Here is a 72,089-nt window from a genome sequence, read left to right on the forward strand (position 1 = left end):
TGTATTATCTCAATCACTTCACTATCTTCCATGGATTTCCCATTCCATAGTCAGGGTTCTTTCTAATTAAAATGGCACCATTTTAATCATTCCATCATCTTCCAAAGATTTTCCCTTCCCCACATTTTGGAAGGATTTTCCCCTTCTCTCCATCTTGGAAGAATTCTCCCCCTGTCCCGCCAACTTTCTCCATGACTTATTGGTCTTCAAGATATTATATTTACTTTTAAAAATATACTTCTGGATTTGAAGGAATTTTTTCAGTAGATTCAGAAATTTAGAGCTAGGTGGAATCTTACAAGTCATCTAGGCTGATCCTTTCATTTTACAAATGAGAAAAGAAGTCTAGGAAGCTGAAGTCTTATTTAAATCTTATAGGTAATAAGTATGGGCAACTAGATTATGCAGTGTATAGAGCATCAGCCTGGAATCATGAAAACCTGAATTCAAATCTGGCCTCAGCCATTTACCAGCTCTCTGATCCTGAGAAAGTCATTTAAGCTCTTTTTCTCATTTTCCTCATCTGTAAATTTATCTGGAGAAGGAGATGGCAAATCACTCCAGTATCTTTGGTAAGAAAATCCCAAATGGGGTCACAAAAAGTCAATCATGACTGAAATGACTGAACAACAAGGTAGTAAGTAGGAAGTCAGTTCTGGAACTCAGTTCTCTTGACTCTCAGTCTGGTGTTCTTTCCACTATATTCAGATGCCTAATCCTGGGGCCAATGTTGGCTTTTCCCAGTTCCTTAATTTGGCTGAAGTTTATTTACTTTCAAACCCTTACCTTATGTCTTAGTACCAATATTGTGTATTGGTTCCAAGGCAGAAGAGCAGTAAGGACTAGGCAATGGGGGCCAAATATCTTGTCACGGGTCACATAGCCAGGAAATATCTGAGGTCACATTTGATCCCAGGACCTCCCACATCTAAGCCTAACTCTCAATCCATGAGCCCTAAAGCTGCCCCCTAAGGAGCGTTCTCCGACTATAACTATAACTTTGAGAAGATCAAGTTGAGCAATTATGCAAGTAATCTGAGTTTCAATGTTGTTTTCATGTAATCTTCTGGAGGAGTCTAATTTTTGGCTTCCAAAATATAGGGCAAGATCAAGGGATCAGAGATTTAGAATTGGAAGAGACCCAGAGGTCAACTAGTCCAACTCTCTATTTACAGAAAAGGAAACTGAGGGAGATGAAATGATCTGCCACATAGTCACAAGGGTAGGATTAGTGATTGAACCAAGATTTGAAACTAGGTCCTCTGACTCCAAATGTTCCATTGTACCATTCTGATCTAACTTAGAGAAGATGAATATATTAAAACTCTCTATTAAATATCTCACTATAGCACTACCTGGGCTATAATAAAAGAAATCAAATTTGTCTATATTCAGACAGATTTATTGGGATAAAACTCAAACCATGTCATGGGACAATCAATGGCAGGACTTGGGGCTGTTTAACTAAAGGAAGAAAGGACTCAGGAAGGGTCTACTTAAGCTCCTCAGTGACTTGAAAGGTTGTCACTCAGAGGGAGAATTGGGCTCATTATACTTGGCCTGAGAGGGTACAGGGAGGTGCAAATCAAAGGCAGACAGATTTGAGCTCAATAAAATGAAGAGTTTCCTAATGAATAATTCAATCAAACAGGCAGTCATTAAGCATTTACTATGTGGGCTACCTCATAACACATTCAGTCTTGTTTTCCTTAAGGTGTTTGAGTAGAGGCTCATTGACCTTTTGTCTGTGATGCTAGAGCAGCAATTGATCTTCAGGTATGGGTTGGACTGGATGACCTCTAAGGTACCTTAAAGCCCTGAGATTTTATGATTTTTCATTTCCATTATTCCATAATCTCCTGCAATATCTAATTTGGTAAGTCTGTGATTAGAATTTATTCCTGGTCCTCAACACCACTAATATTATAATAGGCTTCCCCTTTCTCCTATACAGAGCTATCATTAGAATTGTGGTTACTAGCAATCCAAACTTGCTAATTTTATAAGCCTGCCAGTAGTTAATAAATGGAAATAAATCCATATATTTTTGTCTATTTGAATGAAATAAAGGCAGGAGATCAAGGAAATGAAATTTCAAATCATTACAGACAGTGGGAATATAACGGAAAGGACCTTGGACTTGGAGGGAGGAAGGACTTCATTTGGAATCATGACTCCTATCTTACATGGACAAAACAGAGCTTCAGTTTCCTCCTCTGTAAAGTGGGATGATAATACAGCAACTCTCTCACAGGGTTACTTTCAGAATCAAAAGTGGACCTTTGTACATATGAAGTTTTACTGTAAAAGATTTAATCAGGGAAGTGTATGATAGGAAGAGAAAATGGGCTGCTCATGCAGTGAGGATGCTGGGTTACAGATGAGTTAGGGGGTTCCACTACTATCATCGCAATATTATGAGAAATTGAGAAAAGTTTTCAGGTAGTTGGGTGAACCCTCTATTGCAAACTTATGCTAGGAATATTCAAGAGTCACACAAGATGGGCAGATACAGATGGGAAATGATCTACATTATTATCAAATCAGTGAGATCATAGATCCCTTTATTATAATTTCATTATTAGGGATGGATTAAGTGAACAAGGAATATGAAGTGAGCTCAAATCTTTATGGGGTAGGGAATCTCTTGGATCTTGAAGAGCTAGAGAGGAAAGGAAGAAATCTAGTAAAAAATTCCAGGCTGAAAACACAAGTATTCTCCATACTTTTAGTGTTCAAAAGTATATGTTCAAGTGAGTCAGACCTGAGAGGGAACATTTAGTCCAGTCCTAGCTTTTTTCAGATGAGGGAATTGAGGTTCATAGAGGCTAAATAAGTTGCCAACAATTATAGTAAGCATGCAGAGAGGATATGAACCCACTCCAGTCAATGGTCTTCCCCCTGTATCCTGTTGCCTCCATTAAAGAGTTATTCTAGGACAAGTGTTTTGTTACTAAGCTGCACATTCATCCCATTCCCAGTCCCTTTGCCAATCCACATGTAACATCACAGGAAGTTACCAGGGTCAATTCTTCATTAGCCATATCCACCTAGAAACTATTCTGTCATCTGACATCATGAAGTTTACTCACCCCATTATATGGAGGATATTCTTATATCCATAACCAGAATGACTGGCATATAGTAGGTACTCAACAAAAATATAGTTTGATTGAGTAATAAAAAGTCAATTGCCAGGCTAGGCTAAATTTGGCAAAAATGTGAGACTGGAAGTGAAGAAACCTGATTGTCTTAGCCTTGAGTTTTCTTACATTCCCCACATCAAATAGGGACAATTATCCCTCCTTTCTTTTCCTCTTTGACTAAAAATACTATGAGAAGTCACGTACTGACAGTCTACTGAGCTTCTTAGAGACAAGTGCTAAATAAATCTGAGACACCATTATTAACATTTGAAAAAGTAATTTCTCTGAAAATTGCTTTTTATTAAGACTAGACTATATATATTATACATGCAATATATATATGTGTATATATATATATATGCTTCCCTGAAAGGCAAGACAATCTGAAAAATAGTCTCTCACCCCTTGTTGCCCTATGACAGGGCTGTAGGGCAGAATTTCTTCATTAACCCTTTTGTCTTCTTTTTCCAAGAAATTTCAAACACATCTAAGAACTTGAATCACTCCCATCTGAAGTTGGGTGAATTGTGTTTTGTATTTTTTTAACCATTGAATTCTTTTTCCTTGTTTATTAGGATCTTTGTTTGTTAACACAAATGAAAACAAATTACAGTCAACCATCACTTATTCAGTGGCCGACTATTCATTGAGTACATCATGCAGGCTCTTAGTTCCCTTTTCCTTTGCCTACTGGACCCCATTGAATATTTTCTTTGGAGTAGCCCAGATACAGAAAAACTGGAATTGGCCAACTTTGCTCTATAGTCACACCTTTGAGGGATGTTTTGGCTGGGGAAGGGAATGAAAATTGTGGGCTAAAATGAGGTTGGCATTCTTGACTAAAAATCATGAGCACTACAAAACATAAAAGCACTTAACTCTTTCTCTTGTCATTAGCCTTGTTATATGTATAGTAGCTGAGCCTTGAGCTATTCAGGGTCCTCCCTAAGACAGAAATGTGGTGAAAGTTAGTCAGAAGGCTGAATTCAAATCTTCACTCTATCACTTACATGTATGATAATAGACAAATCACATAACCATTAGGGGATCAGTTTCCTCATTTGGAAAATCAAGTGTTAAGTTGAGATGTCCTTTAAACTCCTTTACAGCTCTAAATCTATGGTCCTTTGAGCTAGTATTCATGGAGTTCCTCTGTGCCCAATATCATTGGGACCAGGAATGTAGAGAGAAGGGGTCAAGGAAGCATTAAATATGATTCTTGCACTGAGAAGATCATTTAAGGAAATAGGATACATGCAATGAAAAGATAGCTAATAACATAATTTAATGAACATTATTTATTGACTACCTACTATATGCAAAGAGCAATGTCTTATATGTAGGTTAAAATACAATATTACAAAAGATACAGTATCTGCACTCATGGAACTTAAAGGTTGACTGAGGACTATCAAAATGATCCATAATCACAATAGAAAGAAAAACATGACAAATGTATGAATAAATGGGAAAATGTCTATCAAATGTTTAACCATGTAGAGACCTGTGCTAAGCAGATATTCAAAAGCAGAATGGTCCAAGCTTTCCAAGACCTCACATTTCTATTATGAAGTGACTACATAGATAGGGGATTTCACTAAAAGTTAGATAGAGGGATGCTGGGTGACTCAATGGATTGACAGGTAGGTCTAGAGATGGGAAATCCTAGGTTCAAATCTAACATCTCCCTATACTCCCTATCTGTGTGGCCCTGGACAAGTCACTTAACCCCCATTGCCTACCTCTTACTGCTCTTCTGTCTTAAAACATAGTATTTGTTCTAAGGTAAAAAGTAAGGATTTAAAACAATAAAAGTCAGATAGAAAAATCCTATGGGTCTTGGAATGTGGCAGCGGAGCAGACATTAGCACATCTTCTTTAATGTCAATTCCATTAATAAAGCCTTATTTGCTTTGGGTGTTGGCAGAGCCGAAGACCTCGGTAGTGAAATTTTTCTTTTCTTTTACTTTAGTAGCTGTGGCTATTTAGAAGGTGGGGGCTGCCAGTACCTGCAGGGGTAGTTGATAAGTTGGATTCCAGAAGTGTTGCTCCTTAGGATGATAGTTGTTCAGAACTCAGTGGGAAGTAGGAGTGATGTTCTGGGAGATACTGCTCTTCTCAGGGCTCTTAGGCTTACTCTCCTGGCGCGTCTCCACCAGAGTTTGAGGAGAGATGGTTTGATACACCTGTTGGTTCTGAGTGTTGTATTAGAAGGGTGTAAAAATGTTTGAAGGCTCTAGGGAAAATGAAGTTAACAACAGGAGAAAGGTTTCCATAAAAGGAGACATTTAAGTTAGACTTCAATGGAAGGGGAAGAACAAAGAGGCAAAAATATAAAAGAAAGATATTTTTGGCACAGGGGACAGTGTAAGTAATGGCACAGACAGGCACCAAGTCAAGCATGTAGCAGAGTACATGGTCATGAATAGTAGGAGAAAGTATGAGAAAGGCTAAAAAGGTAGGGTGGGGGACCTTGAATGTCATACTAAAAAGATTGAACTTTGCTTCATGAAAGTAAAAGAGCCCTGGATTTAGAATTGAGGAGACCTGAATTCAAATCTTATCACTGATAGTTATCTCTTGTGCTTATAATCAAGCTACTTATCCTTTTATTGATGTGCTTACCATTTTGGTGAAATATAAAGAGAATTAGTACCTACCTCAGAAAATTGTATGGAATAAGATAATGCATACAAATCTATTATTATTGAATGAAAGGGATTCACTGATGAATTTTGAACAAAACAGTGGGGCAAACTTCCTTTATTCCTCTGGAGTGGAGTCAAGATGGTAGAGTAGAAGGAGGAACTCACCTGAACTCTCTAAAATTCCCCATGAAAGAACTTTAAAATATCTCAAATTGAGTTCTGAGAAAACAGTTCCAACAAAAGATCAATGTGAAACACACAAATCTAACACAAATCAACTTAGGAGGTTGACAGAATATCTATAATGGGGATAAGCTAGAAACTTTCCCAATAAGATCAGGGGTGAAGCAAGAATGTCCATTACACTTACTTTGTATTGTTCTAAAAAAGCTACCTATAAGAATAAGAGATTAATCAATTGAAGGAATTAGAATAAGCAACAAGGAAACAAAATTATCATTCTTTGCAGATGATATGATGGTATACATGGAGAATTCTAGAGAGTCAACTAAAAAACTAATTGAAATAATTAACAGCTAGCAAAATTGCAGGATATAAAATAAACCCAGAATAATCACCAGTATTTCTATATAGTACCAAAAAAGTACAGCAGAAGAGATAGAAGAAGAAATTTTATTGAAAATAACTGCAGACAAACCTGCCAAGACAAACTCAGGAATTAAATGAACATAATTACCAAACATTTTTCACACAAAGTCAGACCTAAACAATTAGAGAAATATTCATTGCTCATGGTAGAATGAGCCAAAATAATAAAATGATAATTCAACCTATATTCATTTACATATTCATTTCTATACAAATAAAGCTACCAAAATTTATTTAATAGAAAAAAAGTAATAACAAGATTCATCTGGAAAAGCAAAAGGCCAAGACTATCAAGGGACTTAAGGAAAAAAAAGTGAAAGAAGATGGCCTAAAAATAACAAATCACAAAATGTATTATAAAGCAATATTCATCAAAACAATCAGGTATTGATCAAGACATAGAGTGGTGGATCAGTGGAATATTTTAGGCATACAATGGACAGTAGTAAATTACCATTGTAATCTCATTTTAGATAAATGCAGATTCAAGCTTTTGGAACTCAGTATTTGACAAAAATTGCTGGAAAACTAGAAAACAGTTTTGCAGAAGTATAGACCAATATCTCAAACCACATACCAAAAAAAAAAAAAAAAAGGGAAAATGAGTACATGATTTAGACATGCTATAGTTAACCAGCCCATACTAATGTTCTTCCTGCCATGATTATCATTGAATATCAATTAGTCAGGCAGCCAGACTGAATTAACTTATTGAAAGGACTATTTACTAAGGTGGTATAGACAAACATTTGGTATAAAATCTGCCCCACCCCAATGTCTATGTCTAAGTCTATGATACACATGATTAGAGTACAGGGGATAGTGGGATCAAGTTTAGGCTACACATGACCTACATTTTGCCACAGGGAAGCTAGGTAGCACAATGAATAGAGCAGCAGACCTGAAGTCTGAAAGACTCTTACTGACTTCAAATCTGGTCTCAGGCACTGTATGACTCTGGACAAGTTATTTAACTCTGCCTCAGTTTCTTCATCTGTAAAACGAGCTGGAGAAGGAAATGACAAACCACTCTAGTATTTTTGCCAAGAAAACCTCAAATCGGTCACGAAGAGTAGGAAACAACTAACCAAACATTTTAAAGCAGAAGGGCTCATGGAAGACAAGTGACTTGCCTAGGGTCACACAGCTAGGTATCACCAACACTAGAAATGCTCCGAATCCTAAGGCCAGAAAACACCACACCATCTCATCTCGAGATCCCAAAGCTTAGCGTAATGTCTTGTATCCTCTGTCTACACGTTTGAGAAATCCTACGCCCCGCAGGACTATCAGTCGCCCTGATTTCCATCTCTCTGAAAGCCTGCAGACAACGTTTCCTCCGTGACTTAGCTCTCAGATCCACTTTCCCATGAGGGGCTTCACGGTTCCACTCCGCTGAAGCCCGACCAGGCCAGCCTCCAGTTCACAGGCACGGCCGCCGTTCCCGCCGCCGCCGCTCCCAGTCCCACGTTCCATTTCTCCCCAGGTCGCTGGCTGCCCCCGCCACTGCTCACCCCGCAGGCTGTTAGCTTCTCTTTTTACACTGCCTGTCATTCTTTCCAACCGTAGGTGTCCCCACTGGCAGGAAGGTGATCAAGCACGCAGAGGCCCCTATTAAACTTCACTCCTGCCTCGTCAGCAGATTTCCTGTTGAGACCTGCAGTATTTTTAAAAGTCAGTTCTTCCCTAGAAAGCTTGGTGGGGGCGCCGGGAGGGAGGGGAGGGAGGGACCGAGGGACTGGCAGTTTGCAAAGCTCTGGGAGAATTCCGTCCTTAAAAAAAAAATATATATATATATATATATATATTTATATATATATTCTGATTTTATTGCTTTTGGGATGCCTCTTGGGATGCCATTTTAATTGCAGTGGCTTGTATGGAAAATATCTGAGCCCTTTGGAAAAGGCAATAAAACTCGCTGGTTTGGTTTGAAAGGTTCTGGTTCACATGTACAAATAATAAAAGGAGAGGCCCCCAAGTCAGAGAGGATCTCCTAAACCTGCCTCTTGCCTCCTTGCTTAAGTGCTTTGAACATTACCTTAAAGGAGCAGCTGGGATCCTTGAGATTGGCAGCTATAAGACTATTCAGATCTGTTTTGTGATTCAACCCATTTCTCCCTCCAACTCTCTACCTGTGCGGCTGCTGAAAGCACATTTCCAAGGACTGCTGGAAGTGGCAGAACTGGATTTGGCATCTTCTAACATTGAGGGACTCACACTGGTGGGGAGAGGGGGAAGTGGAAAGTCTCTTGGATTTGGCGTTCCTTGGACAAGCCATTTCTCCTCTGTTGGCTCCTGTTGCCTCTTTTTTTGTGAACTTATTTATTTTTCATTTTATTGGGGGGACTACTATTTATTTTTATTTTTCCTCCTCTGTTTTCTCTTCGGTAAAATGAGGGCATTAGCATTAAGAGGGAGAGGTGCCAGGCACTATCCTCCTAAGAACTGAGAATTTATACAAGTTAAAAGAAAGTAAGACTCTCCTGGAGTTTACATTTTAATTGCCTGGGAAAGGGTTTTAATGAGGTGGGTAGGAGTATACATAATACATAAAAGATGGAAAATGGAGGGCCAGAGATGGGAGGACTTGAGCAGGAGCATGACAAAACTGGTTCTGAATGTACCAGAGTGGAACAAAGTCATGGCTAGGAGGAACCAGCCAATCAGAGGAAAAGGCTTGGCATGGGGGTACTTCCAAAGTAAGAAGTCCAGGGTGAAGAGAAGACATGGTAGACAAGGTCCAGATAGTCAGGAGGATAGCCTGGAAAAGCTCCACTAAATAACTACTTCAAGAAAAGATTTTGAGCTGAAAGGAGGCCTAGAGGTAATTTAGTGGCTATTGGAGGCACAATAGATAGAATATTGAACTCAAAGTCAAGAAGACTTGAATTCAAATCCTTCCTTGGACATTTATTTACTAGATACAGTGCCTGGCTTACAGTAGGTACTTAATAAATGTTTATTGGATTGGTTTGGTATAGTGAGTACTAGAAAGAAATTCTGACTCTGAAATATGAATTATGTGACTTCAGACTTAAGTCCTCTGAGCTTCCTTATCTTTAAAATAGGAACAAATTTACTTGCCCCTCATTGAGTTACTGTGAGGAAAGCACTTTTTATACACTTTAGAAGTGTTATAGTAACTATTATTGTTATATTATTTCATATTATATTATATATTATGCTATATTAAATTGATGATTTCTGCATACCTTTAGCTAGTATAGACTTTATCTGGTCTTCCATTTTCTTGCCTTCTGTGTAACGTGCATTCAAATTCTACCTCCCTTCATATGGTTGATTGCCTTGTAGAACTGCTTGGTGCTTGTGGGACTGTCTGGGAATGTAATCTTCATAAAAGTGGTTGGCCCTGCTCCAGACTCAGTGAGGATGGGACTGGGACAGGCTGGGGTTGGCTCTTCATTGAGAACAGGTGTCTTCAGAGCACCTCCATCCAGTCCCATTCTTGGTGCCATTGGACCATATCTCTTTATAAATTATTATTTAGATGTCAGAGAATGTACCTCATGCCCAAACTACCTTTGGCCTCATGTATCCAACTTATCAATCTCTCCCCATGTAAGGGAAAGCAGGCTGGAAGGAAGCCATTGGCATGCTCACTTACACAAATTCTAGGAGTGAGTGTCAGGCCCCTCTAGCAAAGGTCTCTGCATAGATGGATGAGGTCCATGGAAGAAATAGCAAAGGAGAAATAAAAAAGAGGGATGCAGATTTCCCCTATTTAATATCATCTCTTCTTTCCTCCACCCATTAAAAATAATGCTCTGCTTCTCTTTGTCCCTAAGTAACTCCTCATTTCAATTTGTCTTCTCCAAAACTGGATACCAAAAATTTGATTTGGACCAATATGGAGTGTTACAGTGTGAAAGGAGAGCCTACAGAGATCAGGACCAAGGCCAACTATGGGGCCCAAGTTTAATTCTTTGACTCTTTTTCAGAGAGGGCATTGTGATATCGTGGAAGGAGGGAAAAACCCAGAGACAAAAATCTTGGGGTTTAAGCACTGCTTCTGATACCTGTGGGCAAGATCTGTTACTCTCAGAATTTCTTTATTTGTAAAATGAAAGGGTTGAAATTTGGATTTATGTTGGAAAAGTCACGAAGTTTTCAATATCTTAGTCTCATTGTTTCCACTAGAGATATATGCCCCAAGGAGATCAAAGTTAGAAAGAAAGATGCTTTATGTCCAAATATTCCATATTCTATGGAAACCAAACTAAACCAAAATTAGAAGCAAAGTGGGTGCCTATTGATTAGGTGGTGGTCAACTAGCCTATGGCATGGGAATGTATTGAAATATAATTGTACTGTAAGAAAACATATATTGAGTATAATATCTCTTTTGGACTACTTCCCCAACTTATCATATCAACAAAGCTAGATCACTGGAGTGGGAGCAAGGAGGAGAGGAGACTTCACTAGATTCTAGGGATAAAGCTTTGAGTTTTTATTCCTGACTCTAATATTCATGGGCCTACATCAGTATCATATTTTCCATTAACACTGCCAATAGATCCAATTATCTCTAAATAAAGGCTTTTACTCATTTAATTTTTTAAAAAAATCCTTACCTTCTATCTTAATATCATTTTTAAGACAGAAGAGTGACAAGGGCTAGACAAATAGAATTAAGTAAGACATTTCCTTATGATAGCATAATAAAAACATGGTGAAGAGAAGACTTCCTCTTCCCTCCAAAGAACTGATGAGCTTGGTTCTTCTCTGGCTTCTGACCCTCAGCCTCAGTTTCCTCCTCTATAAAATGGGGTTAATAATAGTACCTAACTCCCAAGCTGGTTGTGAGAATAACGCATCGTTGTAAACCTTAAGATGCTATATTTTGTAACATAAATAATGTAATCTGAAACTTGGTAATGTGATATACTGTAACATAATATGTGATGGAGATACTTTTAGTCTCTCTGGAGACATCTTTTGTAAAACTATTAATGGGCCATATTTGTTTTATTTTACTAGTGGTTTCCCCAAGTTCTGATGCTGTTTTGGGGTCTTCCTTCACCCAGAGAGTGACTTGGGGAACAACAGTTCCACAATGAGGAATCAGGGAACTTATGTGTCATTCTTTCAGGAGCTAGATGACTTTCTAAAAATGCTTCTTCCATCTTAGAATCAATGGTTCTAAGACAGAAGAGCAGAAAGGGCTAGACAATGGTGGTTAAGTGAAGGTAGATGACTTTTTATGTGTAGAAGGCAGCCTTTAACCTGACTAAAGCAATCTTAAGAGATGGAATTTCAGACATTGTAGCCCCTGTGTGGGTATGGGGGTATGGGGGGATAGTCCCAGCTCCCCTCAAGCCCCACTCTATAGGCAGCCATCTCTTCTGCCTTATATCTATCTAAAGGTGGCTCTGCTGCCAGAAATCTCATCCAGATTGTGAGGGAGCATGCCACAGGGGCAGGGCCGACCTCTGCTGTCAGTGCCAATCTCTCTCCCTCCCCATGCACAGGATGTTACAGTTGGCACCTGGGATGTCACATTCTGACATGTGAGGCTATGTCAGGAGGGGAGGGAGTGGGGGGTTGGGCTGGTAGGGAGAGACCTTGGCTTTCCCAGCCAGGTACATGTCAAACCAAATCCCACTAATGATTCCGTGTCACACTTGGACCTGGAGCTGATCTGTATCAGAGTGATACAGCTGAAGTCAAATGACAACGTTTGTCTGGCTGGGGCTTATCTGACAGGACAAGCTTCCCAGCAGCTCACACTGTTGGCTGGGGAGGCCACCATGGTGGGGGCAAGCAATGGGGCTTGGTCTCTCTCCCTCCTTCCTCACTTCCCCATCCACCACCTTGTCCTTGAATTTGCTGCTGGTTTGTGTTTGCTGACATTTGAGCAGATTCTGCTTATGCAAATGCCCTTGTTTTCCTTTATTTTGATTCTTGTACATGTGTGGATACCACTGACTGGCATGCAGGCTTATTTGCATCATGAGAAGAGCCAGCCTGGTCACTCACCCTGCATCAGGAAAAGGGCTGGCTGGGGAAGGCGGATACTTAATATTGATGTGAATATTAATACATTTTCTTCTGCTGTCACTTCATCATATTTTTTTCCTTCTTATCAATGGACACATCTCTACTGAGCCTTGATTCTGTACAAGGGACTATCTTTGGATATTTGATTCTCTTTTATGGGTGGAGCATGGATTATTTAGTAGGGAGGCAGATTTTTTTTTAATGTAAAGGAAACCATGTTGGCTATTGGAACTATACAAAGGAAGAATGGGCCATTTAGTGAGGCATGGAATGGGAGAGGCAGAGGGCTCATCAACTTTATAGAGACTTAAGTAGATACTTCAAAGGAGAGGATCAGACAACCATAGATTCCGAGCTGTTGGAAGTGGGGAGTATTGGAGAGATCTAGATTCTTTTCTTCACAGCTGTTGCCAATCCAACCATGTTACTCCCAGGATCACTAATCTCTGGCAGCTCTTTGTTGCCTTGAGGCCTTTCACACCTGAGCACCATCCCACCTTTACATTACATATTATTTCCTGTTATATACTTTAAAACAGAAATATCAAATACAAGGTTTGAAGGCCATTTTTCAGTTCTGCCGGAGTTTTGATTTCTTCTTGAGTATTACACCAATGTTTAAGACTTGGATACACCATGGAAAAATATGTGAGGTGCAGCAAATGAAGTGAGCAGAACTAGGAAAACGTTGTACACAGTAATCATGTGAGATGCTCAACTGTGAATGACTTAACTATTATTGGCAATGCAAGGATCCCAGACAACTCAAAGGGATTCAGGAGAACAAAGGCTATCTACAACCATAGAGGGAATTGATGGAGTTTGAATGCAGATTGAACCATCCCATTTCTTCACTTTATTTCTTTCAATACTTTTTTGTTTTTCTTTCAAAAAAGCAAGGATTCTAAGGGGTTGGTGAAAAGGGTATATATTATGGTCATGAGTGATAACCTGCACAGGAACACTAACCTAGTTGAAAGGTTAACTTTAAGGAACAGAAGGTAGGCCAGTGTGCCTAGATCAGAAGAGTTTATAAAGGTTAATAAATATTGTTAATATAAATGATATGATAATGTGTAATAAGCCAAGGAAAGATGGGCTAGTGCAATATTTGAAGGATTTTAAATATAAAGGAGTTTGCATTTTAACTTAATGCAAAAGAGAGTCAGTGGAGCTTTTGGAGCAGAGTAATGATGTGGTCAGATGGAACCAGATCCATGTAGAAGTAATTAACAAAAGAAAAATTTGTGGTAAATGAATGTAAGTGAATACTATTGTCCTCAAAGAAATGAGAAAACAGATGATTCCAAAGAGACCTAGGAAGACTTGTAGGAACTGATGAAGAATGAGGTAAACAGACTAGAGAAGTAATTTATATTATAACATCAATATTGCAAAAATGAACAGTTTCAAAATAAGTGAAAAATGCACTGAGCTACACGGAGTTGTATAACAGCAGTGTTAAGACAAGACAAAACAAAAATAAAACATCCTTTTGAAAGCTGTTAGAATTAGGCTTAATACAATGATCATTTGAGATTCCATAAGGCTGAGGCTGAAAAATGCTATTCAGGATAGAGAGGTGTTAGATTTAGGATGTAGAAGAGGATATATATATATATATATATACATATATATACATATATATATATATGCCATATTAGTTTGAATATAATGTGACCCAAATATGGTAAGATCTGTAAAAATTAAAATTAATCTCAAGTAATTGAAAACATTATATTTTAAGATATTTATTAATGATCATTAGAAATAAAGAGATCTCAGTCTCAGTCAGGAAGCAAAGAAAGGGAGACCAGGAACCCCACCCAACCTCCTTGTCTACTTCACCACTTAATGACAGGAAGTCAGTGGGCTCCTGGGAAATGCAGTTTTTAGGGTAACAGATTTCCAGTTACACAGATCCCAAGTATTTTGAACTCAGAAAGAGGAAACACTCATTTTATTTTCTCCTTTTAAATTACAACTTTCTCTTAACTCATGAATAATGCAGGCATTTTATTTTCAAAGCTTTTTCAAGGTCCTGAAAACAAGTTAAAGTTTTAATACCAACACTTTTTATTAAATATATACTACTTTTATAGATACTTCTGAGAAACTACCTTCCAATATTTAATCATATTCACCTTCCTCATCTATTTCCTCATATCCAGAAGTGGAAACATCATTTGAGTTATTGCCATCACCCTCTTCTTCCCACAAAACTCCATCTTCACTACCATCCATACTGTCTGATATACCATATATATTTTTTTTAAATCCAAGCACAATGGACTCAGTGGGGATTTTGTCCCAAGTGGTTTTGATCCAGTTCCCTAATATAGTGACTGATAGTTTCTTTATTTTTCCTGATGGAGTAAATTCATGGTTTCTGGCCAACATCCCCTCATTATATTCTTTCCTCAAATGATTTTTGAATGGCTTATTAATTACTATATCTAACACTTGTAATTGCATCGTCTTTCCTCCTGGAATAACAACTAGGTCCCTGCACATTTCAGCAATTCTCTTCTTCACATTTTTAGTCAGGTGATCCTTGAATGCAAAGAGTATGAGCATCCCTCTCTGACTCAGTAAGCACCTGGACGCCTAACTCAGACCACATTCAACCAATGTAACACAAGTTCTTCATTAGTCCATTCCTTTTCCTGAACATGAAACATCACTCCTGATGGTAACTTTTCCTAAGGTAATGTTTTTATGCCTTATACATAAGGAGTCAGTTTTTGCCCATCAGCTATGACTGCAAGCATCATGGTCATTCTTGTTTTCTCATTTCCAGTAGTTTTAATCAATACTGATTTGATGCCTTTAATATTAATGGTGACACTTGACAGAATATCAAAACAAAAAGAAGTTTGGTTGGCATTTCCCATCTGCCCCAGGAGATAGTCATGCTTTTTACTTATACTAAGGCACATAATACATAACTTAAGATTTCAAAGCTGGAAGGGCTCAAATATAGTGCGAATGTGACTTTTAAAGGTACATATTGGGGCAAAAACATCACACTATATTTGGGCTAATACAGTATATATATATATAACACAGCCAATGAGGAACTTGCTTTGTTTCAATAGGCATATCTGTAAAAGACATTTAACTTTTTCTCCCTAAGGAGATGAGAGGTGAGAAGGAGAGACTCTGAGCATGTTGCTTACAGGGAGATTCTTCTGTGGAAATTGGGCTTTTCTTCTGGGAAATTAACTTATGGCAGAGCAGTGTCTTACTATTACTATCATATTTTGAACATCAGTAGCATCAAAAGGCACTAAAGAGTGCTGTACATATTCTGGAATTTGTATATTAGCAAATGAAGATTGTTTGGACCAATGATAGTGGTTGTTGTCTGTGTAGTGTTGGCTTATATAATACTTTTGCAATGAACTCAACATTAGATGTCTTGTATTATAGTGATCTCTGTTTATGCGTTATACCCCTATTAAACTGTAAGCTCCATGAGGTCAAGGATTCTGTTTTAAACTTTGTATCTTCTGTAATTAACTTAGCTGAGGACTCCACACATAGTAGACACAACCATATATGTTGTTGTATTATAATTTATCCACCACAATAAGATATTTTTCTCTGTTCTGTATTGTTCTGTTCTACATGTCATCATAATTTATCATTTAAGATGTCCCCAGGAGTTTATATGAGCCAAATAAAGTTGAGAAAGAAAAATGCCCAAAATTACAAAGGAAGTATAAAATTTGAGGTTTACTTAGTCCTAATAATGTGGGTAAACATTAGTTTATCTTCTAGAAAGTAAAAAGGCATGAAATAAAGGGGAGTATTAGACTCTTCATTTCTGCCATCAACAATAAAAAAGGCAAGTTCCTTCCTTGGACCTTAAAACAACAACAACAACAACCCCCCCTTACCTTCTGTATGTGCACCTGAGGACATTTCTCACATAAGCTGTTCCTCTGCCCAGCAGCCCATTGGGAGTGCTTCCTCCCTCCCGTGTCTGGGGTAAGGTGGGGGGCTCACATGGGGCATGAGGGTTGCAGTTTAGGCACTTGGTCTCTAAAAGGTTTGCCATCACTGGTAGGCAATGGGAATTAAGTGACTTGCCCAGGGCCATACAGCTAAGATATGTCTGAGGCTAAATTTGAATCTGTGATCTCCCATTTCTAGGCTTGGCTCTCAATCCACTGAGCCACCTAGCTGCCACCACTCCTTTGGACATTTGCTTTCTCCCCTCGATATGATGAAAACCTGCAAAGGATATATTCTAGAGACTGGTTCATTCCTCTTTGAAATCCTTATTGATGATTTAACATGAAGAGTCAAGAGGCAGGACACTGAGGTCAGAGAAGAGTGCTAAGGAGGCTCTAAGATAGCAGCTGGGTTCTACACAATTCTGCTAGATAACTTGGAATAAGCAATGCAAGGGGAGGCAGAACATCACTTCACCCGGTGTCTTACTTCATTTTCTCAACTCCTGAACACTGCAATCTGTCGTAGTGCAGTTCTTTTCATCCTATTAACCGCCTCCCTCTTCACTGAATCCAAATGACTTTTCAGCATTTGTGTATGGTTTTACTCCAACCTCTAGTTCTACTATATACGCTTTCAGGACATAAATTTAAAAGAACACACAAGGTGCCTTTTCCAGGTTCTGTGGTTTAGTGTTGAAGGTGGCAGCACAATTAACCACTGCATTAGACACATATTTCAAACTAAATAATTTATCATAAAATAAATTAAGTTCTACAAGTGTAATACAAGCACACAAGCGATGGGCATAACTTTTTTGGTCTTTGGTGCATATACTCATTTCCTAAATCATTCAAGTAAAAGTTTCTCTGATTTTGACATTAGTAGGTGGTGTCATGGTTCAGAAAATGTGGACTAAGTGATTAAGCTTGTCTTCAAGCATAAACAACTTATATAATATAAAGCTCATTAGAATTCTTATAAAATTTCAGTTTTGGAAAGAACCTCAGGGGTTATATATTGGCTGAATGTATGGGGTTTCTTAACTAGGAACCATGGACTCCCAAGGGACCCATCAATAGATTTCAGGGGCTTTATGGACTTGGATGGCAAAAATGTATCTTTATTCAATATAATTGATTTCCTTTGTAATCCTATTTATTTTATCTTATACATTAAAAAGCATTCATTTGAAAAGGGGTTTCTAGACTTCATTAGACTGGTTAAAGGGGTTCATGACTGAGAAAAGGCTTTCCCTATACTAGGACTCTGAAATTTATACTAGGATAATATTATTCTATGATCATTTTATCCAGACAATATCTAGATAACTTCCCTAACAAATAATCATTTAGCCTCCCTGAGAACACCTCCAGAGATGAGAAAATCACAACATTTTAAGGTTATCCTTTGCACTTTTGGTAAAGTTTCATTGTTGGGAAACTTTTCTTCATAAAACTATAAATAGTTCTGTGGTCTCATTAATTAGCATATTTTTTGAATGATTCAGATCATAGCCTGCCCAAGACTGGACTCTTATCTTTGTCCTATCAAGGTTTCTGATAGGGAGTGGAGACAGGAGACACCATGCTGGAGCTCTTCCATGGTTTCAACATGGTGAATACAATGTCTAACCCAAGCAGATGAAGACTTCCTTTGGAAGAATGGGCAGATGAGAATAATTTGTTCCAAAAGCCATGAAGCTGCCTGCAGCAGGTACTATGAAGTGCTTAGAGCTTGGTCAAACATTGAAGATGTCTACAACTCTGCCCTATTGCATTATGGGTAACTACCAATATCCCTGACTTTTGTTATGCCACTAAATTTGGATAATTTTGGAGTAAAGACTTAGACTGATGATTTTGTGCAACTCTGCCTCACTCAAATCGAATTTGATATGTGAGTCAAAATGTCACCCTGTGTTGTCATTGGTTCTCTTAGAAAATGAAGGATGAACAATAACTTTTTTTCTGAGACTTTAATCCCTTGTTGTTAATTCTACCAGGTAGTATCAATCTAAATTAATCTAATCTTTCTTCCAGATGCTTCAAATAATTAAATACAGCTATCATGTCTCATCTCCTTTCCCTGGCCCAAGTCTTTTCTTCTCTGAGCTAACAATTCTTAGTTGTTCAAACAACTCTTATAAAGCCTGGTCTCTAGTTCTCTTATTCTTTTAATATTTTTCTCCTCATAAAATGAATTAGATTTTGTACTTCAGATAAGCTCAGACACTTTTTCTCATCCTGATGCTATAAGACTGATGTCTCCAAAGATTTTGGACTCTATTCATTTCTCTTTCTCTCTTGACACACACATGGGTTTACTTCTTCCTGCTATACTATTTTCTTCATCCCTACTCTTTGCAAAGGAATGAAGGAAATTATTATTAAATATTATTTAACATAAATTTTATTAAAATAACAATAATAAATATTACTTGTATAGATCTTTGAGATTTAGTGAGTGCTTTAAATATATCATCTCATTTGATACTCACAATAACCTATGAAAGGATATGCAATTATTATTTCCATTTTATAGATAAGGAAACTGAGACAGGCAAAGGTTAAGTGATTTGTCGAGGGTCCCCCAGCTAGTATCTGAGATCAAATTTGAATTCAGGTCTTACTAACTCCAGGTCCAATGACCAACATCAGCTGAAAACTCCAGAATATGCAGCCTTTTCTCATCAACTCCAGCTACTCAGCTATAGCTTACATAGTGTATAACACAGCTTCTTCCAGATACCAAGTACTCAATATGACATGCTAAGCTTCTTAACAATATCATGGAATGTATATTGGTCTTCTGGTCTGAGGACCTAATCCTTACTTCTGAAACTGCCTCTTTATGTCTCTCTTTGTGACCCTGGGCAAATCACTCAAACTCATCATGACTCAGTTTCTCTTTTTGTATCTGTATTTGTCACCTTGTATGATATCCTGTAAGCTTCCTTTCCAAGAGCCACTAGGGTGTCTCACTGGTTAGAGTAGTCAAGCTTAGAGATGAGAAATCCTGGGTTCAAGTCTCCTCTCAGATATTTGTTATCCATGTGACTCTAGGCAAGTCGCATAACAATGACTGCCTAGCCCTTACATCTCTTCTGGTCCAATGGAACCATTATTTAGTGTCAATTCTAAAACAGAAGGTAAAGGTTAAAAAGCAAACAAACTTCCCTATATTTCAATTTCTTCATCTGTGAGGTTTCAATGAAAACAGTACATTCCCTTCAATCCTTATAGGATTAATGTGAGGAAAGTTCTTTGAAAACTGGGAAATGTTAAAGAAATATGAGCTTTTATTTCTCCTTAAATCACCTGCCCCTCTTGAGTTCCTTCTTTTTGTCAGTGATACCACCATTCCTTCAATCACTCACTTTTCAAACCTTGCTACCATTATCTTTGATTTCTCTTTCCCTCACTCCCTCACCCCATGTCCAATCAGTTGTCAAGTCTCGTCAATGCTAACTCTGTAATGCACCCCTTTGTCTCTATTCTCCCTGCCACCACACTCACTCAACCTTTCATCACCACCTGCCTGGACTATTATAAAAGAAATTGAGGCAGTTTTCTTTCTCTTCACATGGAAAGAATAGCGAAAAAATTGACTTCTATTCATTGGCTCTATTATTCCCTCTTAGCAACACATCCGAGATTGAAAAATGATCCTAAAAATACCTACCAGCAGTCCATGGGTGGGGGTATGAAGGGAAATCTCTTCTGATCAAGACCAAAGTTTAATTATGATTGACAAGCACATCCACAAAATTTCTACGTAGATCATAGGATCATGCATTTAAAGTTGAAAGGAACCTTTAAGGTCATTGAGTTCAGCTCCCTGATTTTATAGATACACCTAGTGAGAAAATATTTGAGATAGAATTTGAACTCAGGTCTTCTTAATGCTCTAAGTATCAGCAGCAAGCAAAGCTATGAAACAGTTGTCCTCGGGGAGTGACAAAAATTATAATGATGATGATAATAACACTTTCATAGTGTTTTAAGGTTTACAAAATCTTTTTCTCAGAACCCTGTGGAAGTAAGTAGTATAGGTATTATTATCCTTATTTTATAGATGAGGAAATAAAGCAATTTGTTTAAGGTCACACAGCTAGTAAATTGATATGCAAGTTTTAAAACCATGATCAGAGGGTCATAGAATTTATTTATTTATTTTTTTAAACCCTGATCTTCTGTCTTGGAGTCAGTACTGTGTATTGGTTCCAAGGCAGAAGAGTGGTAAGTGCTAGGCAATGGGGGTTAAGTGACTTGTCCAGGGTCACACAGCTGGGAAGTGTCTGAGGCCAGATTTGAACCTAGGACTTGCCACCTCTAGGCCTGGATCTCAATCCACTGAGTTACCCAGGGGCCCCCAGGTCATAGAATTTAGAAGGGGGAAGAGGAGAGGGATAAGAGAGGGGAGAGGAAGATAAAAGATATAGGGAAGGGAGAGAGAGAAAGAAGGGGGAAAGATGGGGAGAGAGAAAGATACAGGCAGACAGATAAAGAGAAAAAAAGGAGAAAGAGAGAGAGAGGGGAGAGATAGAGGCAGAGGCAAAGAGAGAGAGAGAGAGAGAGAGAGAGAGAGAGAGAGAGAGAGAGAATGGCAATATATAAATATATAAACCTGGGCATAACTTTCTACATAAATGAAAAAAATGAAGAACTAAAAATGAAAGCATTGTGGTTCAATAAAACAGCCACTATATATTTAGAATTTCATACTTGTGTTTAAATCTTGCCTATGCTACTTTCCTCTATGTAACTTTGAGCAAATCACCTCACCAAGCCTCAGTTTCTTTATATTTTAAGATAGGGACTAGATAGCTTCTATAATATATAACATAACAATATAATATAATATAATATAATATAATATAATATAATATAATATAATATAATATAATATAATATAATATAATATAATATAATATAATATAATATAATATAGCTTCACTATACAGTTCATGGGTGTTCCCTTCCAATTTCAAGTGTCTTGTTTGGTGCTTAGTAGAATTGAGCTTTGAGCCCAGATCCTCTAATGATGACTCCATTATTCTTTCCATTAGACCACTCTTACTACAGTGGTCTAAAGTCACTAATGCTCTCTTCTCTGTCTAGAACAACTGACCATATGAAAGTTGTGTCCCCCCACCCTCATTCCTTTGCAAAGAGCAGGGATGTAGAAAATAGCAATAGCAGCTGTCACCAAGGGTGAATGGCCTCTTTGACACCCCAGATTTAGCCGAGCATCGTTAGGTTGAATTTGGATGCTTGAATACTGCTGAGATTTTGTGCTGTTCAGCAAATTCTATATTTGATTCACCCATCCCAGGGGCCATTGTGAAACAGGGAGCATTGTATCCAGAACAGAAGCAGCAGTCAGCCTCATATTCATGACTGTGGGATAAATGGCCAGACATATAGCGTACAGCAATGAAAAGGCCAGTGGGTGGAGGGGAAGGATGAGGCTGAATTCATCTTTTTGCCATTTATCCTGTGCCTTTCAGTGCATGGGTTGTGCAGGACTTTTATTTCGTTATTCCTTACAACATCTCAGTGGGGCACCTTGTTTTACAAATAATAGCAATAATCGCAGGAATAGAGCCATGGATTTATATTATGCCCATCTTTCTAGGAGCTCAAAGTCGTTAGTATGTATGTTTCTTTAGACAGACATAGAGATTAAAGGTGGTTTTAACCACCATTCTATCAAGTGAGTAGGAGCCTATCATGTGCAAATGTTACAGTACAGGCTTGGAAATGGTCGTATGTGTATGAGGACGAACCTAGCCACTTTTGGATAGTTTCATCCTGGGTGACTCCTGGGTGACTTTTCTTTTTGAAACATCAGTAACTCAGTAGGACCTTTCTTAAAGGCATGCAGAGGTTGAGATTTGCATTGGTAGAGGGTGTAACCACATTGATGAAGACTATTGAAGCATGGCTAGAAAGGTACAATAATAAGTTTACTCACTATCATGTCAAGTGTGCCTTCCTATGAAATGGTTTTTAAAGGCACCAAAAATCAGTAACAAAAAACTTCTATCCAGAATGATGACCATAAAACACTTCAAGGGTGAATCTGGTCCTCAAATCAGCTACACTTCAAATTTAAGATCATAGCATAAGAGATTTAGAAATAGAAGGGAATTCAGAAGCCATTTAGTACAGCCCTTGTCATTTTATAGGTGAAGAATCTGAGGTATGGAATTTTAAGTGACTTGCCTTAGATCAGTGATGGTGAACCTTTTAGAGATAGAGTACCAGGTGCCACTCCCATCCCATACCCCCAAACCAAATGCCATGCCTGCCCCCAGAGACTGAGTACTGGATGTACCCTATTTCCCCTCTTCCTCGACACAGAGGAGGGAGGAAGTGATCCCATTGGGATGCTGGGTAGAGTGATGGGTAAAGTAAGGAATATCCTCAGTGGTTATAGAGAGGGGGAGGGGAGTGGCTTGAGCTCTCTACACCCCTCCATCTCTGCCACCTATGAGCTACACACTTTACCTCCATGTGCTCCAATTGGGCTGCTGGGCAAAGGGATGAGTGATGTGAAAAAATGTCATCAGGTTCAATGGAGAGGGGGAGTGGATCAGTTCCTCCTTACTTTCTAGTAACAAACTCTGGGGCCTGAAAAGGGGTGGCACACATGCTCACATGGAATGCTCTGTGTGCCATCTCTGGCACCTGTGCTATAATTTCACCATCACTGCCTTAGCACATACAGGCCCTAAGTGTGAAAGGAAAGATTGGAATCTAGGTCTCCTGATTCCAGGGCTCTTTCCATTGCCATGATTTCAAGGATTTGTAACTTAGTTGGACTACTTTCATCAGTGTAGACAATAGACATTTTAGGGTTGATAGATGGTCTTTAGAACTGCTGAGACCCCCAAATTGACAACTTTTTGGTCAAGCTGATGAGTACCTTTCTGAACTCAGATGTTGCCAGACCAGAATTAGAAATGTTTTCAGCTTTTCCATTTCCCCTTCTTCCCCCCTTCTTTCTCTCTCCTTCCTCATACCTTCTCCCATTACCTTTCTCTCTCTCTTCCCTCTCCATATCTTCCTCTCTTCTCCCTCCTCTTTCTCTTTCTACCTTCCTCTTTCTTCCTCTCATTCCTTTTCTTTCTCCAAATCCATCTTCATTCACTACTCTTTATTAACTAGAATGTGGAATGTATCTGTTTGTGCATGCATATGTGTGTATGTATGTTCGAAATGCCTACTAGAAATGCTGTCACTCCAAAATGTTGATGGTGGGATTCCCCTTGGGATATCTTTTCTCGCAAATCATAACATCTTTTAACTAATAGAGAACCATGGAACTTCGACATTCCAAGGGAACAGTTGCTGTGTGTTTAGCACAGAACCTGGAACATACATAAATGTGTGTTTCTTCTCTCTCTACCCCCTCTTAGAGACCACCTTTCCAATGTTCACATCTTGCAGATGAAAGACAGTAGCTTGAGTGGAGAGGAGACAAAACAGAAGAAGGAAGTGAAGGGCCATAGGGAACAAATATGGAGTATATTGGCAAAACTTTTAGAAGTAAAAGTGGGTTTTCTGCCAACATTGTTAAGAAAGAGCGACAGAAGAAGAAGATTGACAGGATGTGGCAGAAGATAGGATACAGGGGACAACGTTTTCTCCATGGGGGTATTTGCCAAGTGACAGCAGCTTTTTCCTCTCCCTTGCTACACCCTACTTTGCTATAATAGTATTTTGCTTTGGAAATTGTGAGGTTCCCAATCCAGTAGTAAACATGATATTTGTAAAGAAGATATTATTTAAAGAAGAGAAGTTCTATGGTGGGGGTAGAGCCATATTTTTGAAATTCAACTAGCATTCCATTACTACTCTCCAGTTTCTAATTAAAAAGCTCATATCATTCCCCTTTCCTGTTGACACAACAGGTGGGAACTAATTCAAGATGCCCTAATATAGGAAACTCTTGACTCAGTAAATAAGTAAATTAGTTTCTAATTATTCACTATGCAAAATAATTCTTTAGAAGAGAATTCAATGAATGGTCATTTGCACAATGAACTAAATACAATTAAAATTTGGTTCAGTATAAAAAATATGACAAATCCCTTTCTTCAGGAATATATTAATTTCATTAAGTGAGATATAGCAGTTTAATATCAATTCTTAATGATTTTGCTGAATGTTTTTTGATCCAAAACTGTGGTTTCATTGAGTAAAGAAGCTGTTGGTGTAGAAACTCCTTCCAAAGATGCCAATTGGCAATTTGTAATTTATAGTCTTAGAAATTTGGAGATGGCTTAGGGGATTAATTAAGAGGTTAAATGACTTCCTTTTGTTCATAGAACTAGTCAGAAACAGGATTCAACCTAGGTCTTTTAATTTCAATGGTAGCCATCTATCCACTATGCTCCTCACTTTTAGGGGTACTTCTGTATCTAAAAAAAGGAACAGCATTGCATGGAGAGTTTAAGCATTGGTTATTATAAATAAGTGATAGAAGAAAAAATTTATTATCAAAATCCATCAATTAAGACATCTATAAAAGAGACATGAATTTATTACGTGCTACTATGAGCTGTGCCCCTGCCTTCAAAGAGCTTACTATTGAATGAAAGACAAGAAACAAACAATGAAGTTCAAAATAATTTGGAAATAATCAACAGGGGAAAATTCTAACTTAGAAAGGGATAAAGGAAGACTTCTTGTAGAAATTAGGATTTTTATCTGGGACTTACATGAAGGAAATCAAGGAGGCCAACACTGAGGGCAGGAATAGAGGCAGCTATTCCTCCTGGTTTAGTGTCAGCCCTGTCTTGCTTTCCTTTGGATAACTAGATTCAGATTCTACTTGTGACAGTTCTTAGCTGTGTGACTGGCCATAAGACACCTAATAATATAACAATTGATAAATATTTTTGATACTCATAATAACACCATGATTCAAATATTATTTTCATTCCCATTGTGTGTATGAGGAAACTGAGGCTAAGAAGTTAAATGATTTTTCCAAGTTCCCACACTTTGTGAGTATCTGAGGTAGGATTTGAATTTACATCTTTCCAACTCTGGTATATTCAATTATGCCACTCAGCTCTAAACCTGAGAGGATAATAATATTACTTATTTCATGGGGTTGTTGTAGGGCTTGATTGAGCTAATGTATGAGAATATTTGACAAATTTTATGTACATATATAAAATGTGTGTGAGTGTATGTTGTCTGTATGAATGTATATTTGTGTGTATTTTTGTTGTTCAGTTGTTTCATTTCATGTCTGATTCTTCATGACCCCATTTGGGACTTTCTTGGCAAAGATATTGGAATGGTTTGTCATTTCCTTCTTTAGCTCATTTGATAGATGAGGAAACTGAGGCAAATGAGCTTAAGTGACTTACCCAATATCACATAGACTGTAATTGTCTGAGGCTAGATTTGAACTTGTGAAGATGAGTCTTCCTGTGCCACCTACCTGCCCATATGTATATGTGTATGTATGTGAATGTGGCTCATTATTTTAACTCACCTGACTCAGTTCCCACCAGCAGTATTAGGATCAGATAATTGGGGCACCCCATCTAGAATCCAATGCAAAGGATAAGAATGCTGACAATAATGCAATGATTCCTCTCCTCTAATACTACTTGCCTTAACTAAGCTACTTGGGGAAAAGCAATGTGACAAAAATCCCATTTATCTGGAATCCAAACATATAGAAACTAAAAAAAAAATAGAATCTTGTTTGTACATATTGTTGCTTTTATGAGAAAGCAGCAATTGGTATATTAAGAAGCCAGTATCAAGAGTTTATCCAGCTCTAGGCATCTGGTGGTACAGTAAAGAGACCAGAGTTCAAAGCCAGCCTCAGACATTTACTAGCTATAAGATCATGGGCAAGTCTACCTAATGTTGGTTTGCCCCATTTTCCTCAACTGGGGTTGATAATAACACTCGCTTTATAGAGTTATTATAAGGGTCCATTGAGATAACATTTGAAAACAGAAGTGCTTAGCACAGTACCTGGAACATAGTACATGCTGTATAAATTCATATTCTCTTTCCCGTACATCCATACAGGTTCATCGTTTTTATTTGACCTTCTGGAATCAATACTGATACGTTTCAACTCTGATTTTTGGTCCACTGACCTGAAGCATTGGAAATACATTTTTGATCATCAAAGAAATATTAAATTGTCTTCAATTTAATTTGAATGTTCAAAGGCAATGTGGAGAAGGGAAGCAGGTGCTTGACCAACCTTGGAATCAGGAAGCCATGGGTTCAAAGTCCTTTCTCTGGTCCATATAAGCTGAAGGTGACCCTAAGAGAGATAAGGTCAAGATTAAGGGTAAAATACACAGGAGAGCAGCATATCTATCTCTCCCCTAGCCAGAACCCCTTCCCTTCCCTCCCCTTCCCCTTTTTCAATGTCATTACTGCTCTTGGTTCAGGGATGAGAAGGATATGTAGTGTGTATGAGAACAGAAGGGTGAGGAAGCATAAGCAGAGATGAGTTGCACCTAACAAAATTTAATGCTGCTTATTTACCAAGCATTTACTGGGGGATGCGTTCAGAACAGCAGTTCTGCCCCATTGAGGAATGCAGCTGGCAGCTGAGTATTTAGCAGAATGTGGCCTGTCAGTCAGTTCACACTCTCATCCCATAATGTCTGTTCCTTTGTCATTTGCCTGGTGAACGCCACTTCCTTTTATCTTTAGTGAATTTAACAAGACTGAGAGATGCCAGGGTGAGGTCCCTGGAGATCAGCTTCCATGCTCTTCAGGCATATCAGTCAGGGTGTGAGTTTGCTCTTCCAGTCACAGCCCCACTCCAGATAGAGCTCATCCCTTATCTGGTGGGCTACCCCTGGGGCTGCCCTGAGAGCTGGAAAGCTTCCCCCAGGGGCTGGGAAGTAGCAGCCAGTGAGGCAGAGCTGAGGCAGCCCTGTTCCAAGACTGGCAAATCTGGAGACATTTTCCCAGTTGCTTTCCTCTTAATTTTCTCATTCAGAGGCTATTTCAAGAGGAATTTAGTCTCTATGTTTCTGGTTCATTTGAATTTAACTTGTCACACAATTCTTTCCTAGAAGGCACTTAGTACTCAAGAGAACTTGTGAGATTTACTCATTCCTGTCTTCTTGCCCTCCCTTCATCCTCTCCCTGCCTACCTTCTAAACTCAGAATCAGGAGAGCTCAAAGCCAAGTTTATTCAGAACCCAAAGGTGAAAATCCAGGTTTATCTTTTAAATGTACTCATGTTTTCTTACCTACAATCCTCTGAATAATAATACTCACCAATAAGTGATATATGTAACAATATATTATATAATACTACTACTAATTAGTGTGACAATCATCTATCAAGGCAAAGCAAAAGGCACAAAGCAGAAGGGCAGCAAAACCTAATAACAAATTTGGCATATAGTGACCTGGGTTCAAATCCCATTCCTGATAATCACTGTTGTAGATTAAAAATTAATATACAGTAACTCCAAGTATCATATTTAATAATATTTATTAATAATAACTGAAATAAAAAAGCTAGGGTAAAAAGGGAGCTAATTTGGCTGTGGTTGTGAGAGAAGAAAGGAGAGAGGAATGGGCACAGAGAGAGTTAGAGTTACAATAAAGCATCTTGGGGATGAAAAGGAAAAGGGATGCTGATAATGAAAAAGAATTCTGGGAGATGGAGTCCAAGGGTTCCAGATTTCTAATTATACACTATCTATATGACCTTAAGTCACAACTTCCAGACCCAATTTCTTTATTTATTAAAATGACAGAGTTCTAAATCATATCTAACGTTTGACTTTAACACTGTATGAGCCAAACAACACCGCCTCCTTTTAATAAATGTTGGTAAAGTTGGAAGTAGGAAGAAAAGAAATTAAACAATTCTCTAGATCTACATCTTTTGTTCCTAGAAAAGCTCATTCCCCCTTTGGGAAAGGGAATAAGCTACTCTGTACCAGGATCTGGGCTAAGTATGCTTAGAAATACTGCCTCATTTGAAACTCACAAAATCCCTGAAAGGTAGATGCTATTATTACCCCCTTTTTACAGATGAGGAAGCTGATGAAGAGAGGTCCAGTGACTTCTTGCCTAGCATCATGCAAATAATCAATGTTTAAGGTCAGATTTGAATTCAGGTCTTCTTATTCCAAGTCAAGTCCTCAGGCTGCCCTGCTACTGCTACTGAAGAGATAAGTAGGTTAACAATTTTTTTTTCCATCTCATAATTCTAGAAAGCTCTTTTTTTGCTGGGGGTTTGTTTTTTTCATATATTCTATGGAACAGTAGCACACCCTCCCCCATCTGTAGTTTTTGCTGTCTGCAGTTTCAGTTACCCACAATCAACCTCAAATTCTCAAATTCTAAGAGAAGGAGGGAGACAAGAAGGGCGCCACTCCAGGATGAAGGAGGGGGCTGGCACATGTTTCAAGGACAAGTGAAGTCCAGGGACAGACACTGCTACCAAGTATGCACAGAAGGAAGACAGACAAGCAGGTCAGTGACCAGGTGACCAGAGTAGGGCAAAGATCTCTCTCTGGAGCTCAGCTAGGAGTGATGGTCAACCTGCTGCCATGGTCTCCTTGTCTGTCAGTTCTTCTGCTTTCACTTGGGAGGTTTCTTTTCTTATTTATTTATTTATTTATTTATTTTTGGTGGGAGTGGGAGGCCATAGAACACAGAACTTATGGGCAGGATCAGAGAGAGAGAAAACAGTTCTTCCTATACAGTAAAGTTTACAAAAGTGTTAAAAGCTAAAGTGAGAACTGTCTGTATAGGATTTGGCACTGTTTCAGCCATCCACAGTAGGTGTTGGAATGTATCCTAAATGGATACAGGGACCCCACTGTACTGACAAACACACACAGGACCTGTTTGGCATTTTAGGGATCCACCGGATTTGGAAAGTTCAATTCTGGGTAGACAGTAGCTTACATATAGCGAATACCCAACCTTGAACCACTAAATGAGAAAGCTTGAAACTGTACACAGACTTTTGGGACACCGTGCACATGATGAACTGAATTAAATTGAATTGAATTGGTGCTGTTTTTTTGAATGACAGACTGTAGGTACTCAACAGAAACTTGAATTAGACTCTTTCCAGGGAGCAGATATCACAGCAGCATTTGCTGTTCATCTCCCGACTTGGGCTGGATTTAAATTGTTTGGTGCAAAAAAGGCAGCAATTCTGCAACCTTTCTCCTGCCATAAGTTTAGCTCTAGGTTTATTAATTATTATCAAAGATTTTATTGTGCTTAAATAGAAATGCAGGGTTTCCCGGCACCTGGCCACCAACATTTTCACTTTGCGCAGTTGTAGGTTTTTAGAAAAATCCATTTTGATATTTAGTGTGTTTGGGGGTATAAGCATAGAAGGAACTTGAGATGTACAGATAGAGAGAGAGAAACGAGGAGGGAAAGAGAGACCCAGAGAGAGACAGACAGAGACAGATAAAGATATAGAATAAGAGACAAAAAGATACAGAGACAGCGAGAGAGTCAGATAATAAAACAGAGAGAGAGACAGATAAAGAGGAATAGAGACAAAAATACAGAGACAAATAGAAATATAACATTCTATATATATGCCATATATACATGGATATATTTCTGAATCAATTTCAGTATCTATTTAATTATTCTCTCTCTATATATATATTTCTCTATATATTGTATATGTATGTATATATTTCTGTATAAATATATTTTTATATTTCTCAATAGATGAATATTTATATATTTCTATACATATTTCTATATGTATATATGTATATGCATATATTTCTATATATGTATTGTATATATGTTTCTATATATTTTAATGTGTTTGCATATATTTATATAATTTGCATATGCATTTTTATATTTCTAAAATATGAATGTTCATATATTTCTATACATATTTTTGTATATATTTATATATTTCTGTGTACATATATAAATATTTCATATATATTTATATGTCTCTCTATATATTTCTGAATTCAGGTATATAGGTTTCTATTCTATATAAACGCATGTATATATTTCTATATATAATTGTGAATATATGCATGTGTATATGTTTCTATACTATATACATGTATGTATAGATTTCTATAGATTTTAGTATATGTATATATATGTTTCTATTCTATATACATATATGCATATATTTCTTTATATGTATGTATATTTTTGATATATAATTCTGTATATGTAATTTCTATTTCTATTATATATTATAATATATAACATATATTAATGCGAATATTTGTTTACATGTATATATAAACATATACACAAATATATATAGATGCATATGTATATAGAAGTGTATATATATGTATATATTTATGTTTATTTCTATCTTTGTATCTCTTTATTTCCATCTATTTATCTATCTTTATCTCTGAATATGGAGGTGAGGGAGAGAGGAGAGGTGACTGGAAAGAAGGAAGGAAGGAAGGAAGGAAGGAAGGAAGGAAGGAAGAAAGGAAGGAAGGAAGGAAGGAAGGAAGGAAGGAAGGAAGGAAGGAAGGAAGGAAGGGAGGAAGGGAGGGAGGGAGGGAGGGAGGGAGGGAGGGAGGAAGGGAGGGAGGGAGGGAGGGAGGAAGGGAGGGAGGGAGGAAGGAAGGAAGGGAGGAAGGAAGGAAGGAAGGAAGGAAGGAAGGGAGGAAGGAAGGAAGGAAGGAAGGAAGGAAGGAAGGAAGGAAGGAAGGAAGGGAGGAAGGGAGGGAGGGAGGGAAGGAGGGAGGGAGGAAGGGAGGGAGGGAGGAAGGGAGGAAGGGAGGAAGGAAGGAAGGAAGGAAGGAAGGAAAGGAAGGAAGGAAGGAAGGGAAGGAAGGAAGGAAGGAAGGAAGGAAGGGAGGAAGGGAGGGAGGGAGGGAGGGAGGGAGGAAGGGAGGAAGGGAGGAAGGAAGGGAGGAAGGAAGGAAGGAAGGAAGGAAGGAAGGAAGGAAGGAAGGAAGGAAGGAAGGAAGGAAGGAAGGAAGGAAGGGAGGGAGGGAGGGAGGGAAGGAGGGAGGGAGGGAGGGAAGGAGGGAGGGAGGGAGGGAAGGAGGAAGGAAAGAAGGAAGGAAGGAAGGAAGGAAGGAAGGAAGGAAGGAAGGAAGGAAGGAAGGAAGGAAGGAAGGAAGGAAGGAAGGAAGGAAGGAAGGAAGGAAGGAAGGAAGGAAGGAAGGAAGGAAGGAAGCACCTTAGCTCTCCTAGCAGCAGAGTCCTGCTCTCCTCACAGCATGGTCCCTCACATTCTGTGCTTTCTTCCCTGAGCCTTTAGTTCATGAAGTGCTGAGGACCTCTGATGGCAAGACTGCTGTATTTGGCAGGAGCGATGTTGCAGCTGGTTTGCTAGATGAAGGAATACCCCATTGCCCAGCACAGTTGTCTACTGCCCTCTCTGGCACTACACCAGTCTTCAAGTTTTCAGACATATTTCCAGGGACAAGGATAGCTAAAGCATACTTTTCTTCCCCCGAGGTGCACTTGGATCATTGTGTGCATGGAGGGCTACACTTTTTCTTTAAGGACGTAGGCTTAATAAGTGATAACTAGTGTGAAGAAGAAAGTATATGTGGAATTTAGCATCAGAAGGGACTTGGATTTCAATCTCGACTCTAAAGCTTAATTGCCTAGATCATTCCTTATTATTCCAAGCCTCAGTTTTCTCTTCTATATAATGGGGATGATAGTAACTGCAGTATTTATTTTCCAGGGTTGACACAATAGGACAATTTTTGGAATTCATTTCCATTAGTTAATATTAATTTTTGGAGAGACACCATGGTATTGTGGATGTAGTTGTGAAATCAGAATCTGGAGAACTGGGTTCAAATTTTGCCTTAGCCATTCTAGTGTGTGGTCAGAGAGTTCAACTGCCTCATCTAAGAGAACTGGGACTCAGAGTTAGGAAGATCTAGACTGAAATTCTGACTCTGCCATATACTCAAGGTGTGCTCCTGGGCAACTTACTGAATTTTCCAGGGCTTCAGACAACTCTTTGAGATTCTTAGTGGCAGAGATGGTGCTGACCTGAATTAATATTACATTAATCTGGTCCAAAAGAAATTAAAGAAAAGAAAAGGAGAGAAGAGAAGAGAAGAGAAGAGAAGAGAAGAGAAGAGAAGAGAAGAGAAGAGAAGAGAAGAGAAGAGAAGAGAAGAGAAGAGAAGAGAAGAGAAGAGAGAAGAGAAGAGAAGAGAAGAGAAGAGAAGAGAAGAGAAGAGAAGAGAAGAGAAGAGAAGAGAAGAGAAGAGAAGAGAAGAGAGAAAAAAGAAAGGGAAAGAGCTTAATATATTCTACAAGGTACCTGGAATTCTACCAGCTTCTGTAACAGAATGTCAAAACGTTTTTTTATTATTTTAAAAAAGATATAATGCTTCTCTGCTTCCATTTTTATCCAGGAGGGCTGCCATCAATGTGGCATGGCTTTAATGAGAGATCCTCATGGTCTACATTCTGGGGATGCCTTGGTTGGAGACCCAGTAAGAGAAGATTTGGGTTTGATGTGTTTCCTCCATTAAAATCCCCCCAAACAAGTGAATAAAAGCCAGAAGATGAATGTCCTTTGCTACTGCAAACAGCTGCTGTAGCTCTAGCATCTGCATGGCCAGTTGATTTAGAGATTTGTGGAGGGAGCCTCTGAGCCCCTCATTTCTGCCAACTGAATTATCAGGAGCCTCCTGTGGCGAGAGTTATCTCACCAGTCCAGGTGCTTTGGGAGCAAGTGCCACAGAACCTGAGGATGAAATATACAGGTTCTCGGAGGAGACAGCAGAAGCTTGGGAGCTCGCCTCGAAGGTGAAGGGCACTCTGTAGCTAAGAGAACTTGAATGACTCCTCAATGCCAGTGAAGACCATCTATAAAAGACGGATGCTCAGGGAAGGCAGCTGATACTATTGATAGTCAATTACAGAAAGTCCTTTATAATAAAGCCAATTCTCCATTATATTTGCTAGCAAAAGGATATGATTATAAGATCATTCAAACAGCAGATAGTTTGGGGGGACCCCAAATTGAGCACCCCTCAATATTCTCAATATTTTCTTTGCTATAATTACATTTGGCTTAGGCTAAAATGAAAACAAGTTCCCTTCTACCTGAGAAGCATGTAAACTCCTTGAGAGCAAAGATCAGTTCATATTTGCTTTTCTATCTGTAACATCTATCTAACACTGTTCCTAGCCCACAGGAGGTGTTCAAGAAATGTTTGCTGAATTAGATCCAATTGAATTGAGAGTGAACTACTTGCCTCCTGGAGGGAGGTATGGTGGATGTCTTCAGCCATTTCACTGATACTCTTTGTAATGAAAGAAAGGGATTGTTTTCTATTGCTATTCCAATGTCTTTTATAATTCAGTCACATCTTCCCTGTCTTTAAAATGAGGAGACTAGATCAGATGACTTCTGTTTCCTTCTAGCTCTGCTCTGACCTCAAGATGCTCTGATTTTAAGGGCGAAATATTCCTGAGGTTTTGCATTATAATCAGAAGTCATGATGCAGTGGAAAAATCTGAAAATACAAGTCAGAAGACCAGGGTTCAAGTTTCAACTCTACTGTTCAATAGCAGGCACATTTGCTTAACCTCTCTCAGCTTGTTTTTTCTCTTAAATAGTGGGAATATTAACACTGTGCTACCTACCTACCTAACTGGTAGGACTATAGTAAGAGAAGTACTTGCGCATTTGTGCACATCTGGGTAGAAGAAGTCATTCACTCTAGTTTCTCAGTGGAATTTTTAAAAAATTCTATTTAATTAGTTAATTTAGAATATTTTCCTATGGTTACAAGATTCATATTCTTTCCCTCTCCTCCACCCAACCCCATCCTGTAGATGACACACAATTCCACTGCCTTTTACATGTGTCACCTCAATGGAATTTTTGATCATTATCCCATCTAAATGGGAACTTCTGGGTTTTGCTGGAGTGGGAATTAGGAAACATAAGAATCTGAAGTGGGATTCAAATGCAGATTTTTCCTGGCTCCAAGTTCAATGGTATTTATTTTTTTACACCCTTACTATCTACTGATTCCAAGGTACAAAATCATTAAGGGTTAGTCAATGGGAGTTAATTGACTTGCCTAGAGTCACACAGTGAGGAAGTGTCTGAGGCTCAATTTGAACTCAGGACTTCCCATCTCTGTGACTGACTCTCAATCTATTGAACCACTTTACTGCCCCCTCAATGCTGTTTTCATTGTGTTCCAAAGGAAACATCATTTTTCAAATAAACTTAACTAGCTCATTTGACTGCACTCCTGATGGGCATATTCAAAGTGACCACCATGATAATAGATGCTACCTACCAGCCAACATCTGTTTCAGAGGATGAAGAAGTAGAGAAATCTCATGCATAACATGACCAACTCCCTTCATTCGTCATTCAACACTGGGTGACTTTCAGTGGTCAGGTGGACAGAGTAGAAGTGTGTGGAAGTGCCATTTGAGATGAATAATCTTGAAATTAATAACATGAAAATAATAATAAAGACTGTGAACCTTGGAATCATTTGGGGTCTCCTCAATGAACTCCATAATCACTCAGTAACTGACCAAGTTATACTTCAATAGTTTGTCAGGTCAGCAATATAATCAATCTGGCTATTTCTTTCAATGTTATACATTGCAATTTATCAGTCCCTTCTCGCCAAGTGCAACTCATTCATATTCTCACAAAAGTCCTTCACATAAAGCCCCACTTAACATTCTAAGGGCTCTTCTATTTTTTTTTTTGAAAAATTTTTATCTAATTAGTTAATTAAAGTATTTTTCCACGGTTACCAGAATCATGCTCTTTCCCTCCCCTCCCCTGATCCCACTCCTGTAGCTGATGCGCAATTCCACTGGGTTTTACATGTGTCCTTGATCAATATCTAAGGGCTCTTTTAAATCTTGTGACATCACCTAGATTCCAAGAGAACAAGTGTTCTCCCTATTGGTCATCTCTCTCTTGGTGTTACTACATGACCTGCCTGCCTCCTTTCTAAATGAAGCATTTCACTGATAACATTTTTCTACTATTTCTCTTACATAATTCTTTAGTGGCAGTCATAAAACCATGAGCTTATTACTTATCTAATAAACTCACATCCTATGTGGGTCTTGCTATTGACCTTTGGATGACCTTCAATTTTAATTCTTTTGATACTATGGTATTTCATGCTTTCCAGCATTGCCAAAAGTTATGTTTAAAAGATTGGCCTTTATTTCAGTGAGAAGCTTTAGGGCATTAAAAACACGGTGCAATTTTCCAAATGCAATCCAGCTTGCTCTCGTCCTCCTATTCAATTTTTGGCGTACCTCGTTGTCCCTCTGTTCTGTCTCTCCAAGATGGATATCTTGATGGACCAAATTGTGTGCTTGTCCATCCAACTGCAAATTATAATCGGGACAATTGACATCCATCATTCACTTGCATTTTTATGTGTCGATAGTTAGGCTGAACTTGTCTGAGTGATTATAAATCTTTTTTAGGAGGCTCTGCAATGTGGGCTTGATGAAATCTGCACAATGTCATCAGCAAACAGGAGCATGTGAAACACCTCTTCCTCTAAAGGGGATTGTCACGTTTTTCTGTGCTGGATATCTTCACTGATAATGTTGAGTACCTTTGGCAGACATATATCTTCCTATCTGATGGATTTCTTCATATAAATAATCAAAGGGTTATTACATAAATTTTTGTTGCATATTTAAAGGCATTTTATATGATTTAAATATATATGTATATAGTGACCCAGAAATCTCACTTCTAGGTCTAGTACCACCATCACCACCACTCCCACCATGGGAAACATAGACAGAAAGATGCAATATTTGCTGAAAAATCTTCATTGCAGAACTTTTTCTGAATCAAAAACATGATTTAAATATGTGCCTTGACTGGGGAAGAATTAAGTATTACATAGTAATATTCATTTGAGGTATTCATTACAAATATAACAGAATATTTTTGCACTGTAATAAATAACAAATATGAAGAATTCAGAAAAAACATATGAAGGTCTTGCCTATCGATGTTTGATTGACTTAAATGAACCTAGGCAGAGTGAAGAAAACAAAACCAGGAAAATAATAAAATAAACACAAAATTGTAAATAGTAACAATAACTCAAAAAGTTTATGATGATCAATCTTGTATCGAGAAGAGTTGAGAAAATGTATTTTCTTCTTTTCTTTGCAAAAGTGAAGGACTATGGGAGTAGAAGATTTTTTAAATATATTTTTTTCTAACTACATGTAAAATATTTTTCACATTTGTCTTTTAAAATGTTGAGGTCTAGGGGGCAGCTGGGTTGCTCAGTGGATTGAGAGCCAGGCCTAGAGACAGGAGGTCCTAGGTTCAAACCTGGCCTCAGTCACTTCCCAGCTGTGTGACCCTGGGCAAGTCACTTGACCTCCATTGTCTAGCCCTTACCACTCTTCTGCCTTGGAGCCAATACACAGTATTGACTCCAAGATGGAAGGTAAGGGTTTAAAAAAAATGTTGAGTTCTAATCTCTCTCTCTCTCTCTCTGCTTTTCTCCTTCTCTCCCCAATTCCATCAAGAAGACAAGCAATCTGATATAGGCTATACATGTACAGTCATACAAAATATATCCCCCAAATAGTCATGTTGTGAAAGAGAACAGAGTCCAAAAAATACTCAAAACAAAAAAAAAAAAATAAAACAAACAATAACAAGAAAGTTGAGAAAAAAAAACATGCTTCAGTCTATATTCATACTAATAGTTCCTTCTTTGGAGTTGGATAGCACCTTTCTTCATAAGTACTTCAGAACTGTCTTTCATCAGTTATATTGCTGAGAATAGCTAAGTCATTTATAGTTGATCATCATACAATATTTCTGTTGCTGTGTACAATATTTTGGTTCTACACACTTAACTTTGCATCAGTTCATTTAAGTCTTCTGAGCTTTTTCTGAAAGCATCCTACAAATCTTTTCTCATGGTGCAATGGTATTTCATCACAATCATATACCACAAATCATTCAGCTATTCCTCAGTTGATGGGGAATTGCTTATTCTAATTCCTTCCATTTCTTTTTCTACTTTTGTTGCCATAACTAGCATTTCTAGTACTATATCGAATAATAATGGTCATAATGGGCATTTTTCTTATTGGAAAAGCTTTTAGCTCATATCCATTACCCACAATGTTTGCTAATGCTTTTAGATACTCATCATTTTGAAGAAAGATCATTTTATTCTTTTGCTCTCTGCTTTTAATAGGATTGATGTCATATTTATCAAAAACTGCATCTACTGAGTTAATCATAAGATTTCTATTGCTTTTGTTATTGATATGTTAAATTATGCCGATCATTTTCCTAATATTGAACCAGCCCTGTGTTCTGATATAATCCCACTTGGTCACACTGTATGATTTTTGTGACATATTGCTACAATCTCCTTGTTAATATTGTATTTAATTTTTTAACCTCAATATTCTTTAGGAAAATTAGTCTATAGTTTTCTTCCTCTGTTTTCACTCTTTCTGGTTTGGATATCAGCATCATATTTTTGTCAAGAAAGAAATTTGGTCAAAATCTTTCTTTGCTTATTTTTCCAAATAGTTAATACAGAACTACAATTAATTGTTCTCAAAATGTTTGGTAGAATTCACTTCAGAATCCATATGATATTGGGGATGTTTTTCTTAGGGAGCTTGTTGAAGGCTTATTCAATTTCTATTTTCTAATATAGTGTTTTTTAAATATTTTATTTCTTCTGTTAATTTGGGCAGTTTATATTTTTTTAAATATCTATTCACTTTGTGTAGATTGTTAGATTTATTGGCATATAATTGGACAAAATAGCTCCTTATAATTCTTAATTTCCTCTTTATTTGTGGTGAATTCACCCTTTTCATTTGTGATATTGGCAATTTTTTCTTTTTTTAAATAAAATTAACCAATGTTTTATTTATATTATTCTCCTCCCCCATAAAACCAGCCTCTAGTTTTAATATTAGTTCAATGGTTTTCTTACTTTCAAATTTTCTATTCTGTCCTTTGAATTTCAGGACTCCTGTTTTAGTGTGAAATTTGAGATTTAAAATTTGTTCTTTTTCTAGTTTTTTTTTAGTTGCCTGCCTAATTCAATGATTTGATCATTCTTTATTTTTTTGATATAAGGTTTTAGAAATACACATTTCCCCCCAAGTACTGTTTTGGCTATATTCTATAACTTTTGACATGCTGTCTCACTGTTTTCATCTTCCTTAATGAAATTATTATTGCTATAATATGTTCTTGACCCACTCATTCTTTAGTATTAGATTAGTTTTTAGTTAATTTAAATTGTTTCCATAGTCTTTTATAGAACAAAATTTTGATCGCAATATGATCTGAAAAGAATATATTTATTATTTCTGATTTTAAGCATTTGGTTGTGAGGTTTATATACTCTATGGTGAATTTTTTGTGTAGGTGCCATGTACTGCTAAAAAAAGTTATATTCCTTTCCATTCACATAAATTTTTCTCCAGATTTCTATCATAATTTTTATAAGATTCTATTCATCTCCTTAAATTCTCTCTTATTTATTTTTATGATTAAATTCAGCTAGTTTGAGGAGAGGAAAGTTGAAGTCCTCAACTAGTGTAGTTTTACTGTCAATTACTCATTTAACTTTTCCTTTAATAATTGGATGCTATATCATTTGGCACATATATGCTTAGTGCTGATTTTACTTATAAAAATTTTCCCTAGTTTGCTGTTTACTAATCTTGGTTATATTGGTTTTGTTTATACAAAACTTTTCAAATTTAATATAGTCAAGATTATTCATTTGTAATATTCACTTATAATGTTCTCTATCTCTTGTTTGGTCATAAATTCTTCCCTTCTCCATAGATCTGGAAGGTAAACTGTTCTATGTTCTCCTAATTTACTCATACTATCATCTTTTAGTTCTTAATCATATACTCATTTTGACCTTATCTTAGTAAAGGGTGTGAGATATTGGTCTATACCAGAGAATTAGTCTTGATGGGAATGATGTGAGCATGATAAAATGGAGGGGAGCTATGGCATGTAGCTTATGAAATGATGGTCAAGGACACACCAATTAGGACAGCAAAGCTGTAGAGTAAAAGTTTCTCTACAGTGGGATGGCAATTGATGGGGAAGTAGAGAAGTTGTGGCAGTAAATTTAAGTAAGCCTTCTAGAACTATAGAAAAGTAGCACCAAGATCTGAAGAATTAGTAGCCATATTCAGGGTAAATTGGAGGGGGTCAAAGCTATTGCTATTTGAGGATACCTTGTGTTAAAATAACAGTATTGGTAAAGGACATTGAACCTAAAGATCAGCTGCTTCAAGGAGAAAGAAAGGAGACAGAAATGAATGAACTTATGGTCTAAATTAAGGAACTGGGACATCAGAGACAGAGAAAGGGTTCAGTCACTGGGGTTAATGATGGCAGCAGTCTATGAAGGTTTGCAGCTGAGAGAAGATCTCCCTAGAGGGTTGAAGAGGGTAAGGGGAGGAGGCAGCTGCTACCCTTCACTAAGTGACTGCTGGTAGATGCAGTCATAATTGTCCCTCCTAAGGGCAATGATCCTAGGTCTGTGGGACTTAAAAATAATAACCTGGGGTTTGCTTAGATAGATTGGCTGAGAAGGATGGATAAAAGCAAGACAGAAACTAGAGCTTATGCATTTCTGAAGGTATTAGTAAAGGTTTTAGGTCCCCTAGAGCCTGGAAAGTCAGAGTGTAGAAAAGATATAGATTGATTAGGAATTCATTTAAAGTACATTCAACAACCAAATATTTGTCCTACTATGTATGGGGTTCTGGGGAATAACTATTAATTTAGATCCTTTTGTAGATGGGAATGTGGAGACTAGCAACTCATTCATCCATCAACAAATCATTCAATAAGCAAGCATTTATTAAATACTCGCTATAGTCCAAGCATCATGTTAGGCACTAGGAATATGGACAAAAATGTTGTATTCTCTTTATGGAAGGAGCTAACATTCTAGGAGGCAAAGTATGAGTTTTGAAGGAAGTCAAAATTGACAAAGAATAGATTACCCAAGAGGAAGCTGGGGCTGTCAATGTCTCCTTTGAAGGTGATTGATTGCTTGTTCTTCGTGCTCAAAAAATGATCAAAATGACATCACTAATATGTCTTTTGACTCATGTGTATCTTGGATTTAAATGAGGTAAGAGTTACACAAAGTCATCAGCTCCACTCTTTCTTCCAGAATCATTGAAGTTCAGTGGCAAGAAAAAAGTCAGAATACCTAGTGATGGCTTGAGATGCAGTGGATCATGTAGACATCTTTGATATCTGACTGACCTCTAAGCACTCCACATCACCTTCTTCAACTACCTTCCTGGCAGTTGGAACAGATTGTTCTCATCTACCTATTCTACCAGATGAAGCCTTCATATGCTTGGGGTAGACAGCTCATGGGTTTGAGACCACCAGTTACCCTCAACCGGATTTAGTTCTTCTGCAAGATAATGTACCAAAGCTGCTCTGCGTACTAGAACTTGAAGCCACAGGTTAAGAGCTCTTTGGGAGGTTGATGCTTAGGAAGAATGAGAAGATCTGAAAAGGTCTCAGAAAGCCCTCACACCAGAGGTATTAGTCCTCCATGGACACCCCATGATACCTACAACTACATCTTCTACTACTACTACTACTACTACTACTACTACTACTACTACTACTACTACTACTACTACTATTACTACTACTACTACTTCTACTACTACTACTACTACTACTACTATTACTACTACTACTACTTCTACTACTACTACTACTACTACTACTACTACTACTACTACTACTACTACTACTACTACTACTGTTGCTGCTGCTGCTGCTCCTCCTCCTACAACTTATTATTACTACCACCATCACTACTACTATTACTACCACTACCACTACTACTATCATTACTACTACTACTACAACTACTACAACATAGCATTTATACAGTTCTTTGAGGATGTCAGAGCATTTCCCATACTTTATTATTTGATCTTCTCAACAACCTTGTATGTTAGGTTTGATTATCACCTTTCATTTTATAGATGAGAAAGCTGAGACAAATAGAAATTAAGTTATTTCTCTATGGTCATCCAAATTGTACATGAGGCAGGAATTAAATTCAGATCTTCCTGTTTCTGACTCCAATGTTCTTTCCATTTCACCGTTTTATATAAGCAAACCATCTAGCAAAGATGTTATCTCAAAGTTTCCCGAGAACTCTATGAAGAAAGAAAGGAAGTTTTTTTTCTTTTGGAGTACCATGAATTGCAAATGGATTTTGACACCCATGTATCATACATATATGTCTAAGTATCATTTGGCTATAACTTTGAGGACACTTTTCCCATGGATATTATGTATATTTGTAGGAGAGTACATCCTAAGTTTATGGGGAGAATGTTTTATATATAGTTTTTATAATGCTGTGATAAGTAAATGACTTTATTTTGGGAATTTACTGGCAGAGTGTTGTTTTTTTTAAAACCTTTACCTTCTGTCTTGAAATCAACACTAATATCAGTTCCAAGGCAGAAGAGAGGTAAGCACTAGGCCACTGGGCACACAATTGTCTGAGACTATATTTGAACCCAGGACCTCCATTTTCTAGATGCAGCTTTCTATATATTGAGTCACCTATACAAAATTTATGGAGATATATGGAGGATTGGGATTAAAAACTCATAGAATTACCCCTAGAATCTAGAGAAGCAACCTTCTTTCCTCTTCCCACCCCCGTGGCCCAAGTTATAAATCTGAAAGCAAGTTAGTCAGCTACACCTACAAATGCCTCTATATACAACCTCTTCAGTCAAGAACCTGCTCCCGAACTTCCCTTAACCTTGAATACCTGTAACATCTCCCTCCAAGAGTATTTAGGAAGTCAAATGGTAGTCCTTCACTCCCATCTCATTCTTCTACATCATGCTGGAGATAGCCAGAAAATCACACTTGGATTTTCAATTGTTCAGTGTTCATTGTGAGCATTGTGAAGAATGAATCAAACTTTCTTTATCAATCAGCAACTTTTAAGTTAATCAGTCAAAAACATAAGTAGCCCTACATAGTACCTTACCAGTCACTAAGTAGGAAAGTTCACAAGTCACTTGCTGGAGTGGGTGACAACTCCAGAGGCCACTGCCCTGCCCCTGGGCAGTGGTAGGCAAATTGAAAGACTGTGATTAGTTTCTATAATGTGGGGAAGGGACAGGAAGTGACATAGAAAAAGAACTATAAAAAGTCCTGAACATCCTGTCCAAGGGACTTCTTTGAACTTCTTCTCCTTTGGAGTTTGTCTTTAGAGTGACTCTGCTTTGGTAAGCTGGACTAAAGGAGGATACTCTTTCTCTGGGTTCTGCATTGGCTTGCTGGATGAGTAGCTAGCCTTCCCTTCCTGGTTTCTGGAGAGATTGGTTCCAGAGATTCCTGCCTTAGCTTTGGAGGAGGCTACATTGGTGGAACCCTGGCTGAAGACACCTAAGGGACTTGAGGAAGCTCTTTCCAGGTGGTGAGCTAGACTTCTTCAGACAGAAATTATAGGATATCTAGCTAGGCAATACTTTCTACCTCCTACATTTCTCTCTGTTACTATGTCTCTATTAAACAAAATTGTTAAGAGCAGTTAACACACTTGTGACTTAAGAGTTATTTTTTAAAATCAGTGACCACAATATTATTTCAGAACTTTCATATTAGCATAAAAACCTAAATTTAAATTCTTACAGCATTTACACATCAGAAATCACCAAAAACAGCCCAAATTAGGGTTTGATTTATGGTGAGAGAGAAAATGTTTATAATGCAGATTAAACTTAAAAGTCTGTTGTTTTGGGGCAACTAGGTGACTCAGTTGATAGAGTACCAGGCCTGGAGAAGGGACATATTGGGTTTAAATCTGACCTCAGATACTTCCTAGCTGTGTGACTCTGGGCAAGTGACAACCCCAAATCCTAGCCCTTACCTCTCTTCTGCCTTGGAACTGATACTTAGTATTGATTCTAAGCCAGAAGGTAAGGGGTTAAAAATAAGACTCTTGTGTGGATATTTTTATTCCCCAGAGAGAAAGCTGATAAATATTTGCCAAAACACCACTGATGATACCGCCCACTGGAAGCCTAAAAATATTAGAAACCAGTACTAGATTGCTAGGCTGCTTATAAATTTCTGGAAAATGGCTTAATCTTTGGAATAGGAAAGAACACATTGGAAAGACTCCATTTCTGGTGATATGAATAGATGATGGTTGGAAGCACTCCAGGGCTTCTTATAAATCATATGGGCAAAGCATTTCCAAAAATTATTTTGATATACTTCCTTTAAGATTAGATATAGGTAAAAAATTTGCCTCCAAAGTGGCAGCCTCTTTTTGCTTGCATAAGTTTCAGTAGGTAAAGGATGATTTTAGAACAGGCATTCTTAACCTGGAGATACCAGACTTGAAATAAGAGACTTAGATTAGACAGAATTCTGTTTCCATTTTAGGAACTCTGGGGTTGAGGAAAAACCAATTCTATTCTCTAAACAAGTAGTTGCCCCTTCTGGTGGTTTCAACTTTCTATCAAGGAGTCTGAATTGGACAGAAAAAGGAATCTTTTATTTATTAATCTTTAATTGAAATTTGACATTTCCTTCAATTATGAATATAGCTAATGCATCGCAGTATTGTTGGGTTTAGGAAGGAAGGAAGGCAGGAGGGCAAAAAGGAAGGCAATAAGGAAGAAAGGCAACAATAAAGGAAGGCAGGAGGGCAAGAAGGAAGGAAGGAAGGCAGCAAGGAAGAAGGCAGCAACAAAGGAAGGCAGGAGGGCAGGAAAGAAAGAAGGAGGGAAGGAAAGAAGGAAGAAGGAAAGGAAGGAAGGAAGGAAGGCAGGTAGGAAGGAAGGCAGCAACAAAGGAAGACAGGCAAGCAGGAAGGAAGTCAGCAACGAAGGAAAGAAGGAATGAAGGAAGGAAGGAAGGAAGGAAGGAAGGAAGGAAGGAAGGAAGGAAGGAAGGAAGAAAGGAAGGAAGGAAGGAAGGAAGGAAGGAAGAAAGGAAGGAAGGAAGGAAGGAAGAAAAGGGAGGGAGGGAGGAAGGAAATATTATTTTATTTTAATCTAACAACAAGACTGGTGGTAGGTACTATTATTGACTCCATTTTGCAGTTGAGGGGTTTGAGGCAGACAGAGGTCAACTGATTGACTTAGAGTCATATAGCTAGAAAATATGTGAGGCTGAATTTAAACTCAGATATTACTTCACACCCAGTGTTATCTAGCTGCTAGGGGTCCACGAAATGAAAAATATTAATAATCACTGCTCTAAAGTTTTTTTGTCCTCTTCATTGTCTCTTGAGACATTGACTGTTATAGTTTAAAAGATGCTTGACTGAAGCCATCTTCTCTGCTTGGGTATTAATCTCTTGTAACCTAGAATAGGATGATGGGCTTCCCATCTTCCTTAGCCCCCTTCCTAGACTCCTCTTCCAGTTATGCTCCAAGATGGAAAGCTCCAGCTCCAGGTGGATGGCTACAATAGAGAAAAAGCCATGAAGTTATGGGCATGGGAGGAGGGAGAGAAGTAGCGTTGGTTTTTGAGTGCTCAGCATAGAAGCAGGTGCCTGGGAACCACTCAGCATCTTGCCCCTGTTACTAATAATCCTCCCAAAATCACCGAATGGTTTCTAGGCATTAAAGTTATCGTTTGCCATAAACCCCTTGTCTGTTTTCTGGAGAGTTTAATATATCGCAGGAAGTTTCACCCATAAAAGGTGATCGCCGTGCTCCTGTGAGTGTGCCCAGCGTCTATAACTTATGACCTTCATAAACGTGAGTGGGTCTCGCGAGTGAGTCCATCAGTCTTTGGAGTAATTCTGTTTCGTAGTAAAATATTTTACTGTGCCCGCTTCTGTCTGTGTTTGCCTCTGTTGTGGGGGCAGGAGGGGGGCTCCCCGTTCTACCTCCTCCCCTCTCAGTTTTCCCTTCTCTGCATGGCAGTCTTCAGGCAAAAGCCTAAAGACCAGAGGTACCACCTGGCTGTTTTGGGGCTCCCCGATAGCCTAGCACAGAGGTCAGGACCAATGCCTGGTTATCACAAGAGGGCCCCTTGGATTTGGAAAGGCTTCTGGATCAATGCACAGCAGTATTATTTATGGATGTGACTTCTCCAGGGCCTATTCTTGGAAGTATATGAAGGGCTCTCCAAAGAAACATTGCACTTTATTCAGGGAATGTCCTTCGGATCAAAGAATAGCAAGGGATAATAGGAAGAATAGAAACAGGAAAGAAAGTGTTGTGTGTTTGGGGGTGAGAAGGAAGGAATAAAAGAAAGAAGGAGCTAGTGAGAAAAAAAAAGGAGAAGTGAGACTTGGACAAGAAGATCCAAATTCTAGTCTCCCAGACATCCAGACTAGAATCTAGTAAATATTATCCAGTATAATTCTATTTTAATTTCCATGAAAACAGGAACTATCTCACCAATCTTTGTGTCTCTCTTAGGACCTGGTACCGAGGTCTGTTCAATACATAGTTGGTGCTTAGAATATGTCTGATGGATGGTAAAGGTTTTGAAAGGCATTCAGGAATGACTGTTAAGACTATGTCTTGTTAGCAGGTAGGGAGGATGATTGTCCAATATGGTGGTGATGGTGGTCTGGAATGGGGTTACATGGAACAATAGCTTGCTCTCCCTGAACACTCTCTAGAAGTCTGGCTGCTTGGGAGTTTTACCATTCATTGGATGCTCTCCTGAAGGGGACCCTGCCTTGCTACTTCCTAGCAATATGACTTGGAGAAGTCACTTTGATTCTTGGTTTCAGTTTCTTCATCAATGAAATTAGAGGGTTGTCCCAAGCCATTGCTAAAGCCCTTAAAATTCTAATTCTATGATTCTATTGTAACCAGACATCATTGAAGACCTATATCCCCTGATGGAGAAGAATTCACTTCATGTTCATGTACTGACAACCCCTATAAAACTTAGCTGCTGCCATTCCTATGAAAGAGGGAAGAGGAGGACGAGTTGGGGAAGGTGGAGGGGGGGTACCCATAAGTCAAAGCTCATAACACACCAGGAAGAGAGGAGGGAACATGATGAAGTTAAAGGAGACGATGGCGCCATCATTGTGGACAAATCAGTGAGACTATTGATGCCCTAAGAAAAGAGCCAGAAGCTACCAGAAACAGATGTGGAATAAGGAGAACTGTTTATACTGCCACGAATAGAGCTCAAAGTCTGTACTCTCTCATTTTTTGTTCACATCTCTGTCTCCATCTTTCTATTTTTCTTTCCATCTCTCTCTTCTCCCTCAGTTGATTTCTTAAGAGTTTATTTGTTTTCTCCTTCATTCTTCTTTTAAATTGCTTTATCTGAGATGAAATGTAATTGGCCTTTGTATTACTGATCTATGTTTTTCATTATGGCAATGAAACTAAAGGAGAGACAACAGCTGATAGTGCACACCAGAGAAAATGGTGATTTTAAAACCATTATACGTACACACATGCACACATACATGTATATATGTACACATACACATATGTGTAAATGTATGTGTAACTATCTATCTATTTCTAAATATAATTTTTAGTGAGGTTGCCCTCTGCTTGTAGCATGGTACGTTGTTGCCTGATTTAAAGGAAGCAGAATAGATATTTCTAGCCCAATTGTCTCTAAGGAGGCTTTAATTCCTGCCGGAAGATGGAGAAGGGGGATGAGTCCAGGATCTTGGACACTCTGCTTTCTTCAGAGAGGGGAGTTTGGAGCTAGAATTACATCTATCTGCCTCTCTAAATCTTATTAGTCTAGGAGATAAGGTTTTTAAATTCAAATTAAACTTCTGTGTGCTCTTTCTCTAATGGGGAAAGGAGGACCTGAGCTTTATAACCAAAGTTTGACTCCCTTACCACTATATACCACTTCCATAAGAAATACACGTAAGAATATAGGAAATAGCAAAGAGATCTATTTCCAAGTCAATAACAAAACATAAATAAGAAAACAGTATATAGGAGAATATATACCAAATAATACAGAGACAAGTTGTCCCACTGGGAGCAAGATAACCAAGCTTAACCAAGAGAGTCCTAGGTTCACCCAATGAGAAATTCCCTTAAGGCTCTAATGTAACAAATGGGGTATGGGAACAAATGATGGAGACTGTCAGCCCCTTTCATGTCAGCTTCTTCCTAGATTCTTTTCCTTTAGCAATCTGAAGTGCTTTTATTTTTAAATTCAATTAGTCAAGTCCAATTCTTTATGACCCCACTTGGGGTTTTCTTGTCAAAGATACTGGAGCGGTGCCAATTCCTTCTCCAGCTCATTTTATAAATAAGGAAATTGAGTCAAAGTGAGGTAAGTGACTCTCCCACTTTTAAACAGCTGGTATATGGCCAGTTTTGGACTCAGGAAAATGAATCTTACTGACTTCAAGCCTGGTATTCTGTCCACTGTCCATCGAGATGCATCTAGATGCCCTAAGGTACATGTGAGTATTATTAATTCATATTGTTTATAGCTCTGGAAAAGAAAAGAAAGAAAGAATTGAACTTCTAGAAATGAAATAAAGAATTCACTTTTGATGAGTTGAGGTTTGTAAGTGATCTGGATTTACCTTTCTGAGATTGTCACAGTAGGCGCCTCCTATTTCCATTGTTCTTCTTCTGGCATGTTTAAAAGGAAAATCATTCCCTCACTGGTAATGTGGGTATTGACCAGAAAGAAAGGTGGAGCTGGGAAGGGTGCTAAAGCTCAGGCAAATTTGGGGCCCAGTTAAGCAGTACTAGCTAGCTGGTCCATTTTATACCCACCAAGCATATTCTACCACAGACAAACAAACTGATAGCAAAAAGGATAAAGACAACTTGCCAGTCCGTGAAATACCCTCACACTGGACACCAGAGTCTAGTTATCGTATTTTAAAGAGCCAGTCCTTTCTGTTGGCATGTCATATTTTTATATGGACATGAATTTTATCCTTCTGTGATCTGTGACATCTATGAGGAAGGTTCTCAAGGTTTCACATCAACGTTTTCCTCTGGGGGAAACTCCTAGGGAATTATGGCTGGGTGACTGTGCTTTACGGGGACTAAAGAGGAAAGAGAGGCAGATAATTTTTTATGGAACTTTGTCAACATTTTGAGGGGAAAAAGAGGCAGTGAAATTGACTTAGAGGACATTACAATGGCATTTCCCTCTGCTGGATTATATGGTTCATACACTGTTAGCTATCTTAGCAACCATATTGGCAGAGACATTGTAGAGAATAGTTCTGATAGTATTTTTTAAAATTCTACTTAACTTTTTTTTTTTGTCCCAGAGATTCCAAGAAGTTCAAATCCAACAAGGAGGAAACAAGTTAACTTTTCTTGGTGATTTATTTATTGGACAAAGCTCACTTTTTTTTTTATCCTCCCTTTCCTTGGTATTCATCAGTCACCTTTTGTTCGTTCCCTAGCCCTGCAGGATTCATTACTTTCTCTCACTCTATCTTTCTCTGTCTCTGCTTCTGTCTCTGTCTCTCACCTTCCTCTTTGACCATCTTCATCTCTCCCTTCCTCTTTAACCCCTCTCTCTTTCCCTCTCCACCTCTCCCTTTCCCTTATCTTCCTCTTCCTCTCTCTTCCTCTTTCTCTCTCTCCCCTCTCCTCTTCTTTTTTTTGTCTCCCCTCCTTAACTTCCTTTCTCTCTCTCTTCCTCTCTCTCTGTCTGTCTTTCTGTCTGTCTCTGCCTATCTGTCTGTCTCTTTCTCTCTCTGTCTCTCTCTCTGTCTCTGTCTGTCTCTGTCTCTGTCTCTCTGTCTCTGTCTCTCTCTGTCTCTCTCCTTCCTCTTTGTCCATCTTCTTCTCTCCCTTCCTCCTTAACCCCTCTCTCTTTCCCTCTCCACCTCTCCCTTTCCCTTATCTTCATCTTCCTCTCTCTTCCACTTTCTCTCTTTCCCCTCTCCTCTTTTTTCTGTCTCCCTTCCTTCCCCTCCTTTCTCTCTCTCTCTTCCTCTCTCTCTCTGTCTTTCTGTCTGTCTCTGTCTTTCTGTCAGTCTCTGTCTCTCTCTCTCTGTCTCTGTCTCTCTCTGTCTCTGTCTCTCTCTCTCTCTCTCTGTCTCTCTCCTTCCTTGACTATCTGATTATTTAAGACATCTGAGTTGCAATAGGAGAAAAAATATGACCCTGACTCAAAGTGTGATCTATAGGGAGTTCTGGCGGCACACTTTAATTATTGCTAACAAAGTAACATTTTAATAGCTTAAGGTGGAAATTGATGAGCCCTCCTGTGCTCTGTAGGACTTGGGAAGGCATGACATGATGTCTTGTGGAAAAAAGAGAGAAAGAGGAGGAAGGCAATGGATTTTGAAGTCTTTGACACTAACTGTTTTCTCCAAGGGTCTTAAGAATCTGTTATTGCACATATGTTTATTCTGGCCATTTCCACAATACCTTTGTGAGGAGGAGACAAATTTCCTTCTGTCTATTCTATCAATGTAGAAATTGAGCCACAGAACATGGAAGGAAAGCCTGTCCAATCCTCCAGCACACCAGAACACAACCACAAGAGCCTCAAAGTTATAAGGATAGGAATTATGAGCCATAGTATCTTGGAAAATCCGAGGCATGAGGTATGTGTTCAGGGTTTAGGGTTTGACTGAGAACCAAGGGAGTTCTGCTAAATGCTGAACAGGATTATATCTGGAAAAAGGGTCGATGCTACCATTTTAAACTTAATTATTACTTATGCTTCATTACAAACTGATTTGGTCTGGCTCCAGCCCACTTCTGCATCCCTGTTCTTAAATACAGCAGGTTCGTTGTGAGGATAAAATGGGAGGAAATTTTAAAGTGTCTTATTGACCTTTAAGTGCTACATAAATGATGGCTATTATTTCCACTCTTTGGTTATGGTGTGCTACGAGACAGGGAAAAGAACCCAGTGCCTCTAACTTGGTATTCCCTTCTGTGCCTGAAATAATCATGGCAGAAAGATGGATATGGGGACAGAAGAATCTCACAATTTTAGAGCATCTCTGAATCTAATTGTCATGGAGTATATTAGATAGAGTCATAGATGGAACGTTTAACAAATTTGTTGACAATATCAAGCTGGGCGGGATAGCTAATATATTGGACCACAGAGGTGATATCCAAAAAAAAAAAAAAGAAAAAGAAATCTTGATAGGTTAGAACTCTGGACTGAATCTAATTAGATGAAGCTTAGTAGGGCTATATGTAATTATAACAAGGAATGGTTCCATGACAACCCAGCCCTTATGAGCATATGTAGCATACTTGACTTGATGCAATCCCAAAGTTGGATTTTGGAGCATGCACAGGAATCCTATGAGTATTTCTACTCTGATTGCTCTGTCCCTTTTTTTATTAGATGCTGAACTGGAACTGAGCATGCCTAGAAAGGGCCCCAATGACTTGATTTTGTTCTCTTTCTTGCCTGACTTCAAATGAGGAGGCAATAATTGGCATCTGCCTCCAGGTGAGGAGAATACCATCGGTCTAGAGTCTGCACTTGGTTTATCATGGAATCATGAGCACTCAGCCTTCTATTGCCTCTGTCCCTTTTCTGTCTTTTTTTCTGTCTTAAGTGAAGGAATATTGTAGTCAAGTGAACAACATTTATTAAATGCTTATCATCTTTTAAGCACTATGCTCAACTGGAAATACAAATGAAAGCAGAAAGAATGAACATTCTTATCCTCAAGAAGTGTATGTTCTTTTTGTTGTTGCTTATACATTTTCTTTTTTAATTAATTTGTTTGAAACATTTAAATACTTAGTTAATTTCCTCCCTCCCTCCCCCCATTAGAGAAGGCATCATTTGATAAAAACATTGCATATATGCATGTGTATGTAAAACTATGTCTTCTTTATTTCTATTTATCTGTTCTTTCTCTGGAGGGGACATACAAAAGTCATTACATTCTATTGTAGGAAGACAGAAAACCACAATAAAACACAGATAGCAATATATTTTTAAATGAAATCAATATATAACCCACAGGAATTTTTATATATGGATAAATGGTTCCCATTTTTATAGAGTCTGACACCACAATTCTATTCATTTTTAATTGAAAAAAATATTTAATTAATTAATTTAGAATATTTTCCATGGCTACATGATTTATGTTCTTTCCCTCCCCTCCCCTCCCACAGCCAATGAGCAATGCTACTGGGTTTTACATGTGTGATCCAGACCTATTTCCATATTATTGATAATTGCTCTAGAGTGATCATTTAGGCTCTATATCCCTAATCATATATCCCCATCAACCCATGTGATCAAGCAATTGTTTTTCTTCTGTGTTTCTACTCCCACAGTTCTTCCTCTGGATGTGGATAGTGTTCTTTCTCATAAGTCCTTCAGAATTGTCCTGGATCACTGCATTACCATTAATGGAGAAGTCCATTATACTCAATTGTACCACAGTGTATCAGTCTCTGTGTACAATGTTCTCCTGGTCCTGCTCCTCTCACTCTGCATCACTTCCTGGAGGTCGTTCCAGTCTCCATGGAATTCCTCCAGTTCATTATTCCTTTCTGCACAATAGTATTCCATCACCAACATATACCACAATTTATTCAGTCACCACTATTCTATTCTACTCATCCTGTAGCATCTCATTAAGAAGTCAACTTAATAGCTGACATTTTCCCAAAAGGTAAATTCAGAATCATTTCATCTTTCATTAAATGATTCCCTGGATCTTTCAAGGTTCTTGATTTTCTTTTTTTCTACACATTCCAGACTAATGATTTTCAGACAGCACAGCTTCTATCAAAATGGTAGTAGATGCTATGGAAGGAATGAAAGTCAGTAATAAAAAAGCAACTGTATTTGGATTGGGATTTGCACATTGGAACAGAGAAAAATTCTGAGCCACGAGATGTTTATAGGGAAATCTACAGGATTTAGTTACCAAGATTAAAACACCATATAAAAGCTTCTTGTTAATTATTATTACTATTTCTATTATAAAATTTAAAATATACTAGTTTGCATTCAAGAGGGCCTCACAGATTATTATACTGGGGTATGAGCAACATAGATGTTCATCATAGATGAAAGAATGAAGAGAAGCTTTGAAGCAGAAAAACTATATTCTTTATAATGAATTAAAGTTACTAGAAGAACATCTTCTTGGAAATATCTTGAAATTACTGAGAAATATACAATTGGATTAGGGGACAAAGGACTTAAAGTGTAAGAGAATGAGAAAGTTGGAAGGACCTTGGACTACTACTTCATAGCTAGTTAGTGGCAAAGTCAGAACTCAGACCACCCAATTCTTAGAGCAATTCCTTTCCTAGCAGTATAAGGAGGTTTTATGTGCCAATAATAATTTGTGAACAACATATGGGTAGGATCCACAATGAAGGGCCTTGAACCTAGAGCTAGAACAACTTCATTTTAGGCCTGGATCCATTACTTAGAAGCTGGATGAAATTGGGGAGTGCCTCAGCTTCCTTACCAGTAAAATGAGAACCCTGAACTAAATAATATCTCGGATCTTTTCCATCTATTATGTCCTAAAAATGTTACAAGATCATAAGATTTGTTAGTAGGAAGGGACCTTGGAGATCATTTTCAATCCTTTTCTCTCCTTTCTAATTTAATAGATTATACTTGAAGATGAGGGAGCAGATTTGGGGGGGGGGGGCTAGGGGAAGGAAGAAGAGTTTGGAAAAAATGACTTGAGCCTTTAGATTCCATAGTGTGTGAGCTGAAATCTCAATGCACAGTTCAGAATGCCATCTACACCATATCCCACAGCCTGTCTTTTAATGTATTTTTTTATGCTCCACAGATGTCCTTTATCATAAATTCAGATGTATCTGCACGTCCCAAGGTGAGCTGGTGTCTTCTCCCTTTTTATTGCTGGTAGTTTGCAGGCAATGGAACTGACATTAAGAAAATACTGCATTCTCTCCAAAGAACTTGACCCCTCCCACCATCTCTATTCTAACCTTCCCATTATTCCCTTTGGTCATTCCCTTTTGTTCCTCTTGTTAAGTTACATTCGAGCTTTGGGGCCATTGAAGAAGCCTCTGGGTTTTACCTCAGGAGGAGAAGGAAGAATTTATAGGAATAAAATAATTACTTAATGCTTAAATGATGCTTCCAGGGATCCTCCTTTAATGAACAACTAACAAACATCTATTAAGAAACTACTATGTGTGGAGCACTATTAGTTACTAGGGATACCAAGACAAAAATTAAATAAGTGTTTGCCTTCTAAGGGCTTCTGTTTTATTAGAGAAATATTTATACAAAATACATACATAGTAAATTCAAAGTAATTTCTTTTGGAGGCACGGAGCACTAGAAGCTGAAATAATTAACTCTACTATAGACGGTTGTTAACAAGTAATTAGTAGACTTACTAAGAATCAAGCTCTGTGGTAAGTGCTGGGGACAAAGATGGCCTCCAAGAAAGTGCATATTAATTAATGGAGATGATAACATGCAAATATCTAGGGTCAGAGTGAAGAGCAAATGGGAGTTAAACTGGACAGGGAGACTTTAGAAAGCAGGGAGACCCAGAATGGCTTTCTATATAATGTGGGTTTTCAAGAGGAATCTTAAAAGAAGCAGAAACCAAGAGTAGGAAGATAGAGGTAAGAGCATCCTTGGAGATGTCAATCCTTGGGGAATGGTCAATCAATGCAAAGGGGGTGTTGTGACCTGCTTCTTATCATACAATCAGTAAGAGTTAGAGTTAGCATCAAAATTTGAACCTAGGTCAACTGGATTGTAAATCTCTGCTCTTTCCAGTAGTCAACAATGTCCACAATTCACAGTTCATGTTTCTTTCTGGGAAGGACAGCACAGTTCATTTCCAATGGAGAAAAAACCAGGGGATATTTAGATGATATAAGTAGAGGTAAGGTTGCAGCATACATAGAAAAATGACTTTTCACTTCATTAGGGTAAGAATTTCTAAGTGCCTACTATGTGTTACACACTGTGCTAGGCAAGAGGCATTCAAAGGCAAAAATAAAAAGGCTCCCAGCACTTGAGTTTCTATTTTCCTGGTGTTAAGATCTGAATTCAAGTTCTTTCACTGATAAATATTAGCTTTATGATTGTGGCCAAATCACTTAACTCAAATCACTCAAATCTCAGTGACCCCTCCCAAGCAGTACTGTAAGATCTTAAGTTACACATAAGTTGCTTATTTTCAGTAGTGAAGGAGATTCCCATAAGAAAGTTCTCCATATGGATAAAATTACAAATCCAGAGGAGCTGGATGAAAGAATAAAATGGAAGGAAATGGCATTACTATTTTTCTCCCTCTTTCTATATATGTCACTAGCTGGATGAGTAGTCAATTAAAATCAGTCTAACTAACTGAAGTTTTAATTGGTTGTTATATTATGCTAGCTAAACTGATACTAATTGATAGTATAGTTGCCCAGTGGTAGGCAATAGGATAGAAATGATGAGGGACAATTGACTAGATCAATCAACACAGTGCACTTAAAATAACTACCTTAATCAAGTAAGGATATCACTATTAAATCAATCAGTCATAGACATTAAGCTAGATATGAAAATTATTAATCAGTTTAGATGAAGTGAAAGCCATTGAATGGAATTAAATTATACTACACAAGAAATATATTGGGATTGGTTGAGGAGACTCAGTCATGTCCCAAGGGGATTGATTGTATGAAATAAAAATGCAGTTTGGGAACTGGGAATCCAAGTGGAAGACCAGCCTAAAGGAGAGATCCATCCAGTCAGTGCCTGAGAAAGAAACACTGGGCAAAGGTTAGTGGATAGAGAATAGTTTGTGTTGCCAAGCATTGGAAGGTAGAGGTTGGAACATTTCTATCCTTGGGGAATAGTCAGTAAATGAAAAGAAAGTGATGTGAAATGCATTTTTACAACATAGCCAGTAGGCATTAGTCAAAATTCTAATCTAGGTCAGCTGAATTGCAAACCTCTGCTCTTTTCAATAGTCAATAATGTTCCCAATTTCTCATCTTCCTTTGAATAGAGAACAAATTTTAAAAATTCAAAAGGTTGAAATATTTTGGATTATCCATTGGCATTCTAGTATTACTGTGATGGTAAAGGCTGATGTTAGCATATGCATCAGAAGTCAAGGAGAAATTAGAAATACAGTTGGAAGGCAGCATAATGATTGTATAAGGGGCCCAGGAGAAACATATGCTAGATCTAAGGGAAATTTCATGAGGATACCAGAAAGGGAAGAAAAGGATTTCTGGCACTTGGAAGCTATTATTTACCTCTCCAGAAAATGGGTTTTCAAGATCTGAGTGCATTTTCCTTTCTTTGACTCTGTAAGTACTTGTGTGAGAAGTTCGATGGAAGGATATTTATGCCAAATGTCTTTAATATATATATATAACCACAGTTAATATTTGTTTTAAAAGCTAAGTAAGTCTGCCTTGTTAAATGATGTAATCTGATAGTCAATACCTCTAGAACATGGAAGAGACAAACAGTTAATCTCCTGCTGGGGAACCAACCTGTCAAAGCTTAGTAAAAATTATCAGTTTTTTATTTTTATTCTTTGTATGTCATATATGTATGTGTGTATGTTTCTTATCACTAAGAGATTGTGAGTTTTTGTTTCCTTACCTAGTTTGTTACTCTTTTTCATTTTATTGGATTATATAAACCATTCATATTTCAGATACTAGGATTAAACTTATACTTTTTACAATTTCTTGCTGATATTTTTTTCCAAATTAAACACTCCCTCCCCACCATTCTCTTTAAACACAATATTTTGACTATAATTACTTTACCTTACTCTATCTTGATGCATCCCTAGCCTTTCTTGCTTTCTTTCTATTGCTCTCCCCACTTCCCACTTCTTACTCATTTCCTTTACTTTGTTTAACATATTCTTCTTTTACTTTCTTCCTTTCATCTAGTTATTTAATGTTATATTCCCCTTCTCAATTATGTAAAATCCCTGTCCTCTATTTCCCTTCAACTTGTTTTCTTCTTAGTTTTTAAACATTTTATGTTCTGGCCTTTTTTCTAAATTTCTTCCTTGTTTTGTCCATTACATATATCTCTTTTCTTTCTAATCTAGAAATTCATTCTTTGATTCATGGCTCTTATATTAATTTAGTTCTTTTTTAGTCTCTGTATGTCTCTTAGAATTAACATTTCTAAGACAGTGATGTTAAACTCAAATAGAAACAGATCTTTGTTGGCCACATATTGACATAGAAAACCAAAAATCAATATTATCTATGTTGCATTATATTTTAAAATTTTGCATTATATTTAAAATTTTTTACTTTTTATGCATTTCCTAATTACATTTAATTAACTTCAGTTGAAAACTTGAAACCTCTGGTTCACTTACATTTCCAAGTTATTGTCTCTTAGAGTTTGTCCCCTATCTGTTTTGTGTGTATATGGGCACCTTACTCTTAGAAATACCAGATCCTACAAGAAATAAAGAACATTTTATCTATGGTATGAATTTTCCTGAATTTCTGATTGTGCAAATTATTATTAACATTTGCCCTATCCCTGGTCACTTTTCTCCTATTTGCCATGCAGTCTCTGTGGGTCCATATTCTCTTATTCTTCTGGGCAGCAGTTGTTTCCAGGAGCTCTGTTTCTATTTCTAGAGAAGGACAAATGATTTCTTAAGTACCAAATTCCTGTAGGCTACACCCATTTTAATACCTTCATCTCCTTTTATTAAATATCTTTCTTCTTCCATGAGAGTATTCATTAGTGATAGCTCCTTCCAACTTTAATTTAAAATTTCCTTTTTCTTTGCCTTGGCTCACTTATTGATCTCTTATTTCCCCAGGATTCAATTGTCAACATCCTGGTGATTCTGAAACAGACTTATCCCATTCTATTCTCTTTGCTGACTTCCAGTCTCAAGCCTCTAACTTTACATTAGATATCTTAGCTGAAAGGACCTTAAATTTCTCATGTTCGATGGCAAACTCATTATCATCCTCCCTTTAACCTTCCCCTTTTCCTTTCTTTCCAATTACCACCCTCCTCCCCAAAATCTAGACTCACAACCAAGGTTCATCCAGAACTCTTGACTTCCTTTCTCCACCTTCATATCCAGTCTCCATTGAATCCATATTTATTTTGTTTGTATAACCTATTTTACCTATATTCCTCTCTCTTCTGACATTACAGCTACCCTGGTGCAAGTCCTTATCACCTCTTGCCTTTACTATTGCAATAGCCTGTTGCTCTTGACATAATCTCTCCCCACTCCAGTCTATAGTCTGATTAGCTGTCAAAATGATTTTTCTGCTCCCTTAAGTTTCTAATCTTTTTATACTTTATACCCCACAGTATGCCTTTCAATCTAGTGACCCTAGAATTCCTCTTCAAACAATACATGCCATCTCTTCAGGCTAGATGTTTCCGTGGGCTGCCCCCATGCCTAGAATGTTCTTCATCTCCATCTCGAGGTTTCTCTGGTTTCTTTCAAATAACAGGTAAAATGCCTCCTTCCACAGAAAGCCTTCCTTGTTTCTCTTTAATTCTAGTGCCTTTCCTCTGTTTATTTCCTCCAATTTATCCTGTCTATAGCTTGTTGCTACATGACCAGTTTCATGTTGTATACCCATTTGTGAAATTTTTGATAGCAAGCACTGTATGCTATCCTTTATACCTCTGGTATCTAGCACAGTGCCTGGCACATAGTGGCCACTTAATAAATGCTTGTTGACTGATTATTTTTTATCCCTCATTTTTTACTTTCTCTTCCATTTTCTTATAGATTTTCTTATTCCCAGATTACAGGACTTAGTTCCCCTTCATTGCTAACCTTTGACTTGATTAAGGTACCAAACATATTCTCTTTTATCTTTTTCCTCTCTTACTACCTTTTATATTCCCCCTCCTTCTGTAATTTAGTACCACAAAATCATTGACTCATTTATAAGTGAACATGGTGAGGTATAGTCCATGATGCTTCAAATCTATTTCTCTATCATTATTTCTATCTGACTGCTGTTTTCTCATTTGTTTTGATTATTTTTATAAAGGAATATCTTAAGAGTTGTTATTTTGTTGTCCTTGGTTGCTTTATTTGTTGATCCTTTCTTGTATTTTTGCTGCATGGGGTATTTGAGAAATCAAACAATTTTTTCAGTCCTGGTTTTCTATCTAAGAATGCTTCAAATGCCTTTTTTTTATTGAACTGTATCCTTTTAGACTAATGGTTGGTCTCTCTCTGGTTTGCAGGATATAGGTTACTTTTGGTTCAGATCCTTTGTTCTTCAGAACATATTATTTCTCCTGAGGTTTCTTCTGGTGGGTACAGAATGGTCTTATGTCATGTGAATTTCCTTTCCTTTGTATTTTAAAGTCTTTCTCCTCGTCACTTGCAGCATTTGTTGGTCATTAAAATTCAGATTTAATCACTATGTATCTGGGAGTTTCTAGGACTTTTTTGGGGGAAGCGATGTGTGGATTTTGTCAATTGGAAATCTGTTTTAGGGGTCCAGGAGTTCAAATAGTTTTCTTATATTATGATGTTGAAGTTTTTTTGTTTGCCATACATTTCTTGAGTTCCTATAATCCTTAAGTTGTTTATACATTCTGTCTTTAAGGTCATTATTTTTTATTTGCACAGAATTAATTTTTTTGTGTGTGTGACATTATTGCTTTTTGCTTATTATTTTCCAGATTGCCCTTCACTTATTTGTATCTGCATTTCCAATCAGTTAGTCTCTTTTGTTTCTTTGGTGTGCCTTGCCACCCTAGATTCAATTTTTAAAAATATTCTGTCAATTATTTCTGTTGTGGAGGTCGTAAATTCTGTTTTCAAAATTTTTATTTCTCTTCTAACACATTTAGTAATCTCACAAAGTGTTTCCATTTTATTCTAGGAATTCATAGACTTCTCTGACTCATCAGGTATGAATTCATTTTATTTTCTCCTGTAATGCTAATTCATAGTGTCTTCATTTAGCTGATATGGAGGATGTTTTTTTCTGTTATTAATATCTTCCTTGTTATTTTAACTACTTATATTTAAGATCTTTACTTGAAATTCCTTCCTCCTGAGACTTTGAATAGTTTTAGCCTTTCCCCCTTCATTTTCCATTATTGCTCATTTTCTGACTCTTTCCTCTTTAATAGTAGGTTTATGATGTCTGAGCCTCAAAGCTATCTTAGCCATTTCTGAAGCAGGAAAAACAAAAACAAAAACATTTCTATGGCTTGATCCCAATTAGATGCTGGATTATTTCTCTCAGGTATTATTGGAATGCCACATAGCAACACAAGCTACCATCCTGTCATAGTGCTCTCTGTTCCTCAGTTTTCTTGCTGAGATCTTCTGCAATATAGAATGATGCCATGCTACCATTATAGCCAGGTCAAGCATCTGTCTTTTGATTTTCCCCTGTGAGTTTTAAAATTAATATACAATAACTTAAGTATTATATTTATAAGTTTTATAAAAATAAAAAGAAAAAACTAAAGTAAAACACCTAACTCCACAGCGAGGAAGAAGAGAGAGGGAATAGTCACAGCAAACTTAAATATAATCACATAAAGGGGAAAACACAGGAAAAGGGAAAAGGATTCTAGGTAATACAGAAAGGAATTTTGGGTAATATAGTTTTTAGGGGTTCAGGAATTTCCAACTATACACCCCAGTACTAGGAAAAGGCAGAAGTAGATTTCAGATCTATTGCAAACCCAAGGGCCAGCTTGTATAGTCCTATCCAAATGGTGGTCTTTGGGGGAGGATTCTCTGAGTGAGCATTTGAAAGGTTAGTCTTCTCCACTATTAATTTATCTGGCTTTTACTTTGTTTGGTTTCTTGCTATCTTAGTCTATGAAGACAACTGAAATTACTTCAACTTTTGAGCATGATTCTTATATTAGAGATAGTTGAAAGGCCATGGGTACTGGAGAAAATGTATGTCTAGACCTCCATCTCAGTCACCAAAATTTGCCTATGTTTTTTAACTTTGATTATATCCTCTTAAAAGTTAAGATCCTGTTTCCCATGATTCAATGAGGCAATGAAAGGGGTGAGTGAGAGTGGTTTAGTAATTGTAGGATCAAGGCAAATGATCTGATTAATGGAAACACCAAAATTTAAAGGCCCACGTAGACTGTGAAGCTGGCACTACCTATAGGAAGAACAGTCCAGCTGTGGTTAGTACCCATGGTGTATTATGGTGTTCTGCAATGTTCACTACATATTTATAATATTGATGGAAGAACAAAGAGAACAATGGGGTCCTTGTGAAAATTCAGGACCAACAGCTACATCTTGGTAGAGTATAGAAATGAGATGATTATGTTGTGTGTAACTCTTTTGTGAGGAAATATTAGCTAAGCTATACTTTGACAATACTATTGGGGTGTCCTGCATATACACACACAGAAAGAACTGAACTTAGAAACTGGAGAACTTGATCTACCACAGGGTAAAAGATTTACCACTGAGATTCCCTTAAATAATGAGCTTCTCTCATGCATTTCAAATGATATACAATGCAAGTTAGCAAAAACTATTTATCCAGCACTTTTCAGGAATACATTTAATGCTTAATATTCAGGGACAGCCCTGGGCAAAATCAGGAAGTAGGCAGAGAGTGTTTTCAATTCTCCCTACATCTTCCTTTCTTTGTCTCCTTCATTTTGTAATGTTCTCCCTTAAGGCACCCAGGATATCCAGGTTATTCTCTAGTAGCATCCATCAGTCAAGATGTACCCCATGTTTTTCACCTTTTTTCCTGCTCCCCAATAAAATTTTATAGTCCTGTGCCCATTCTGTCAGACCTCTAATGTCTGCCAGGGCTAATGGTAATAATAACAGTACCTGGCATTTAGGATAATAATAATGGCTCACTAAATTTCTGCCCTGGAGCCTCACAGTGGCAGAAAGACAGTGAGAATATTATCTCCCTAAATCTCACAACAACAGGTCTTGGTTGTAAAGATTGAGACTTCATTCATAAGATCATAGGAATTAACCTAGAAAAGAATCCCAGAAGCCATCTAATTAGGGCTGATGAAGAGACTTACTCAAGGTCATATAAGTGATAAAGTAGTAAGCATCAGAGGTGAGATTTGAACCCATATCCCTGATTCCAAACTCCAGTGTTCTTCCCACTGTACTGTTCTCTTCATTTTACAGATGAAGAAACTGAGACTCAAATTGACTGATTTGCCCATTATCATTCATCTGGTATGTACCAGTGGCTAGACTTGAACCCAGGTCTTCCTTAAATCCAAGTTCCCAGGCTACACAGTCCACCATGCTAGTCTTCCCATAGTTGAACAATTTTACACAGAGGGCTTTATATTTATAAAGTACTTTACATAAATTATCTCAATTTGATCCTCACAAACATGGCAAATCTTACCAACTCCATTTTACAGAAAAGGGAAGTTGGTCTGGAGAAAAGGAAATTTAGGTAGCATGTGGATGATTACTAATGGCTAAATATTTTATCCTTCGCTGTCTAAATGCTTAAGGGCAGAATTGGGGAAAGTGGGTTTTCTAGTACTGATAGGGCAGTGAAAAAGATACATTTGGGTAAGGAGGATGTGCTGGCATTCTTTAAATTAGTCAGTCAGGTTATGATCATTTATTAAGCACCTACTATGTGCTAAGCATTGTGCTAACCACTGGAAATACCCAGAAAGGCAAAAGAAACACAATCTATGCCCTTGAGGAGTTCACACAAGTATCCATCTGTTTTCAAGGCCAGATATGGGCTGATTCTGATAGGGTTAAAAATATTAGCTCTCTCCTCCCCAAATTACAGGGAAAGGCTGCATTTTAAATCATATCTTTCCTGTCCCTTAGTCTCCAGAGCCCAGGAGAAGAATTACTCAAATTGAGACCCTGTAACATTCTCTCTGCTTAAAGCCCTGGACTCAAGCCCTGAATGTTTCCAGCTCAATAATTTAAGGAAGGACTGGGTTTCATCAAGCTCCCCAAGTTCAGATGGAAAGCAGAACGATTTGACCAGTTTCCATTTGATACTTTTGAGCAGTCAACAAGGCAGTCTAGCCAGGGACGGTTTTTATGAGCACTTTGTTCTCCTTGGAAGAGGAGTGCTGAATAAATGGTGATTTTTCCTTTGGAAAAAAAAAATCCTACCAGTAACCATAGCAATAACAATTCCATCTCTAAGTGAAAATTATTATTGTTATCTTAGTTGGCAGCTCTAGTTCCTTTCCTGTCACAAGAAGACAGAAGACAGGCATCGTCTTGGAGTCTATAAAAAGCTCACCTCTACAGGATGGTGACCAGCTGTTCTCCATCTCAGCTGAAGACAGACCCAGAGACTGTGTTTAAAGTGAGCTTAGAGACAAGGATGAAGTTCCCTGCAAGGTGTGGTTGATCCCTGGAAGAGGGGAGCTTAACTAGGAGAGATTCAAATCTCCCTTTCTCCAAGGACCTATAAAGCCAGCAGAGATTCTTATCTGCTGCACTGCATAGGGGTGGTCTTGCCTACAGGCAGGGAGTTCTCCTAGATGACTGCTTTATGATTCCTTAAAGCCCCCGTGCTCATCATTGAACAAACAATTCAGTCTCCCATTTCCATTCAACCAACATTTATTAAGCATCTGTGTTAGGCTCCTAGAGATGCAAAATGGAAGCCCTGTTTCTCAAAAGGCTGAAGTCCTTCAGGCAAATAAAGCAATTTCAAGAAGAGAGTCACAAAAGGCTTCCTGTAGGAGGTGGCACCTAAGCTGTGCTTTGAGGAAGACAGATTTTCTTACATGTAGTCATTTTCTTAGAGGTTGTTGCTTTTTGGGGAGGGGGCTATTGGTCATGTGATTTCACTAGTATAAGGTGAGCAGCTAGGTGTTGCAGTGAGTAGCTTTATCAGCCTGGAGTCAAGAAGCCTGTTTGACCCTGAACAAATCAATTAGGTTTGTCTCCATTTCCTCATGTGTAAAATGAACTAAAGAAGGAAATAAACCATTTTGGTATTTTTGCCAAGAAAATCCCAAATGGGCTCATGAAGAGATCAACACGACTGAACAAAAAACAAAGGAAGTCCTAGGGAGAGGCTCCCTTTTCCAATGTATACCTTTATTTGCTTCCTTGAAGGCATTAGAAGGTTAAGATACTCACTCAGCCAGGGTCTCTTATAGCCAGGATCTATCAGCAGGGAGGCTGAATCCAGGTGTGCCTGACTCAAGGCTGGCTTTCTATGAATAAGGTGGAATTGCCTTCTGAGATGTCATCTCAGGAGCATAAACTATTTGTCTAGATGGGAACCACTGGCCTACAGAGACCTCTGAAGAAATCCCTCCATTCCACTCTTACACTGGGAGCCTTGTCTTTGAGACATGTGGGGATTCCAATCAAGCACTGAAATAAAAATTAAGCCTTCTTTGAAGTGAGGAATATGGATGTTTGGGGTTCAGTTTGGAATATGGATGTTTGGGGTTCAACTTAGAATATGGATATTTGAGGTTCAGTTTGGAATATGGATATTTGGGGTTCAACTTAGAATATGGATGTTTGGGGTACAGTTTGGAATATGAATGTTTGGTGTTTGACTTAGAATATGGATGTTTGGGGTTCAACTTAGAATATGGATGTTTGGGGTTCAGTTTGGAATATGAATGTTTGGGGTTCAGTTTGGAATATGGATGTTTGGGGTTCAATTTAGAATATAGATGTTTGGGGTTCAGTTTGGAATATGAATGTTTGGGGTTCAGTTTGGAATATGAATGTTTGGGGTTCAGTTTGGAATATGGATGTTTGGGGTTCTGTTTGGAATATGGATGTTTGGGGTTCAGTTTGGACATATATGGAAACAAAAGATCCCTGGCAAGTATTTAAGACCCTTTTGGCCTGTGTTCTGGATCCCTTTGCAAACTTGGCAAATACTACATTTGCCTCCCCCAGGAATATTTTTAAATGCATGAAATGATACATTGGATTACAGTGGAAATCAATTCTATGGATATGTGTTTTTATATAGGAACATATGTGTGTGCGTGCATTTTCATAGACCGTAGGTTAAGAACCTCAGTCTATATAATGACCTTAGAGAGAGATTCTGTGGAGTATGGATGGCAGGCAGAGACAGACAGTCTCATTTTTTAAGAAAGACTGTGATATGAGCATTCCTTATTCCAGCCCAACTGCTTCCTGCTTTTCAGAGGAGTTTGCTATCCTCTGGAAAATGCTTTCATTTGAAAATTAATGGTCAGATCTCAGCTCAGTTCTTCAGGGGTGATAATATTTTACCTCAGAGTTGACATTTACTTCTTGGCAACCTATTCCTTATATGTTCTAATTGCAGAGCAACAAACCCTCTCCAAAATAAAAAGGCAAAACAAAAGACAAAAAAGGGGTAAAAAAAAAAGGCTTCAAGATCCTTTGAGATCCCATCTAATTAAAAATGCAAATTAAGAATGAAACCTCAAGTCATAAGTCCTGTTCGATCTTTCCAAAGGCACAAATTACCCGGGATTCATTGGCAGAGGAGCTGCCTTTGGTTTCAAGATGAATTTCCTAACTGCCTCCCGCGGGCGGGTGTTGGGGGGGAAGGAGGTGGGGGTTGGGGTAGGATAAAATGGCTACCGGTGCTGTCGTCCAATTAACTCTGCCACCTCTGGCATCCATAGTCTCCTTATTCTTGTTATATTACACTGAAAGTGCTTTAACAGTCGTTAGTGGGCAATTACTCCTTGTCGTTTTTGCCAAGGCTCTAAGAACCATCTGTTTTCTGATGATGGGCAAACTCATCTTTGGTCTTCCCTACCCCATGTGGTGATGGTGAATAGTGGCTCAGTCTCTGAAACTGTCTTGTGAAGCATTACAACAAGACAGCTAACTCCTCCTTGCTGGAGCCTTTTTCAGTGTTAATTGGGAAGGGAAGTGGGTGAGAATGGAAGGGGCAAGGCTAAGATACAATAGTTCTCTGGCTGTGGTTGGTGGACCATTAAGGGTCCTCCAGATGGTTCTTGGCTTGGTCTTTTGCAATATTGTATGTCAAAAATGATGTCTATACAGCACTTTTATTCCCTGGCATTGATTCATGATTTCCATATGAGATCCCTTATTGGTGAGCCATCCAAAACAATGCCAATAACAGAACAGGATGAAAGAATCTTAGCACTGGAAGAAGCTTGGAGGTCATCATATTCAACTTTCTCCCTTTATGGCAAAGGAAGCTAAACCCAGTGAGATTAAATGATTGGCCCCCAACTAGTGAATGGAAGAACCAAGACTTGATTCCAGGTCTCCTAAATATTAGTCTGGAAAAACATATCACAGGAGTATCCCTTCCCATTTCCCAAAGGAATGACCTTTCCGATATAAGATAAAAGGAGGGGGAAGGAACAAATTTTTATCAAATACTGTGTAGCAGACACTGTTCTAAGCACTGAGGATACAAAGGGAAAGAAAAGAGGAGGGAACAAATATTCCTTAAATCCAAGCAAAATGTTTAACACTTCCCAAATATGTCATTTGATCTTCACAATGACCCTATGAGGTAGAGGTTGTTAATATCCCCATTTTATAGTTGAGGAAACTGAGGCAAACAGAGATTAAGTGGCAGCTTGTAAATGGCTGAGGCCAAATTTGAATTCGGAACTTTCTGACTCTTGGCCAGAGCTCTCTCCGTTATACCAACCACCAGCCTATATCAAAGATAACCAGTCTCCTGATAAACAATTTGCTGTGTGGTACAGTACATAGAGCACTAGGCTTAGAGTTAGTTAAAATATGGTCTCAGGCACTTACTAGCTGTGTAACTCTGGGAAAACCATATAATATCTATCTCTATTTCCTCATCTGTAAACGGAGGATAATAACACCTCAGGGTTATTTGATGTTCAATGAGATAATATTTGTACTATTCTTAGCACAGTGTCTGGCACACAGTAAGCACCATGTAAGTGTTGGTTTATTATTAATATTATTATTACTATCATCATCATCATCATCATCATTATTTACTGGATCTCTCCAAGCTCTTAATTATTTCTGTAGCTTTCCAGATTTATCTCATATTACTTTCTTCTACCCATAATCTATACACTAGCTAAACTGAATTACATTCTCTGTTCCCCAAATATTCCACCTACTTTCCTACCTCCGTGCTTTTGCTCCATTTCTTTCCTTTATGGAAAATCCTCTTTCTATCTTTATATGTTGAGTTCTTAATCCATCTTTCAGAGACCAATTCAGATGATACTTCTCCAAGGAAGTCCTTCCTAATCTACCTTTCTGGCAATGATTTCCCACCTGAAAGCTTCATGTTATACTTTATATTCCTCTAACACTATTATTTAATATTTCCACTTAAGAGCATGGCCTTAGTCATGTTGCATCTCTGGATCTAAATTCCATTGTTGGCTAAAAGAGATCATTGGATCAACTGACTTTGTATATCCCTTTTAGCTCAACATCTTTTGACATGATGATTATTGATTATAGATATCTATATCCATAACATTTATATAATGGAAGGGATATTCATTTTTAGAATGTTATTTAATTAGATGATATAGAATATTTTTCCATGGTTACAAGACTCATGTTTTTTCCCTTCCCTCCCCCCCTTCCCATAGCTGATGTGCAACTCCACTGAGTTTAACATGTGTCATTGATCAAGACCTATTTCCATATTATTAATATTTGCACCAGGGTGATCTTTTAGAGTCTATTTCCCGAGTCATAGCCCCATCAACCCATGTGATCAAGCAGTTGTTTTTCTTCTGCATTTCTGCTCCCACAGTTCTTTCTCATATGTCCCTCTGAATAGTTCTGGATCATTGCATTGCTGCTAGTAGAGGATTCCATTACATTTGATTTTAACAGAGTGTATCAATCTCTCTGTACAATGTTCCCCTGGAAGGGATATTCTAATAAATATTTAACAACCTGTACTCCAAAATTATATATATACCATGGACACAGCTATAAGTTAATGTGCATTATTGATATTTTATCCATCAATCTCTTAAGTCTAAACAATCAATAAAATGATAAATTAAGCCCCTCTTTGTACTGTCCATTATGGGGCTCCTGGATATGCCAGGGCCATCAAGGTATATGAAGCATTTTACTTACGTTGCCTCATTTAATTCTTATGATATCCCTGAGAAGCATGTGTGATAATTACTAATATTCACATTTTACAGATGATGAATCTGTGGAAGAATGGGTGAGTGACTTGTCCAAGGTCATACTGATAGTTTATGAAGCAGGTTTCAAATCCAAGTCCAGATTAAATAGTACTAGAATTTAATTCCTACAAAATAATGGGATATCTTAGCTTTGTATTTTATTGTCTTTATTTCTGCCAATAGTAAGTAAATAGTTGGTAAAATGAATGAAATTATAGTACCTTCTCATGAAAGTCTGAATGCCTCATTGTCTCACATAGGCAAAGATATTTGATTCAAAAATTAAGTTTGAGTATATAAAGAGAACTTTCCTTTCTGGGGATTACTTTTTTTAATCCTTACCTTCTGTCTTAGAATCAACACTGCATATTGGTTCCATGGCAGAAGAGTGGCAAGGGCTTGGCAACGGGGATTAAGTGACAGTGTTATCTAACTAGGACCTGTCTGAATCTAGATCTGAACCCAGGACCTCCAGTCTCTAGGCCTGGCGCCTTAGTAAAGATTCTTAGCTGCGTCTCCACAAATGAAATAAAAACAAATATTTTGCTAATTGTTTTTCAATATAGTTGACTTCCTTTGCAATTCTACATATTTTAATTTATGCATTTAAAACCATGATTCTGAGAAAGGGTGGATAGACTTCCCCAGACTTTTACCAGACAGAAAGGGTTACAAAACCCTGCTGGACTCTTCAGAGACTGCTGTATTTTCAGCAAGTGCTGAAACCCTACAAAACAGGGATAGCATGGATTGTTAGTTGCTCTTAGAAGAGGAAATTGGGTCCAGTCCTCAATTTAATCCAGTCTTCTGCGTCAATAGACAAAGTGTTCTCCCAAACAATTACCTAAGGGTGAGACTTTGACTAGGAGATCTTAATCTTCAGTGACATGCATGACTGCAATAAATAACGAAACATCCTTCTGCTTGGTGATGGGTAAAACCCCAAAGACTCAATCCGGTCTTGATGAGCATCCAAGAATCTGGATGCTCACACCCCACTGTGGAGGGCTAACCATCTACAGTGCTGCGAAGGAGGTCTGTGGTTTTTTTTTTTTTTTTGCCATGCCTGGTTTGTTCAATTATAGGCAGAGCTAATACCATGCTTCCTGGTGATGCTCCAGGGTATAGGCTGGCCGGCCTCTCTCCTGCATCCAGATGCCATTTCCACCATTTATTTCAAATGCACATAATGAACAGCTCAGTTATTTTTTTTAAAACTTTACAATTTGATATGCTGTCATTGACTACTGTTACCTTTTATTTTTGTTCAGGACAAAGAGTATTATTTTATGTTCCAAAGAACATGGAATTCTTATTGAACTCTTCTATCATTATACTGATGACATCTGCATTGTTCGTTCTTTCATCCTCAATTTAATGCACAAACAGACTTACTCAGATTGGGTGGAACGAGGAAAATGATGCTTTTGGAGTAAGCATCATACTGATAATTTTTTCAGTGACCATTGGTAAAGACCCTATCTTTTTTATTCATGAGTTTTTAGTAGATCAAGGCTGAAGCTTAAAAGCAAAGTTTGCAACTAAATAATTCTTTGAAGAACCAAATCTCTCTTCCCTGAAACCTCCTAGATCTTCAAATCTGACCGATAGTTCTGCATACCAAACAACAGCATTATACTCCATGTTAAAAAATGAGAACCATTCTACCAAATTCCCTATCACTGGTTTCTACTTAATTCTGCCATCTCCTTCAGCTATTTTTTTCTTAATCTTGCCCTAATGCTGCCACTACTCCCCTAACTACCATGTTCACATGCTAACTCTTTAAGTCCAATCTGATAAAGAGATTCCTTTAAGAAAAAAGTCATAAAAACTAGAAACAATGAACAATAAATGATTCCCTATTTGTCCATCAGTCTCAACAATCTTACCGACACAATCAGAACTCATCGACTGGGGTGCTTCACTTTTGTGTGTGTAAGACTCCTTTGGCAGTCTGGTGAAGCCTATGGTTTCCACAGAAAAATGTTTAAAAATAATTGAAGGAAATGCTGAATTTCAGATAGAACTTGGTGACAATAAAGATGGAAATATTTTTTCCTATTTAAGTTCCCAGACTCCACTGAAATCTATAGCCCATTGAGCCCAGGGAGAATAGACAAATATTTGCTAATTCATTAACTGACAAGCCTCCATGAAGTACCTACTATGTGCCAAGCACTGTGCTAGACACTGGGCATATGAAGATAAAAAATGAAATGTTCATTGCTCTCAAGGAACTTATATTTTGTCAACAGACTATGGTATGTATGAAAAAAATAGAGACCCAGAAACATGACAGAAGTTGGCCATCATCACACAATGGAAAAGAAAATGGAAAGATAACTTAATTCATCTGCTCTTGGCTCTTGACCTAGACATAGACAAGGTCATTCTGATTCTCTGCAGTCATCTTCATCTGTAGGTGAATTAAGTTGTATCTCCTCTCATGCTTCCAGCAGTACTTTGAGTTCCAAGAATCCACATCTCTAAGCAGTCCCTCAAGGGCCTCATGATCAGTACAGTGTGGTCAGTGAAATATAGCTCATTGTGATATTTGATGAGTCACAAAATCACCAGGCTTGGGGCAATTTCTAACCCAATACAAACATATAAATCTTTTTGTAAATTGCTTCCATAAATTGATAGTATAAGACTAACCCAAAGGCACAGGCCAATCCACATTTTTTTTTCTTTTTGTAAAGAGGATGGAATTTGATCTCTTGTTGGACCCATTGAGGTTAAGATATGTAGACTTTTAACAGTTCCTGGATCCCAATTTCTATTATGAAATGGAGTCAGCTGCAGGGGAGAAGGGAAATGGGAAATGTGAGGACAAGAGAGTCATTAAGAAGCTTCCCTGGAAACTAAGAATGAATGTCTATTGTAAAAAAAATAATCAAAGGTCATTGGGGAAGAAAAGGACTCACAGTCTGCAGTATGGTGAAGGAGAAAGAATGTGGCATCAACAGAACAGGGTTCAAATATTACTTCTGGGTTCTCTTTATGAACTAATTATGAAGCCATGGGAAAATTACAGTTTTGATTTTCTCATCTGTGAAAAAGGGGATGATAATACTTAAGGGGTCATAGACACAGAATGAGAAGGGATCTCTGAGGCTACCTAGTTCAACCTTTCATTTTAATAAATGAGGAAACTAAAGATCAAGGAGGTTAAGTGACTTGCCCACAGTCATGCTGCTGGTAAGTTTCAGAGGTAGGATATAAACACATTTTTTTTTTTAAATTTCAGGGACTCTGAAAACTGATCTGCATATCTCACAGCACTCTTGTGAAGACAGAATTTTGTAGTACCTCAATGATGTGGGTATTAACTAGTGATTCCCTATCACCTCCAGGATTAAATATAAAATCCTGTTTGGCATTCAAACCCCTTCAAAACCGGTCCCACCTCCCACTATCCCAGCCTTCTTATGCCTTACCCCTCTTTCCTTTCTGTGACCTAGTGGCCCTGGCTTCTTTACTGTTCCTCAAATAAGACACTCCATCTACTTCCTGGGCATCTTCAATAGCTGCTCCACATGCCTGGAATGCTCTCCTTCCTCATCTCTACTTCTAAGCTTTCTTGGTTTCCTTCGAGTCATAGCGAAAACTTTCCTGATCGCCCTTAATTATAGTTCCATCTCTCTGCTGATTATCTCCAACTGGTCCTATATGTTTCTTGTTTGCACATAGGCACCAGCATGATTTCTCTGTGAGTTCCTTGAGAGCCAGGGCTTTTTGACCTTCTTTGTACTCCATGTGCTCAGCACAATGCCTGGCAAATAGTAGGCACTTATGAAGGATTCACTATTTCCTCCAATAGGGTTGTCTGGAGTCACTTTTGCCTACCCAACCCATCTTGTTGTTGATCTTGTCCTACCATAAATTTGCATTATATGTGTAGATAGGGATAGGGGAGCACAGAATGTACTTGGAGCTTGTTCTCATTCTCTTGATGTGGTCCAAATACTGTCAGTCCATCGGCTATCCTTCTTTTTTGCTAACTGATCTATGTATCTTTTTTTTCTGTAGCCACATAATAATCTGATAATGTAATTTATTCTACTTCTCTCAAATAACCTCCTGTTTACAGTATACCACAGCTTGCTCTCGTCCACCATAAATCTCTTCCTGTTTTTGGCGATCAACTCCCATTCTTCAGAGACTGTTGTATTTCATGATTCAAAGATTCCTTAAAAGTAGCCTTCCAACAAGCTGTCTTCCACACTCATGTCAAAATCATATGAGTATTTGAAAGATAAAATTGAGATAAACTTTCTTTGCTGACCATCTGATCATTCATATAAAAGGAGGTATAACAAGAATATATATATATATATATATATATATATATATATCCATCAGAATTATTTCCCACTGGCACAGAGAATATTAAGTACAGAGTCCAAGTCAAAGAGGGTTTCCTTCCAGGTGGGGAGATGCTCTAGGGGCCTTCTGTTCATGAATGACATTTCTGAATCTGCAATAATCAATGAAAAAATAAGCATTTAATAATTGGATAGGGTATGTACCAGTTACAATGAAAAGCCAAAATATCATTCCTGTCTTCAGGGAACTTATGCTTTAATGAGAGGGTCATCAGACCCCAGAA

Source organism: Monodelphis domestica, chromosome 2, assembly GCF_027887165.1.
Source record: "Monodelphis domestica isolate mMonDom1 chromosome 2, mMonDom1.pri, whole genome shotgun sequence".
NCBI classification, from domain to species: domain Eukaryota; kingdom Metazoa; phylum Chordata; class Mammalia; order Didelphimorphia; family Didelphidae; genus Monodelphis; species Monodelphis domestica.